At 30.6% G+C, this 52,812-nt stretch overlaps 10 protein-coding genes and 1 pseudogene across 10 annotated transcripts; 3 read left to right on the top strand and 8 right to left on the bottom strand.

Moving 5' to 3' along the window:
- Positions 1–3,450: 3,450 nt before the first annotated feature.
- On the bottom strand, positions 3,451–7,065 carry LOC124935794. The gene is made up of 5 exons (XM_047476220.1): positions 6,877–7,065; positions 6,514–6,732; positions 5,089–6,399; positions 4,847–5,003; positions 3,451–4,216 (listed from the first exon to the last, which is right to left on the bottom strand). Exons 3-5 carry the CDS (start codon positions 6,397–6,399, stop codon positions 3,597–3,599), a joined length of 2,088 nt encoding a protein of 695 aa, XP_047332176.1. The 5' UTR covers positions 6,514–6,732; positions 6,877–7,065; the 3' UTR covers positions 3,451–3,596.
- A 2,797-nt stretch (positions 7,066–9,862) lies between these two features.
- Positions 9,863–13,847, bottom strand: LOC124934088 (phragmoplastin DRP1C-like). The gene is made up of 16 exons (XM_047474560.1): positions 13,532–13,847; positions 13,377–13,440; positions 13,166–13,270; positions 12,982–13,083; positions 12,857–12,907; positions 12,706–12,767; positions 12,381–12,471; positions 12,244–12,308; positions 11,970–12,164; positions 11,778–11,897; positions 11,556–11,626; positions 11,098–11,323; positions 10,945–10,995; positions 10,626–10,866; positions 10,417–10,556; positions 9,863–10,270 (listed from the first exon to the last, which is right to left on the bottom strand). The coding sequence occupies exons 1-16, from the start codon at positions 13,661–13,663 to the stop codon at positions 10,145–10,147; spliced, it is 1,842 nt and encodes a 613-aa protein (XP_047330516.1). The 5' UTR covers positions 13,664–13,847; the 3' UTR covers positions 9,863–10,144.
- A 1,455-nt stretch (positions 13,848–15,302) lies between these two features.
- LOC124936709 lies at positions 15,303–16,436 on the top strand. Its single transcript, XM_047477228.1, has one exon. The coding sequence runs from the start codon at positions 15,474–15,476 to the stop codon at positions 15,867–15,869; it is 396 nt and encodes a 131-aa protein (XP_047333184.1). The 5' UTR covers positions 15,303–15,473; the 3' UTR covers positions 15,870–16,436.
- LOC124936708 (F-box protein SKIP28) lies at positions 15,351–17,129 on the bottom strand. The gene is made up of 2 exons (XM_047477227.1): positions 16,739–17,129; positions 15,351–16,659 (listed from the first exon to the last, which is right to left on the bottom strand). The coding sequence occupies exons 1-2, from the start codon at positions 17,084–17,086 to the stop codon at positions 16,087–16,089; spliced, it is 921 nt and encodes a 306-aa protein (XP_047333183.1). The 5' UTR covers positions 17,087–17,129; the 3' UTR covers positions 15,351–16,086.
- Positions 17,130–17,361: 232 nt separating this feature from the next.
- LOC124935512 lies at positions 17,362–23,299 on the bottom strand (annotated as a pseudogene).
- A 1,612-nt stretch (positions 23,300–24,911) lies between these two features.
- On the bottom strand, positions 24,912–27,204 carry LOC124935668 (cysteine-rich receptor-like protein kinase 43). Its single transcript, XM_047476084.1, has 6 exons — positions 27,049–27,204; positions 26,831–26,970; positions 26,558–26,768; positions 25,806–26,043; positions 25,574–25,724; positions 24,912–25,489 (listed from the first exon to the last, which is right to left on the bottom strand). The coding sequence occupies exons 1-6, from the start codon at positions 27,113–27,115 to the stop codon at positions 25,064–25,066; spliced, it is 1,233 nt and encodes a 410-aa protein (XP_047332040.1). The 5' UTR covers positions 27,116–27,204; the 3' UTR covers positions 24,912–25,063.
- A 1,754-nt stretch (positions 27,205–28,958) lies between these two features.
- Positions 28,959–29,887, top strand: LOC124936149 (NAD(P)H-quinone oxidoreductase subunit L, chloroplastic). Its single transcript, XM_047476613.1, has 4 exons — positions 28,959–29,246; positions 29,315–29,422; positions 29,493–29,587; positions 29,664–29,887. The coding sequence occupies exons 1-4, from the start codon at positions 29,031–29,033 to the stop codon at positions 29,815–29,817; spliced, it is 573 nt and encodes a 190-aa protein (XP_047332569.1). The 5' UTR covers positions 28,959–29,030; the 3' UTR covers positions 29,818–29,887.
- Positions 29,888–30,477: 590 nt separating this feature from the next.
- On the bottom strand, positions 30,478–31,537 carry LOC124935111 (uncharacterized protein At4g22758-like). The gene is made up of 2 exons (XM_047475569.1): positions 30,881–31,537; positions 30,478–30,803 (listed from the first exon to the last, which is right to left on the bottom strand). Exons 1-2 carry the CDS (start codon positions 31,116–31,118, stop codon positions 30,610–30,612), a joined length of 432 nt encoding a protein of 143 aa, XP_047331525.1. The 5' UTR covers positions 31,119–31,537; the 3' UTR covers positions 30,478–30,609.
- A 7,996-nt stretch (positions 31,538–39,533) lies between these two features.
- On the bottom strand, positions 39,534–39,887 carry LOC124935511 (ethylene-responsive transcription factor ERF017-like). Its single transcript, XM_047475944.1, has one exon. It carries the CDS (start codon positions 39,885–39,887, stop codon positions 39,534–39,536), a length of 354 nt encoding a protein of 117 aa, XP_047331900.1.
- A 4,723-nt stretch (positions 39,888–44,610) lies between these two features.
- Positions 44,611–45,656, top strand: LOC124936207 (protein C2-DOMAIN ABA-RELATED 8-like). The gene is made up of 3 exons (XM_047476687.1): positions 44,611–44,772; positions 44,843–44,941; positions 45,144–45,656. The coding sequence occupies exons 1-3, from the start codon at positions 44,665–44,667 to the stop codon at positions 45,465–45,467; spliced, it is 531 nt and encodes a 176-aa protein (XP_047332643.1). The 5' UTR covers positions 44,611–44,664; the 3' UTR covers positions 45,468–45,656.
- A 1,322-nt stretch (positions 45,657–46,978) lies between these two features.
- On the bottom strand, positions 46,979–51,878 carry LOC124937078. Its single transcript, XM_047477592.1, has 7 exons — positions 51,463–51,878; positions 51,141–51,382; positions 50,946–51,068; positions 50,752–50,868; positions 50,502–50,684; positions 49,687–49,828; positions 46,979–47,626 (listed from the first exon to the last, which is right to left on the bottom strand). Exons 1-7 carry the CDS (start codon positions 51,824–51,826, stop codon positions 47,439–47,441), a joined length of 1,359 nt encoding a protein of 452 aa, XP_047333548.1. The 5' UTR covers positions 51,827–51,878; the 3' UTR covers positions 46,979–47,438.
- Between the last annotated feature and the right edge of the window lie 934 nt (positions 51,879–52,812).

The following is a 52,812-nucleotide window of genomic DNA, read 5'->3' as shown; positions in this document are numbered from 1 at the left end:
TCAATTCTATCTATCGAGTTATCTTGATTTAGTTTGATTGTCGAGAATTTGATTCGTCGCAAACTCGCTCAAATTCACCAAAACATTTATAGTAAGTGAGAAATAAGTTTTGAATTTGTTGAAGGTTAAGTTCATTTCAAGTAATTGGTGAATCAATTTTTTTGGAATTTATTGTGCAACAAAGTTGAATTCTCTCTTAGTTCAAGTTATTTTAAAACCTAGTTGATTTCTAGACATTTAAGAATGTTTATTTTTATCGACATCGCCTTCCAGTATGTGTTCAACTATGACGTTTCGAGATTTCTTATAGTCAATTGAGATGTAGTTCCTCCATCATTTTCACTATTAGTCTTAAAGTCTCAATTTCAGCAATTGTAACACCCTCAAAAGATTTTGTCTTTCCTGTAATAATTTATACACTTGACCTTCACAATATCACTTCAACATAATTTTTTTTATACTTTTATTGATGACCACATCTATATGTGCAATTATTTGATTTGGGTGAATATGTTTTTGTGTGCTTCTTTCAACCCACTTCCTTTTTGCGACTTTTTCGTTCAAGTTAGCCTGATCATATGTGCTTAGAATCCTTGTGCGGCAATTGTAATAATCTGAATCCTTGTGCGGCAATTGTAATAATCTGATTTTCGTCTATATTTTGATTTATGAATGTAAAATTATTACTAATCTTCCATATCTCCCAACATATCCACACATTTTTTCCAAGTGATCATCCTCTGTCTTTTCAATATTTTTTAAATTTAAGAGTATCAAATCCTGCAAAGAATAATCATTATTATAATAATAATTAATTTGAATATTTGATTTATGCCAAATATTTTTTACAAAATCACAATCAAGAAAAGCATATTTAGTTGTTTCATGCAAGTTTTTACATTGACTACACAAAATGTAAGTGATCACATCTTTTTTATTCTCATTGTTGACCTGAGTCTCAACTAGATAACTAGAATTAACGCTATATTGTTAATCATTAGACCAATGCCAAACTTTAATATCATCTTCATATACCCCTACTAAAGAGATTGACAAGATTTATGACATTATATCATTATTGAAAATTTGTGCAAGAATTTTAATATATCAATTTTTTCTATCTTATGGTCCTATTACTTCATTATATTAAATCAAAAAGACCTTAAATATGATCATGTATAGTTCTAAAAAAATTATAGATATATCAAAAATATTGTTTAGTAAAATATTGAAAATATAGATTTTTTTAATATACTGAAAAAATGGTGAGGTAAGATACTGATACCGAAATTATCTATACGGTAAAATAGGGATGGCAATGGGTATCCGTGGGTACCCGATGGTCGAGTTCGGGTATTTTAAATCGGGTTTGGGTCGGGGGGAGGAAAAAAAAGTACATTGTCAGGTATAGGATTGGGGATGGGGAGTGTGCAAAACACAAACCCAATACCACCGACTATATTAATATTAAAAATAATTTTTTTATTAGTTTAATGTGTGATTTTTCAAAATTGTCCTCATTACAAATATCATTAAATATACATCATTTAATTTGATCTTATCCACACTCCATTTTAAACATCATCATAAATACACTACATTCCACCTTTAAATTTTTTATACTCCCCAAAAATATATTTGTTCACATAAATTTTTAACTTTAACTTTTATTTCAATAACAAAATGTTACTTATCTCTCATAATTTTTCATATTCATTCTCTAACTTTTCAATTTTATTCTATTTTTCTCTACTTTAGTTTATCTTTTACAAGATTTACAAAATAAATAAGTAATGTTTTTATTTGTATTTTTAACATTTATATATTACAAATTTTAAAATTATATTTTTTTTTCAATCTTTATAATCTTATAAGTTTTTTAATCGGGTAATGAGGTACCCCTCGGAAATTGGGTATCCGATGAAATGTCGATAGAAATAGAGATACCCATCGGATTCAAAATCGAGTAATATAATGAAAATTAGGTTCGAAAATGAGTATTTCACCACCGTAAAAAGATGAAATTTTCAAAATTTCAGTTTATATTTATAAATTATATGTATAAATATATATTACTAATAAATAATTAGATTTTAATTTTCATTTAAAAATTAAGTTTATAGACATTAACAAACCTTTTAACTAAATTTAAGTAATTATATATATATATATATTCTTTATATAATAAGTTTTTTTTGTTATGTATACAGATTTGATATTATATAATGAGAAGTGACAGTAAGAGAAAATTTGAAAATGAATAACTTTTACATCACTTTATTTGTTATTGGTTGAAAAAAAATTGTAGGAAAGAGCGAAAAATCCTTTTATTTTGTAGGCAATCAAATTGTGACATTTCTTCTTCAAATTCTCTATCCCAATTATTTCTCTTATATAATTTGATTATAAATTTTAATTTTTAAAATAATAAAATCAAATATAATTAAATTTTAATTTTATTCTATATGAACGGTATAATACTGATGTAGTACCTAAATCAATATATACCATTAATATTCGGTATATTACTTGTATCATGTCGAGATTTTGATATACCAAAATAACAGTATAGTAATGATGTATTTTTCTTATACCGAAATTTTCGATACAGTATACAATATAAATAAAAAATTATAATATACCGACTACTCCTAACCCTATATTTATTGGATAACAATTTTAAACAAAAACTTTATTAGATAAGGATACAAAAATCAATTTGTTCGTAAAATTTATTATAACATTGTAATATATTTCTAGTGCATATAAGATTGTTATTTGAAAATATTTTATATTCGGCTCTTATGTATCGGTTTTTATCATTCTAAAACATTATATCTCGTGGATAAGTTCTTTGATTTGGTTCGAATTGAGTCAATATATCGAACTAAACACAGTTCTAATTTTGTAATATATTTGTTGGGAGGAATTATAAAGTGAGATTAACAATCTATAGCTAAGAATTAGATTCTGTTACAATAAGTTCTGATGTCTCCTACTTCATTGATGTGATATTATTATTGAAAATTGAATGAATTTAAATGTATGTCCCTTATGGGTGGTATAACAAACAAAGGAAAATAATGGGGATGATATATTAATGTACATAAATAACATTGATAGAAACAAAGCAACATTATTAATTGTTTCACAAATGGTCTTTTAAGAAAATGTACAAACAGATTTTGCCATTATTATTTCCTTGAATATTGATTTGTGAACATTCAATGATGACCAAACAACCAACATGGATAATGTATTATTTTTGGTATTTAGCTCTTTTTCTTCTTCATTGAACTCTATGTTCTTTCCTTAATAATGTTTTTTTTATCAATCAACACCACACATAAATTCATCTTTAATTTGCTGTTAGACAGCAGACAGGTCCAAACACCATGTGTTTTTTTCTTAATTATTTCACTTTAATAATATATGATTAGACCAATTCAATCCAAGAACATATAAAGAAATAAAATAACTGTTTAGTTCAAGCGTTACACTATTTTTTTATATTATTTTAAGTCGTTATTGCGAGTTTGCGACAACTTTCTTTTACTAATACAAACTTTTTAACATTCAAGAAAAAAAGAGAAACTTTAGATTTGATATAAATCCGCAACCAATTGAATTACCAAAGAAGATAATATCCGTCTCTCAATCTCTAGTCGCACTTCGAACAATTCTTTTTCATTCGAAATCCATTTCCCATTCCACGAGCTCATGTCTTTATCAACAAGCTCATCGGTATCTAAATCTCCCAACCCGATCCAACCTGAGATCTCCCTATATAAATCTCGGGCCAAACTTGAATTATTTTCAAACAGTGTTGACCATTTAGACCATGCTTTCGAGGTCCCATAACACAGCAAGATGGCCTTTTCTTCAATGCATTCTCCTACACAGTCGAACCAGACCTTTCTCTGAAAAAGTTTGTCGAGATCTTCACTGGTTGATTCGATTTCCTGATTCTCCAGCTGGAAGAACAAGTCGGGTCTTATCAGTCTTCTACCTTTGTTCATGACTAGGTCTTCGAGATTCAGTTTTGCGTAATCGAGAATTTTCTCAATGTATTCTAGTTCCCAATTGTCGTCCTTCTTGTTTGTTGTGAAAGGATAAAACGATGAAGAGGCTGAATCTGATAGTTCCAAGTCAATTTCATTTGTTTGGGGTGGTCTCGGGTCAATAAGATCTCCTATTTCTTCGGAGATGTTGCTGCCTGAAATGATGAAAAATATAAAATGAAAAGCCCTAATTAGTTTGGAATTGGGGGTCCAGTTCCAAATTCTTTGTTAGATGACACAAGGAATTATAGTTATAATGGAATTGAATGTATATATAAATATATTTTGAGAGAGGATAAATTGTATTAGAATATAAAAGCTTTTTTGATCGCAAGATGCGATCATTTTACATTAGTAAAGAAATTACAGTAATAAAGGAACTTAGAATCCAATTCTACGATTTCAATTACAAAGAAATTACAGCAATTAAGTTTCTATTCCATCATTTCCACATCAAAATTGCAATTCTACTGTTTCTTCAAACGAGTACCAAATCTTATAAATTTTGAATTATAATTTTAGTTCCAATTATGGACATCCAAGCATACAAATCAATTTATTCAACAATAAGCATTAACATTTTATCCAAATATTTTGACATTTTTAAAAGTCTAGCCTTTTATACCTGTTAGCTTATAAATGGTTCATATGAATGTTCTGAACTTGATCAGTTTCTTGTCAAATTAAAAAATGCATGGTTAATTCATTCAAGGAACAGGATAACATGCTTGATTGGAGTAATTAACTAAAGAAAAAACACGAAAACAAAAATTTCGGATTCTTACTGTTTTCAGTGGTTTTGTTATTTGAAGAATCACAACTTCCATCTGAGAATGAGGGTGGATCCAAACAGGAGACTGGGCTGTTGTATCCACCAGCAAGTTCTCGCTCATATTTAAGATCCGTGCTATCACAACTGTTCCCTTCTGTTTCTTCGTATACCTATGATGTTAGAACAGCGCAAATTTTCATAGTGAAAAATAGAAAAGCGCAAATTTTAGTAGGTTTACAGAGATTTTAAGATTACCTGCTGCTTGTATATTTTAGTAGGTGAATCTTGAAGACCCGACAAAGAGGAATTGTTCTGGGCTTCAAACAACGTGAAATGAGATGTCTTAACTCTGGATGATAATTCATCAAGCTTCTGTTCCAAAACCAAACTTAAGTTCGAACCTGAAGTAGTTGAAGTAGAATCTCCTGATTCATTCACATCATCATCATTCTCCATGACCTGATTAGAGAACACAGATCCATGGTTCATTGTTTTTTTGATAGGTGATGAGAATGTAAATGAAACTATATCCGTTTTGTTTCTCCTGTTATTTACATCCCATTTTATATCACCATCAGTTGAAACATTACGACGCTTAACAGACATTTCAGATTTTCTTATCGTGTCCTTCCTGGCAACAGTTTGTCTCGAGAGTTGAGGTTTCCTTAGTACAACAGCAGAATTTGTCTTGAGAGTAAGATTCAAATTTGGTGCTTTTTGGTCCTTCTGTTTTGAAAGTGGAGATGCAGAACCCACATTGTCTTTACTGGCAATGCAGTTCTGCTTTTGGTGGTTTGGTCCAAGCACATCACGGTTCTTGCAAACTGAAAATGGTGGTCTCTGTGCACCTTCATGAATATTGATTTGGCTATCATTAAGCTGGTCCAACTTCCCTCCATCACTTGCCTCGCTTGATTTTAGCCTTGCCCGTTGCCGAACATTAATCATTGCTTGTATAGCTAGAGAAACTGATTTACCCCCCTTAGAAGTAGTCTTATAATCATCAAAATTGTCACTTGAAGAACTATGTAATGTTCTAGAAGCCAGAGGAATTCCCAAACCTACCCCCAGCATTTCCTTATTCTGTCCTTTTACATATTTGTAAGAACGGGGGCATTTTGGTGTCTCAGATGGTACCGAAAATCCTCGTGGTTTACGTGAGGCTTCAAGTTTTTGTTTAAGATTCTGAATTTGCAAGGGAACTGAAGCCACGTCATTCTTCAGCACATAGCCTGGAGCCTTGGCTGGACATAAATGTCTATGTTTAGGTACTGAAATCGATTTAGCAAACTTTGGGGGAAAGTTTTCAGACAGACATCTCTCAATCTGATTATTGTTTGTTCTCTTTTGTGAACGAGATCCTTTAACTGAAATAGGACTGGAAAATGGCAAGCGAGGCGACACCTCAGTGGAAGCAAAAGATGGCAAAGAATCTAGTCCCATAAGCCTGGCAACTACATTGGTACCTTTAGTTCCATGACCCTCATTAACATCTAAAGATGAACCATTTTCACAGTCACCCTTACCCTTGCATTTGGACCTAGACCCCTTTTCAAATCCCTCCATCTGAGTACAAAACAAATAGAGTGATTATGATAATATCATGTCAGCAAAAAGACCGAGAAACACACAAATCACAACCAAATTTATGTCAAGTTGTGCATGTTTATGGAAACCAACCTGCTGGAATTCTATCGACTTTATCTTAGCAAAGTTATCAATTCACTTCATTATAGAAGAATTATGCAGCTAATTCAGAGTTATCTTCTTTATTTTGATATCCAATTCAAATAATTTCGTTTCTCAACATCCACCACATCTCATTCATCACATTTCAAGGATCAATTCCAAGTTCTCCGAAGTTAAAATGAGTCATCATCAATACAACAACATCAGAATCTGATTCATTAAAAAAACAATTGCAGTCAAGAACCTCTCAAATTGAAATTTCAACACAAAATCTAAACTATAATACACATTTCATCACGAATCAGTTAAAAACGAGAAAACTAAACTTAGGTTAACAAGAGTAGAAGAACTGACCGGAGGAAAAAGTGTCGGTGGAGAAAGCGAGATGAAATTGGAGATCCGCAATGTCAACTGAGCATCATCAGGAGATCGAACCTAGACAGAACGGTAAAGTTAGTTATTTCTCCGGCCGCCGGCGATCCAGACCAGTGAATTGCTGAATAGTGATCATTGAAGAAAAGGATAATGGTATTAAATCGGCTGATAAAGAAAGCAAGGTCCCATAATCTCTCTTTATATATGACTTTTGCTAACCGTTACAAATTTAAGAACAGTAATTCAATATTAGCGCGATTTGGGGTCTTTAATTACTGACCCTACAATATTTAATCACCGACTCTTTTTAATTAACTATTTATCTTCTTTTTATATATATTACCTCATTATTTTACTTTTTCATTTTTTAGTTTAATTGATGCTTATCTATTATAAATAATTTACCTATCATAATTTTTTTAGTTTAATTGATAGTTATCTAATATAAATAATTTACCAATCATAATTTGAAATTGGTTAGGATTAAAAGTATATAAAAAAATTAATTTTGTCCTTACAAATTTCAACACATTAATTTATTATTATTCACTTAATTTTATTTATCAAATTTTAAAAAACAAAAAGGTTTAACTATTGAATTTTTAGTTAAAACATTCAAGTTGAAATTAAGTAGTGATATGAATTATTATTTTATTTATAAATAACATGGTAGATAATAAATTAATGATTTTTAAAATTATTAAACAAAATTTCATTTAGTATAATTTACTCAAAGAAATCACAAATTGTGAAATTTAAAAAAAAAAATATTTAATTTCATTCCATGTATATAATGATAAAACATTGATATTTTAACTTGAGTTATATGATTATAATTAATTTATTATGTTTTTAATAAAAAATATAATATAAAATATTTTCCTTTTCTAACATGATTATAATTAATTTATTATGTTTTTAATAAAAAAACTATAATATAAAATATTTTCCTTTTTTAAGAGATTTTTTTCACATAAATCGTAACAGTGAGTTATAAATTATAAATTATAAATAATAATCCGTCAAATAAAACTACAATACAAAAACAAACAAAAATATATAAAAAGGAGTTGAAATGGTGTTTTCAATCTATCCTATCAATCATTTGTGTTCATATTTGACACTTTTTAAAAATATGTCACATTTATTTATTGTCTTTTCTACCAAATAATTTGGTTTGACTCTCTTTAGTATTTTCAGTTTGATGAAAATTATTTCAATATTTTGCTGTTATTAACTATTAATTCGGAATTGTTATTTATCACAATTACTATATTAACAATATAGGATGTCATAAATTGTCAATTCAATTTCTATAATTTCTTATCTATAGCTTAAATATTTAAAATGAGATAATATAAGATATTTAATTATATATACTTTTTAAATTTAAAAAGGTAAAGTACAAATTTATTTAATTTTAGAACGCTTTTTAAATTGAAAATTTAGTTTTAGGTAGGAATGTTACCATCACAATATTTGGTAGGTTAATATATTTACTATATAATTATTTAATGTGTTTATATGACTCCATCATTATGAATAGGTTATAGGGTAATAGAATGCTTTTTGTGTTTTTAATAATCAATAACTTTTTATAAAAGCAGTTTAGAAAGTGTAAAAATGTGAACAAGAATATTGGATTGATATAGTAGTTTTCTTTCTTAGTATTTTTAATTCAAATTAAGAAAAAAAGTGCATAACAAAAGTTTTATTAGTTAAATGAAATGTCCAAGAAAGTCCACTGAAGTGACCAAAAGTAATAAAGTATAATAAGAGTGTCATAAATATAGAAAGAATCCTAATCTACAAAAATAGAGAATATTTACTTAAAAAATATTTATAAATGAACTAATTAATGAAATTCACTTATTTTAAATGATCATAACTCAAACTCATTAATTTGAAAACATGTTTTTATTGGGTAAAAGTACTATAATCAATGTTTTTTTATTATTAAATTATCAAAATACTTTTAATATTTTAAATTATTATAAAAACAAAGTAATAACAATTTAAATGATAATATGAATAATGAGATATAAAGGCTATCATTAATAAAAAAAGATTTTTAAATCATAATTGTTTTTCATAATATATATATATATATATATATATATATATATTTAGAGAAAATCATTTAAATATAAAAAATGCAACGAGGTCTCCGACGAAGACGAAATTTGTGAGCTCTCTTACCGAAACTCATATCAAGATTTATAACATTACGAAGGATTCACAATAATTGTTTGAGATGGTCGATAGTTCGTAACTTTCAAATTATATTTTTTCACTTTTAACTAAATATTCTTAATATATAATTATTAATAAACTCATGGATAAAAATAATTTTATAGTTTTAAACATTAAATTTACATTAAAATTACATTATTTAAATATTGCAACAACTCTAGTAAAAAAATATATATATATAAATAATAAATAAGTAGGGCAAAGAGGGGAACCATAATACAATTAAAAACACAAATCATTACCCACAACCACAAGGTCAGTCAGTCTCATTTGTCACCACAAAATCTAGGGTCATGTGGGGACATAATCCTATTAATTTTATTTTAAAATGATTTAATAATATTTTTGTCACAATAATTCAGGTGACTAGAATTTTGACCAACAATTTTCAATAAAAACAATTTAAAATTTATTTATTTATTCTATAGACTTGCATTCTATTTATTTGTGTAAAAGGAGCTTTTGATTAACCAAGATAATACACACAAAAGTCACACATATTTAATACAAATTATGATACATATTTTAATAATTCATTAAATCAAAAATAAATTGAAACATCAAAACATAGAAATCAACACACAATGGTAGCTCTAATGATGGATGCTTGTGAATTTAGAATTCCATTGTCAAAAAATTCAATGTTCTAAGTCAATTAAGTTGTCACAAGTATTCTTTTTCTCATAGTTGCTAAAATTTGCTCAATCCCTTATAAGATTGAACATTTAATGACACTCTTCTTATTAAGAAATAATCAATTGATTGATGATGATGATCAATGTAACATAGGGACTTTGCTAAAAACCAAAACTGGAAAAAACAAAAAGAGAGGAGAAAATACAGCTGACCTAACATTGGCAAACATCGATTTTCAAGAAGCAGTTCGAAGATGCGAGCTTGAGCTTTATTTGTAGAAGAAAGAATGTGGAATCAGTTCTCAAGAACTCATCGATTGTGTACTGCAAGCATGTTGAATTGATGAATATTTCTCTGTTTATTTCCATCCAACTGAATCAATCGCGTCTCTTGCTGATTTGTATAGTTCAAGCCTCTTCCATATTTGCTGTCTTCTTTCCATCAGTGTTGGATCTTCATCCAACATTTTACCAAGTTGTTCCTTCTGCAATGGTGAAGGGGATTGATTACATGGTTGTTAAGGAAGCAGTTGTTTGGTCTTCAGACCATGTTAAAATACAAAAATCATGTTTTCATTTAAAAGAAATCGCTTTGTGACAGGATATATAGTAAGGCGTTTTGAAATTTTACCTCCTTCCTGCCAACATTAGCATAGAACTGATTGAGCAATGCTCTCTTAGCCTGCAGGACTTGACATGTAACAACAGCTTTGGGGATTGAGGTCTTCAATGAATCACATACCATGCTGACATAAGCAGTAACATTTGATCCTGAAATGAATTCAAATTATAACCTCATTCATTAATGCAAACATTACAAAAAGGAAAAAAATTGCTTACCAATCCTCCGTAGGTGCTGGTCTCCGTATCGATCTGTATTTTGAGTTGAAGCATTTGGGGGTGGATTTGAGTTCTTCTCTGGTTCCATCTGAAGTTTTCTGAAAAATTCAACAGTCAGATAAGTGGACTCCATCTCCACCAATCTCAATACTGTTCTCCTGCTTTCATCGCGGAATTTTTCCAATGAATCATTTGCAGAATTTGCTATGTCAGCTTGAAGAGATGGAAACCGTTTAAGTTCCTGAAATTGTTATATTCTCAATTGATGTTTGTTCAATTTCATGTGCAAATGACTTAGTTTTATAACCAATTCGTTCACCTGAGTTGCTACTACTGCCTTCCTCACAAGCTCTTTCAAGATCAAGTGTACCTGGAAAATTAAACAGAAATAAAAAATCAGAATATTCCAATCAAACCATATAAAGCTTTTCATAGAACAAAGCCTTTATGGTAGTAAGTAAAGAGTAGTTACAGCATCAACAGAAGCTTCAGCTGGACCCTTGAAATAACCCAGAGAACCATCTATTAGTCTCCTGTATCCTTGTTCTGGAGCAATCAAATGAGGTTGATAACCATCTGCTTCTGAGATCACTTTCTTGACATTGCTTAGAGAAAGATGACGATCCAATGGAAGCTTTTTCATTGCTGCAGGTAGTTGATGATCGAAAACACCATATATTCGATCTCCACCTGGTCGTCTGACAACGAAATATCTTATTGCATAATGCAGACAATAATGATATCATAATCAAATGATAAAGACACTCCATCTAAAAACACTTATTGTTTTTGTTTCTGTATTTGGATCCATTTTTTTATAGATACAAAAACATTGAAAACTAAATTTAGTAAGACACGAATCCAGATAAGAAAAAACAAGTGTTTCCAAATGGGGCCCGAGTTTCAGAAAAAAATATAAGTATCGAATACCCTCCATCCAAGTGTTCCTTGAATACCCGGTCAAATGCTCTGCACATTTCTAAAATCGTGTATAGTTGAGCCTGCGTAGTAGAAATCAGACAAATGGATTGAAATCTAACAATATATTTCAGCAATTTGTGCATAAACAATGATTTTTGTAAACGTGTAAACAAGTTATTCCAGTCGAATAATTTTGTTTTTTTTTAAAATGATAAGTTCCAAAGGCATTACCCCACCATCAACACCAACTGGTCTTCCGATGCGATCCAATTCTGCATTGAGCTCATCAATTGTCTTATTTATCAAGGCAATGATGCTGGGTATACGCTGCCTAATTACTGCTTCGAGATGCTATTACAAAATAAGATAAACACTGGGATGATTTCAAACAAACAAACAGATGCATTTTTTTAGGCTACAAACCTCAGATAAAAGCTTTGCCAGATATTCAGCACCCATTTTGTGAGCCAGGTGTCCATACTCATGGCTAGATTCAAAATACTCGACCTCCTTTCTTCGCGCAGCTAACATGTCAACATTCTTGTTTATATCAGCTTGCGAACGGTTCACAATTCCTACCCATGGATGTAGAAGCCTGTATTGCCTTCCTTCAAGTACCTTCAACATTGTGAAAGTTTAAAAAAAACATGAACAAATGTCTTAAGTGACAAAACAAAGTCAATTAGCTATAACATACATCCACAGCGTTTGTTCCCTTGTCCATAAGATCAAGCTTAGTGAGCACTCCAAATGTTCTTTCACCTAACATAGTTGTAATAACCACATATAAGTAGAGTATCTTTAGTCTTTGCAGCCATCATTGAATAAAAATACCCGTAGGATCAACTTCTTTAGCAAGCTTTATAGCATCAGAAGTGGCAATATCTTGATTAGCAGGAGAAATCGCCAGAATAATACAATTTGGCTACATATGAGAAAAACGAAAAAAAATGTTGTACGCGTTGTTAGTGACATTTCTATAACAAATTGAAACCAAAAGAAGAAAATCAACTACTAGAAACCAAGGATGAGTCTAGTTTAGGCACAAAAACGGTTGAAATGTACTCAAAGATAGATTCAGAAATATGTTTTTGTATATGGAGAGGTTTCCAAATACAGAAATAGAAATAATAAAGTGTTTTCAGTTGGGGTTCCTCACCTTTTCAACATAGGACCTAACCATATTCTCGATATCTTGAACGATACTATCAGGTTGTCCGTCTGTAGAATGAAGTCAGAACAGCTGAATGAATTGTGGAACAATTATTGGCATCAAAATTGACAGCAATGAGTTTTCATTTAGATCTTACCAACAGCAACCTTAGTTAACCCGGGAAGATCAATTAACGTCAAGTTAACAACTGCAGAACAATTGCTTACATCAAAATTTTAATACAATAGCCAAAGAGAATAGTTATGCAAATAGGATATAAACCATTTGGAGAATATATGCTGAGTTGAATTGGAATATTGGAGATCTGTTTCGACTTTCCAGTAATCCGGTCTGTTTCATCCGCAATCTCCTTACGAACAGAAGCTGCAGGTTTTAGAAGAAGCAGATTTTCATGAAAATTGTTATTATTAGAAAGGATATTGGAAATTAGCGTTTGAAACTTTACCAAAATCAGTGAATTTTTTGTTTCTTGCATGTAGGAACTCAGCATATTCAGCTCCACTCTCTATCTTATGTAATTGCAAAACCAATGGCCTCCTAGTGACAATACCTTAACGATTACAAGAAAGTAACGTTGAAAGTAAGAATTAACTTACACAAACCCTAAGCATTCATCGGTATAACTATAATTAAAGTTCATAAGATGAAGAGATTACCCGATCCACGAGGCAAAAAGTCTCTTCCAACTACACTTTCTAGGACCGATGACTTACCAGAACTCTAACCTCCATGAAAAGAAGAAGAAGAAGATCGTTATGGATGTGCATCAATCAATTTTGTAAAGGAAGAAAGAAGCGGAAATGAAATGGACCTGGCCTCCTACTACAGCAACAGAGGGAAGAGCTTCCCAAAGAGACATTCCTTCGCCACCATAATCACCGAGAACGGTGCAAGCTTGCTGGATTCTGTTGACTAAACCGATCAAACTCTCCATTGTCGCCATCTTTATATTCTCGATGATCACTCCTCTGTTGCTTCTTCTTCCGATTTGGTTGAAGAGATCTACTCTGGTTTTAGGTTATTCTTTTCTCTTTGGATTCGAGAAATGCAATGCGCCAAAGGAGAATGGGGAGAATCGCAAACGATGGAAAACAGAATAACGGTTTCTTCATTTTGCTATTCCAATATTTTGACCAAACAAACAATCCCGAACGATTTTATAAATATTATAAGCACTTTTTGTATTTATAATAATATTATAGATATATAATAAAAATCATAAATATTTTTCATCTTATAATTCCTGATCTTTATAATATTATAGTCTTATAGATATATATTAGAAATAGTAAATATTTTTTTTCCTAACATATTCTCTCTTAACTTTTCATCTTCTCTATTGAGCATCTTTCAATAGAACTATCAATTTCTCTTTTCTCTTCTCTCCAATACGTTTAAACGAGCAACGAGCAAATCGATCAAAACATGATCTCGACTAAAATATGTAACATTTATTAATAAAATTTAATTTTCAAAATTTTCGAGTTTGAGTAATCAAATTCTTAACTAGTCGAGTATAAATTTTGGTAGTGAATCGAGTTCGAATATATATAATACAAATAGAGTTCGAGTAATATGATACTCGATTCGATTAGACTCATCTACACCATAGTTATATCTAATTCTGTGTCATCCCTAAAGTTACTAATTACTTTATTTTATAAATCTAATGTATATAGAGAACGTCAGGGCCGTCTCGTTCATTTTTGGGATTTTGGGGGCTCTGAGCGATCTAAGATAATTTTGAATTCAAAAACAATATTTAATAAGAAAAAAATATGATTTGAGAAGGATTTCAAAGATTTAAATAAAATTTTGAGTCATTATTGAGAGAAGGATTTGAAAGAGACGAGTAGAAAGAAACATAAAACCTAATTTTTTTTATAATATTGCATAAAAAAAATTTTTGTCCCTGGGCGGTGACCCATCTTACCCACCCTAATAACCGGTCCTGGTCCTGGTCCTGGAGAGCGCCGTTGGAGGTCCTGGTTCTGGAGAGCGCCGTTGGAGCATCAACTCTACAACGACCCACATCTGACAAATGCTGGGGCATCGACTCTACAACGACCACATCTAAGACGCTGAGGCATCTACTCTACAATGACCCACATCATGTAAAAGTTAGAAAGAGATAAAGTTCGAATAGAATGATTTGAAACAGAATGTTTTCGAACATGTCCCGAATGCTCCCCAACATGGTTTTTCCCTCTCTAACCTTTTATATTTATAACTTTTTCTCACTAACCTTTTGTTTTTGCGTTTGTCCTCAAAGTCACTTTCCATATCTTTATTATATATATAATTTGTATTTAGGTAAAAAAATTGTAATTAGATATAACTAATGAATTTAAAGATAGAAATGAAATTATTTTAGGAGAGTAAACGGAAAGATTAGTATAATAGGAAAATGAACATGAAAGATAAGTATAAGTAAGTTTAAGAAAGTAAATATGTGGGTATAATCGAAAAATGAATGACAAAAAAGGGTATATTGGGAATGTACGCACGGAAAGACTTCCGTGGGCGGCACGTGTTGATCATTGACGGTGACAGATGTCAATTTCAGTTCCATCGCCGATGCCTACTCTCTCTCTTAGTAGCTAAGAAAAGCATCCATTCATATATGAAAGAAAATACCGATCGTTCTGAAATAGATCGAAATCAATCCAGAATCGGAGATCATCATCGAATTGAAGAGGAAGAAGCAAAATCCAGTCCTTCCAGTAATATTCTTACCACCAAAAACATCATCAATGGCGTTAGAATGGGTAGTTCTAGGTTATGCCGCAGCAGCAGAGGCTATAATGGTTCTCCTCCTTACCATCCCTGGCTTGAACGCTCTCCGTAAAGGTCTAGTCGCCGTCACTCGCAACCTCTTGAAACCGTTCCTATCAATCGTACCGTTTTGCCTCTTTCTCCTCATGGATATTTACTGGAAATACGAGACGCGGCCGAATTGCGAATCGTCTGATTCGTGCACACCGACTGAGCATCTCCGTCACCAGAAATCGATCATGAAATCGCAGAGGAATGCGCTCTTAATAGCCGCTGCTCTTACCTTCTATTGGCTGTTGTATTCCGTTACTCATCTTGTTGTTCGTGTTGAACAGTTGAATCAGCGTGTCCAGAGGTTGAAGAACCAGGAGTGAACTGATCTGATCTGATCGGATTGGATCGGATCGGATCTTCTTTATCTTGTTAAATTGATTTATCAGGATATGATATGAACTTGTACGAATTTAGTGACATTTAATTTGGTTTTTACAGTGATTATAAATGTATGCTGATATATATATATCATGGATTGATTAACTAATGAATTTGGCTTACCAATTATCATCATCTCATCTGTTAGGGTTCTTATTATCATTCCTCTGTTACTGCTGTAGTTGTTACAAATCTTGCACAACAATTATCACAGATGAAGTTTGGAAGATGAAGAAGACGACGACAATCGTTTAAGTTACAGTAAGGTTTGTTGCAGAAGCTGCATTTTGGAAGAAGAAGAAGCCAACAAGACGAACATATTACGTGATTGCAGGCCGTTTCTTCTTCTTCGTATTCATCTGATTCGAAACATCCGCTGCATTCTACACATCTCGGTATGCAAATCTCACATCCTCTGCATTTACAGTCGTTTCTGGAACAATCAAACACAATTCTCACTTCATCGCACTTCGGACATATACTCACATCAATCGGATCATCATCATCATTATTAATAACCGACGAGTTCTTGAATTGTTGATAGAATCGAAGAGAAGGCTGATTGTGATGATGATGATGAAGGAAGGTGTTGAGCATTTGAAGATGATGTTTATCTATATTATAGATTCCATTAATCTTCAAACTTGTTAAGGTATGGGAATTCTCTGTTAATGTCTTAACAGATCTTATGATTCCATCTATGGTTAAACTCGTACAACCTGGTAAGTACATCTTTAAGAAGAAGAAGAAACGAACACATTACAGATTAGTTAGTTCAACTTATATGAAAGAAGATTGGTTTTCAATTTACCTTTGTGATGAAAGGATTGTTTTCGGAAACAATTTGAATTGCGCTATCAGTGATTTTGGTGCAGTTTATGAGAGCGAGTGTTGTAAGGCGTCCACGAGCTTTGGCGCATAACTGAAACAGGATGTTATCGGATAGGCGGGAGCTTAGAGGTGGTGTGACGCTTAATTGTAGCCATGGAAGGACATCATGGTTGACTGCATCTCTTAGTGATCTGCAAACTGCTCTCGTGGATAGAAGATCGATAAGCGGGAGGTAAGTTATTATCAGAAACAACCCTTCATGAGGTGATTCGCCATTTCTTATCGCAGCCATCGAACTCTCTGCGAAGCTCTCTTCGTCGTCTCCCATAGAGAATTCAGATTTGTTCAGTTAGGGAACTGGAGTTTGAGAGATGGAGTAACAACCTTATCTAATATCTAACCACAAATATGTGAAGCACATTCATTGTTTTTTTTCTCTTTTCTTTTAAGTTTCTATTATTAATCTTATTTATTTCCAACATTAACCTGTCTAATTTAAAATAAAATTAACAGAACATCAAATTTCAAACAATAAAAATAACAAAATTCATAAAACATAAACAAAAACAGCATAATTCAAACAAAAGAAACCATTGTATAACATCAAATTTCTTGTGGAAAAACATACTCTTGGTCCGATAATTTCGGTTTACCCCTTTCCTGTATCTGCCCCGCCTTATCAATTTCTAGGTCAACAGATTTATTGTGAACCAAGTTTTTGTATATGCTCATAGGTTGTGCCATCATGGTTTTAGGAATAAGTAATGTAGTACCCTATATTGAAGGCAATATTAAAAGATGCATTTTATATTTCTTCATAAATTATAGTCATTTACCTCTTTCGCAATCTTGACAAAAGCATTGTATATTGTTCAGCAATTTTTAAGTTTGCCACCTATAAACGAAGAACACGAGTATTTTATCTTTATAATCAATAAGTTCTAATCTTACCCAACTTAAGTCTAACAAGTAACGACTCTTTCAAAAGTGAATCTTAAGACAAAGACTAACCTCCACACCACCAATTTTATTAAGGACTTTAGAAACTATGTCAATTCCTTCTGCAAATCCCTCTGCTTTAGTAGTAATAGCACATCCTTCTCCTGATCCATTTTGCCAAAATATATTACCAACGAAAACATTATATTCATCCTAAATATCGAACAATTTACTATTCCACGAGAATGAATCTAATGCTTTTGTTGGTATTTTTATACGTTTTGTATACAAACAGAAGAGAAAGTGATTATGATTGATAAAGCAAAGTATATGGCTCGAGAAAATTGGTTAGTTCTCGTGGAATAGTAAATTGTTCGATATTTAGGATGAATATAATGTTTTCGTTGGTAATATATTATTATCAAATATGGATTTTAACTAACTAGGTATTCACTTAAACAAAAATGGTTCTTTCTATGTTTGAAAGTTTAAGTTTCTGATGCGGTGCGAGTCGAAGAGGCGTTTATGCGAAAGTTGCAGCATCCGAAAATATCTCGCAAGTGTCAGATTTCGACGATTGCCTAGTGTTTTTCGGGCGGAAACGTGGTGCTGTGAAGAAATCATGGTTTTGCCATGAGGTATGATGGTTTAAGGCCATCTGACGACGTTTAGGGGCTCAAAATCGCATTTTTATTAGTTTCGGGTGTTTTTTGCAATTTATTAAAAGTTGTTTATTTCTTTTGCAAGCTAGGGTTTGAGTATTTAAAGAATTTTAAAACACTTTGTTAGGGGAAGATTATTAATCAGAAAACGAGGTTTCCTCAATATCTATCAACTTTCGGTATTCGTAAGAATCAACGAATCTTGATAAAGGTTCATCCTAGCCACGCACGCTGCATCAGTTGGTATCAGTTTCCAGTCGACCCTGAGGTATGCCGCCCCGAAGACAGCCGCGCAACCCTACCCCTGGTGCTGATGATGGTGACCTTGCTGAGTTGCGACGTGAAAACGCTGAGTTTCGCCGTGATAACGACGATTTGAGGCGACAGGTTGAATGGTTGACGCAACGGATGGATGCATCTATGCACATGCACCACCCTGAAGATGATGTTACGATGACAGATGAAAACCCTCTCGGTGGTCTTCGGAATCGATCCCCTGAACGCCCCAATCATCGCTGGGAGCAGGCTTTCAGGGTGGACATCCCTAAGTTCGATGGTAGTCTACCACCGGAAGAGTTTATTGATTGGCTTTCTCAGGTTGAAGAGATTCTGGATTTCAAGGAAGTTCCTGCAGATCGTCGTGTACCCCTTGTTACGATCCGCTTACATGGTCGTGCACAAGCATGGTGGCAGCAGTTGAAACAGACACGTGTTCGTCATGGTAAGGCAAAGCTCACGAATTGGGACAAATTCAGGAAGCATATTAGGGCTGCGTTTCTACCATATAATTACGAACGTAACCTGTACCAGCGGTTCCAGAATCTTCGTCAGGGTTCTCGTTCCGTGGATGACTATTCCACTGAGTTTTACACCTTTGTGGCTCGTGTTGACCTGTCTGAGTCCCCTCTCCAGTTGGTTTCTCGCTATATTGGTGGCCTTCGCCTCCAGTTGCAGGATATTTTGAATATGTTTGATCCCTTGACTGTTTCTGAGGCACATCAGCGTGCTTCACAGGCTGAGAAACAGCTAGCCAGGCGCGGTTCGGGTAGCTTTGGAAAACAGGTTGTCCCCACTAGTGGCATTGGTTCTTCTTCCCAGCCGGCCCATCCCACCCCAGCCCCCCCTCGCAGCACTACAGCCCTCCCGCAGAGACGTCCCGGTGGCTTGCGTTGTTTCAATTGTGGTGAAGTTGGCCATCGCCAAGCAGAGTGTCGCAACCCAAAGTCCACCAATCGTGGTCTTTTTACTGAGGTGGATGATCCTGACTCTGCTCTTCCTTCAGATTCAGCCCCAGTGTATGATGTTTATGATGATGAGGCAGCGGAGGAGTATGTTTCTGGTGATGTTGGCCCCCTTTTGGTGATTCGTCGATCATGTTTAACCCCTCGTGCTCCTGACAACGAGTGGTTACGCAATAATCTGTTCCATTCCACTTGTACCATCGGTGGCAAAGTTTGCACCTTCATCATTGATGCTGGGAGTTGTGAGAATGTGATTTCTGAGGTTGCAGTTTCGAAGCTGGGTCTGTCCACTGAACCTCACCCCAAGCCTTATCGCCTGTCCTGGCTGAGTCAAGATTGTGTTGATGCCAAATCAGCCCAAGAAGGGTGCTGCCCCCACTCATCATGCGTCCCCCCTACCACCTTGTTGTCTCGGGGTCCTTTTAAGACCGCCATGGTCGAATCGGGCATGGTGTTTGCTCTATTTTGTTCGCTGATTACCTGTGGTGCTAGTTCTGAGGTGCCTATTCCAGTGCAGCCGCTGTTACAGGAGTTTGCAGATGTTTTTCCTGAGAATCTGCCTTGTGCCTTGCCTCCTTTGCGTGATATCCAGCATCACATTGACTTGGTTCCAGGTGCTGCCCTACCCAACCGTCCTCATTACCGCATGAGTCCCAAAGAACATGAAGAGTTGCGTAGACAGGTGGAGGACTTGCTGGCTAAGGGACACATTCGAGAGAGCCTTAGTCCCTGTGCTGTCCCGGCCCTTCTTACCCCAAAAAAGGATGGGTCTTGGCGTATGTGCATTGATAGTCGTGCTATCAACAAGATTACAGTGCGTTATCGGTTTCCTATTCCCCGGTTGGATGACTTGTTGGATCAGTTGGGTGGTGCTTCTGTGTTTAGCAAACTGGATCTCAAGAGTGGATACCATCAGATTCGTATTCGCATGGGTGATGAGTGGAAGACTGCCTTTAAGACTCGTGAGGGCTTATATGAGTGGTTGGTTATGCCGTGTGGTCTGTCGAATGCTCCTAGCACCTTTATGCGTATGATGAACCAGGCTCTTCGCCCTTTCATTGGGAAGTTTGCTCACAATCATGCTGTTAATCGCTCCACTGGTTTTAGTCCTTTCCATGTGATTTACGGGCTGTCTCCGCGTGCTCCTCTTGATTTGTTAGCGCTGCCCAGCAAGGTGCGTCCTCATTCCACTATTGCGGATTTTGTTGGTCAGTTGGCTCAGGTTCATCAGACCACTCATGACCGTTTGGTTGCTGCTACTGCCAAGTACAAGGAGAAGGCTGATTCGAGAAGGCGTGCTGTTGATTTTGAAGTTGGTGACTTTGTGTGGGCTATTCTGACTAAGGATCGTTTTCCAGCTCATGAATATAGCAAGCTTGCTGCTAAGAAGATTGGTCCTGTTGAGATTGTGGAGAAGATCAACCCCAATGCTTATCGTTTACGCCTTCCCAGCCATGTGCGTACCTCTGATGTGTTCAATGTGAAGCATCTTGTTCCTTTTGTGGGTGAGTCTTCTTCTGATGAGGATGATGCGGTTCCAGATTCAAGGACGAATCTTTTCTACCCTGGGGGGAATGATGCGGTGCGAGTCGAAGAGGCGTTTATGCGAAAGTTGCAGCATCCGAAAATATCTCGCAAGTGTCAGATTTCGACGATTGCCTAGTGTTTTTCGGGCGGAAACGTGGTGCTGTGAAGAAATCATGGTTTTGCCATGAGGTATGATGGTTTAAGGCCATCTGACGACGTTTAGGGGCTCAAAATCGCATTTTTATTAGTTTCGGGTGTTTTTTGCAATTTATTAAAAGTTGTTTATTTCTTTTGCAAGCTAGGGTCTGAGTATTTAAAGAATTTTAAAACACTTTGTTAGGGGAAGATTATTAATCAGAAAACGAGGTTTCCTCAATATCTATCAACTTTCGGTATTCGTAAGAATCAACGAATCTTGATAAAGGTTCATCCTAGCCACGCACGCTGCATCAGTTTCCATTTAGCTTTGAATAACATTTTAGCAAAATTAAGTGAATAATTAGCTGATAGTGTTAAGTTACCGTCTGATTCAATATCTTGAATTCGTTTTTTTAGTTCAGCTTTTGCTTCCATCTCCATAGAAGCCATTATTCCCTTCGGTGGAGATATATCTCCTAAATAATGTTATGAACGTTTGTTGCAAAAATTAATTTACGAGGAAAAAACAGTATAATTAAACACTTTACTTATTTTGTATCAAATACATGTTAACCCCAATCTTTCACAGCTTCATTGATGGTCGCCTAACGTGAGAATAAACAATTAATTTTGTCAAATAACTTATTAAGAATCTAACATATATCAATTAAGTTTCAAATCCCTATATTAAAAAAATTGCATAATAAATTTCTTATAATTGTTCATAGAGTCAAATATTACACCATCTGCTTCAGATTAATTACTTACTAGTTACTACTTACACAAAATTATTTGGTGATCAATCTTTTAATACTAACTCATATACAAATGAACTTTATTAAGGTTCAGTCTTAAAGTGAACCTTATATAACAAATGTAACAAGTATCAAAATATTATTATTTATTTGTTTAAAAGATGATTTTTTTTTTTTTGTTCTCAAACACAATTGCACCTCTTTTGAGTTCCTTCAAGAGATTTCACTCATTATTGGAAGTAACAACTCATTCATGGAATGTACAATATTTACGATAAATTATTTGAAACCAAAATAATATATATATATATATATATATATATATAAAGCATTGTTAGTGTCTTTCACCATAGTATTATGATGGTGTAAAAACTCATTAACCTTAAAAGCAATTCCCCGTTTTTATTCAAAATATTTTTAGTAATAATAGTGTCGGCCCCGAGAATTGGGCTGCCCCATTCCCAGGTAGAAAAACGTCAGAAAAAAAATTGTTAAACAAACTGATTTTAGTGAGATTAGAACCCAAAACCAAATAAAAAATAAAATTTGTCATCATAAACAACTAAGCTACACACTTTTATGTTAAAAAATTTAATAAATTTATCTAAAAACCTAATTATTTTTATTAAATGGGTTGTCCGGGATGGACTTTCTTAACCCGTGGGCTTGTCAGGCTTACCCCATGGTTGACCCTGAGTAATAATCGAACTCGTGACATTTTTATCTCTTAGGTCGACTATTTCCACTAGAGTGGGATAATATGATAATTTAAAAAAAAATGAATCTCATCAATATTTTTTTGTTCAAAGTGTCTTTTGTCTGATATGTTCTGTGAAATTTGATCTTACCAAGCTGAATACACATTGTTGACTGGACAAGCTGAATAATAGTATTGATGGGATTCTCAACAAAATATGATGCAAGACATGGATCAACAATCTATTATAACCCAAAAAATATATAAATTTATTAGTTAACAAGATACTTAAATGATAAAGAGCTCAAATAAAGAAGAAAAACTTCACCTTAACATACAAAATACCATTCATTAAGATGTTGACATTGTCTTAGTGATAGCTGATTGATCTGGAATTGTAATTGCTTCCTCTTTTAGAGAATGAACATAAGCAATTCGGTCAACAAAAGGAACAAGGAAATGAATTTCAGGAGTTAGTGTCTTCAAATATTTTCCAATTCTCTCCACTACAAAAGCCTTCTTATCGGGGACTATACGAATTCCCCAGTTGATAGGAGACGAAATTTTATACCTAGTGTTCATCCGCAAACAATCAATACAAATAACTAGAATTTCTCGTAGGATTAATGTAGTTTTTACCTTTGAGAAGAATCACAATTAATACGAAAATAGCGAATTGAGAAGGCTAAGGATGATTGTTTAGAAATGGATGATGATATAGAATGTAAAATCGCTACATAAAAGCCAAATAATGGTTTAATCATACATCTTGATTTGAGTATACTCATTTTGATAGAAGATGAGAATCTTTGAAAATATTGACTAAGTAGAGAAATGGGAAATAAGAGAAATAAAATATTATATATATAAATAGCAAATCATAATAAATAGGACATTAATTTAAATTTATTTAGCATAAATATAAATCTTTTTAACCCCTTCTCCAAGTAAAAATGCAACTTTTATAAAATACCTAAAAATAAAATAAAATTATCATTTTCTTTTTTTATTCTTATATATATATATAATAATAATAATAATAATAAAATTTTAAATTTAATATACAAATTATTTTCATTATTCACAAAGCGTACATATTTCTGGACAAAGTAATTTAATTTTGAATTTGATATTATTTTATTTGAAAAGAAAAAAATGATAATTATTATTTATTATTTTGAAGGGTGTTATTTTTTTTTTTAAGATTTATGAAATATTTGGTGAGTGAGTTTGCTATGTGAGGATAAGTAAAAAGAATAAATAAAATATTTATATTATTAATTTAATTATTGTAATTTTATAAATTGATAATTTTAAAATTTTATAATAAATTCTCATAGTGACATTTATTTTTTATTTGTTTATTTATAAATATCTTAATAAGTTAACATCTTTTAAACCTTTAAGATTTTTTTTATATCTTTAACCATAAAAATAAATAAAAAATTGTGAGGTTAAAAAGAAATTTATAAAATCTCAATTTATCACCATATAAAACCTTAATTTAACAAATTGGCAATAATATATATGAAATTATATAATTTTAAAAATGTTTATCATTTATTTACATTTTTAATTTTAAATATTATTTAAAATAAATTATATAATTTTAAGAAATATTTAATTTATATTTTTTACATTATATAATAATATTTTTTTAGTTATTAATTTTTCTAAATTATAAATTAATAAATGTTTTAAAGCATAAATTATATATATATATATATAAATATTAACTCTTTAAAAAGAGATATTTATTTTAAATTATTTTGACAAGATATGAAAGGAGATACATATGAGAGATGTATTAATGGAAGATTTAATGATAATTGAAAATATTATGAAGTAATTTTTAATAAAAGAAATGATTGAGTGAGGGAATGGGTGAAGGATTGATGTAACACAATTTGATTAGTAAAAAAATAACAAAATTTCTATTTCTTCTCTCTCACCTTTTATCTTTGATGTAGTGACACATCATTCCCTCCCCGTTACCTCCTTCAAATTCTCTCTCACTATCACTTCTCTTTTTAATAATATAATTTGTATAATTAATTATTCAAATATGAACTATTAATTAAAATATTTATTATATATATATATATTTTTTTTTAAAATTAGTAAAAATATTTTAGTTGATTAATTCAACCATTTATATGAGTTTTTTAATTAAAAAATTCAAACAAGGCTCCTATTGAAAACAAGATATATACATGAATATATAAATCCCCTGGTCAAAAAACTAAGATGGACTAAAACTTCACAAAGATAAAATATTTGTTTCAAATGAAAACACCTTGATCTAAAAGAATATGCAAAATAATGATCAAAACCAATGTCCAAAACCTAATGGCCACTAACAGGACGTTTCCCATGAGGATCCTTCCGCGAATTCGCGACCCCCGACAAGCTTGTAGTTGCAGTCGAAACCGTATTAGTATTAGTATGTGTACTTGTATTGGTGTTGGAATTTGAAGTGGAACTAGAATTACCCGAAAAAACTGAAGATCCTTCTTTGGTGCTGTTTGGTTTGTACCCTTTGCTAAATCTAGTACCAAGTATCCCGGGTGCAACGGGCTCTTGCTCGATTGTACCGAGCTTCTTTGATAACATGACCACAACCCGTCTCATGCTGGGTCTTAGCTGTGGATCAGATTGGGTGCAAAGAAGCCCAATTTGTATGCACAAAGCTACCTGCTCTGGTATAGCAGAAGGAGTCAGAATTTTGTCCATTGCTTCCAAGCTATTGCTGTTCTTGTATAGCTTGTATACCTAATTAAACATTACAAATTAAATTAATAATACAATTGACAAATTAATATGCTGTTATTATACTTATTAATAATATTAATTTACCCATTCAAGAAGATTACTAGAATCTGGATCAAGGTTGAAGTTTGAATTCTTAAGTCCTGATATTAATTCTAAAACGACGACTCCATAGCTGAATACATCAGCCTTCACCGAGAGATTTCCGTAGAGGAGATATTCTGGAGCCATATAACCACTGTGGAATGAAATTTCAAACAAATTCAATGATTTGGTCTAATTGAAAGTTCAAAAAAGAAAAAGACTTTTAAGAGATTACTTTGTGCCAGCCACTCGGGTTTGGACGTGAGTCTTGTCTTCTTTGTAGAGACGGGCCATGCCAAAATCTGCAATTTTGGGGACCCATTTCCCGTCTAATAGAATATTGCTGGCTTTGATATCTCTGTGAATGATGCATTCGTGCGAGTCTTCGTGTAGGTAAAGCAAACCTTTAGCAATCCCTGAAATTATGTCAAATCTCTTCTTCCAATCCAGCAATCTTCTTTGATTCTCTGATTCTATCAAATCAACCAACCCAAAAACATGGTCACAAACATGATGACACAGCTGCCACATCACAATGTCTATGCCATGTCATTGCAGAATCATCTAATGATGACATGGCACGGCATGAACCTTGTGAGTTGTGAAATCAAAATTTCAGAACAAACTAGCTTCAACAAGACTCAAACAGAAACTAAATGACCTTGTGATGTCTTAACATGTGTTAAGAACTTAATATACAAGATGAACTGCAAACACCACATTGCTGGCACATCAGCAACACATCACAAGGTCAATGACATGTCATCATCGCACAATCATAGTTGGTTGACATGGCATAGAACTTGTGATATCTTAAGATGGCTGGCTGACACATGAATCATCATCACAAGGTCTATACCTCCAAAACCAACATATACCCATCATCAAATTTCATGTGTCCATCAATATTTGCAAACAATGAAGAACAATCAAATTAAAAGTGGTGTACAGTTTGAACAATCAAAGAAGAAGAAGAAGATAACTTACTGAAGAGAAACTTGTCGAGGCTCTCGTGGGGTATGTAATCATAAACTAGTATCTTTTCAGAACCGTGTAAACAATAACCCAACAAATTCACAACATTTCTATGTTGAACTTGTGCCAACAGTTTAGCTTCAGTCATGAATTCTCTCTTCCCTTGGTTTGATGTCTGAGATAGCTTCTTCACAGCTATCTCTCTCCCATCCTTCAGTTTACCCTAATTCATATCATATCATGTCAATTACAGACTTATAATTTGCAAACCCTAATCAAATTTACCTTGTAAACAGGGCCAAAGCCTCCTTGGCCGAGCTTCTGATCGGTGTGGAAATTTCGGGTTGCTTGAGCTAAGGTTTCAAAAGAGAATTGCTTCTGCTCGTTTGCGGCGATCTTCTCTAAGTCTTCAGTTTCGCGTCCGCCTGATCAAATTAAACAAGAAGAAGGCCGATGATTAACAATAGAGGAGGAAAAACAAGACAAGGATGGAAGAATTTTACCTTTACTGAAACTGAAATTGAAGGGTTTGATGAGTTGTTTAATAAAGCTGCTGGATTTGGTACTCATGGCTGTTTACAATCCCATGAGAAAACCCAGAAAAATGAAGAACATGATTTCCCTCTGCTTTTTATACATGTGGAAAAGGTCGGAGAAGAAGATGATGATGATTTACGAGGAAGAAAAAGTTTCCAAATTCTAGTTGACTTTTCAGTGAGAGACTTCAAATTTCAGGAGCTCGTTTTTTTTTTTTTTTTAAATTATATATCTAATTGGTTATTAACCTCTAAAAGCGTTTTGGGTTGAAGCGAGGAATGATCGTAAATGTCAGGCTACTTTTCCTTAATTAAAAAAAAATTACCGAGTTCGTAGTTACTCGTTTAGTTACTCGAGAATAACGATTAACTCTCTAAACCGATTTCATGAGTTCCGAAACGAACCTCAGAAAATGTCGTAATAATATTATTATTAAATATACGCAATGGACAAATGATGACTAACTACGGTCCAGGGCCGGGATATAGGATTTGAAGTTGTGATGGTTTGAAATTTTATTGGGAAACTTTTACCTATTTATGGGAATTAAAAAAATAAATAATGAATTAAATTTTTTTAAAAAATTAAGAGATTATATTAAAAAAAAAAATTAGAGTAGACTTCAGCTCAATCTTAACATAAATTCAAACTTTTGAACAACTACTTAAATACTTATGTCATCCTATAAATCTTAATAATACTTCGTAAAAACTATAAATAATAATGAGAATATGAAAACATATTTATATTATTTGTGTTAAATATAATTTAAAAATATTTTAATAATTCATCTTCTGTAAATTTTAAATAACATCATTTATTTTTTTTCAAAGGGTAGTATCAATCAAGCTTCATGACTTAGAAATGTATATGGAAACCGCGTTTTTTCGATATTAATGAGGATAGATGACAAGTCTATATTTTATATCTATATTTTTAAATATTGTTGTAATATAAAAACAAAGTTTTGTTAATATAATTAAAATGATTATTCTATTTTCTTTTAAAAATATAGAGTCGTACTTGAATTTTGATAATTATTTAATTAGGCAAAACGAAACACACTAACCATATTTTTATACTAAATAAAAAATAATATTTTAGAATAAATTGACTACAAATGATTTTTTAAATATTGTTGCAATATAAAATTCTATTCTTTTTTGGTGACACCATCAATAACCATCCAAATCATCGGACTTTGACTTCAAATAATTTATATTTAAAATTAATTAAAAATAAATAACTACATAAACAATAAATTATAACAATTTCAAATAATATTTTTATTAGACAAATGCATACAAACTAAATTCTAAATTAATAAAATTTATATGTACATCATAATTGTTAATACCACTATATCAAATCATATATACCTTAGTACTCTACCTTTTCCAAATTAAACAAGCACATTTATTCAAATAATAAAAAAAAATATTTTTTTATAAAGATAATTGTAGTATTTGAAATATAAAAATACCTAAAAGAAAATAATTTGAACAAATTAGACAAATATAATCACTAATCATTTTATTTTTACAAAATTTAAATTAACTAATTATTTATGTCACCTGCTGGCACATTAATGGAGTCAAGAATACTAAAAACCTGACTTTAGTCTTTATTTAACTGTGGACCAGACCTATATTAATTGTTGTATCAATATGGACCACCACCCGGTTTGATTCTCACTTAGAATGCGTTGAATCAGAATGGTGGATTAAATCTAAATATTAAAATTTATCGAGGTTGGATTTGGTTTTCATACATTTTCTACTCACCACTAGTTATGGGGAGGGACCAAATAGTCATTTTGGTCCTCAGCTCAAACTGGATAAGTTGTTAACCAATATGCACCATACACAAGGAAAGAAGTGTGTTTTGGGAAGAATGAAGCTCAAAGAAATGGCAACAACTAATCAAATGAGAGATTTGTCTGGTTAGAATGAGCTGCCACATTCCAAAGGCTCTTCCTTCTCTCTTCTTCCAATCCCATAACACTAAACCAGTCTCCCACATTTATGGCATACACAAAACCACCACTAAACCAAACAAACTATCGAGAAACCTCGTTTGCAAGCTTATCGACTTCTCAATTATTCCTCGTCAAAAACCCATTATTAGTCTTGCAGGTCAATTGTGGGCAGTAGTCTTGGCCAATGTAAGAAACCAATGTTGTTTACTTGTTTCTAAATTCAGTCTAATTCTTCGGTTTACTTTTGGCTGCAGCCGACTCTACCAGCTTTGGCTGTGACCGGGGTGAATAATGAAGAAGACTTCATATGGAAGTTGATTCAATTGGGAATTTCAGCTTTTATCTATTTCCTCATTGTCCCAGTAAGTAAGCAAAAGAATGGATCTATCTATTTCCATTTCTACTTCATAATTTGGCTTGTTTCTTTTGTAGCCATTTATAATGAACTGGCTGAGGATAAGATGGTACAGGAGAGGTCTTTTGGAGATGTACACACAATTCATGTTTGTTTTCTTGTTTTTTCCTGGGTAAGTTGATGAGTATGTAATCCTGTTTTCATATCTTGTTTGAAATTTACCAACATCAGATGTGTAAAAATAACAGGATACTGCTGTGGGCGCCGTTTCTGAACTTCAGGAAGTTTCCGAGGGATCCAACGATGAAGTACCCTTGGTCTAAACCGGAAGATCCTTCGAAAATTCCATCTGGATTCCGTAAATACCCTTGGGCTACTCCAGAAGATTATGATGGTCTTTGATATATTGTAAAATTGTCAACAACTGTAATAATAATAATAATACCAGAATATATCAGATACAACTTTTTGTCATATGATCTTTCTCTGGCCACAACTGTCATTGAATTGTTTATAAGGCCTGCAGCATATTAGCCAAATACACATGGGGTGTGAATGGAAATTAGGTTGTTTTAATTGAAAAGATTTGAATAAACACTGAATCATTGAAACACCATACAAGATCAAGTCTTAAAATTTACATGGACCTATCAAAGATAGAATTCCCTACTTGCTAAAGAGACCATGTATTATTGCATCTCAATCTTCTCGATAAACCAGAGTAACATAAAATAATGTGTAACATGTGATGAGTCTGACATGATATGATGCTGACAAAACAAGAAGTACCAAAGGAGAGAATAATGCCATTGATTATTATATTGTTAAGTTTATTTGAGTGTTTGAGATGAAAAGAAACATCATCTTCCACTCATATCGGATTTACCCATGTTTGGCTCACATGCATTCTTCTTCTTCATCATCATCATCAAATCAGAGAATAATAAAGTACACTTTTTGGTTATAGATGCAAATCACTGTTTATGTCATCAATTTTCTTTAACAAAAGGTGAAGTACAAAGTAATTGATAGATGAAAAATGGGCTCTACATAGATATAACCTTGATGAAGGAACTCAACCCATTATCATTGTTCTGAAGTTTTATTCAAACAATAAGAAAGATAAAAAAAAGGAAACATTACTCCCAAAAGGCAAACTGACATAGTTTTTGGCAATACCATGATGACATTAGACTAATGGCTAGAGACCTTAAGATTGAGAGATTTGTTTAGCCAAGCCTTCCAGCTACCATTACCCTTCCTTGAAGAAGAAGAAGAAACTTCATGTTTCTGTTGTTCATCAGTGTTGGTTTTTTCAGTCTGAGGTTTCTTGCAGAGCATGAAGTTTCTCACACCAATAGATCCAATTGTCATCGACGGGTTTAAAGCTGCAATTTTTAAATCAGGGTCAGCTAGCTAAGAACTAATTAGATTATATTAGATTGGATTGGGTTAGATTGATTACCATCAGTTCCGGCAAGAGAACAGTAGAGAAGGAAATTATTGATGTCGGATCCAAGTATAGGAAGACGGCCCTCACGAGCGTAAGTTTTGAGAGCGGTGACGATGACCCCAGAAACGATATCTTCTTCATTGACGACAAATCTGATGGGTCCTGCGCTACCGATGACAGTGATGCTGATTAAGAGACGATTGCCTTTGCCAGTCTGACTCTTCTTCTGCTTAGGAAGCAACATTCTCATAAAATTTGTTGTTTTTTTGATATTTTTTCAAAATTCCCAAATGAGATCGATATCGATTGAATCAATCGGGAGATAAAAAGGGGGAAAAAGAGATGAATAATCTCAAAGTTATTTGGAAAGATGAGAAAAATGAACAAACAGTGAAGGCGTGATGAGAATTCAGGGGTCGACGCCGAGGCAGCGGTAGTACCAGCCTTCCTTGCAAGATCCGAAGAAGAAAACAGAGGCTGCCAAGATCCCCCTTGGAGAGAAGGGGGAAATCATCAACCGATCGCTAAGGATTTCCACCATTCACAATGGAATTCAGACGGAAAATGAAGCCGAAAGAGAAGCGTTGTTCCAAAGCAAAGGAAGAGAGAGATAGAGGTAGATAGATAGGAGGAGGAACGTCTAGGGAGCTTTCTGCTAATTTATACTGCCTGTCTGCCTACCTCCGCGTATAGTCAAAATTAGGGTTAGGGTTTTCTTCATTTTTCCATTTTTTAGCTGGCAATGTTTCTTGCCCTTTGCAAGTACAAGCGGTGCTCATCCTATTATTATTATTATTATTTTATTTTTGTTAGATCTATCTATCTATATATCATTTTAAATTTTCTAATTTAAAAATATTATTTTCTTGACCGGTTATTATCGAGAAAGTTAACACGACCCGTAATCATGATATTTCATTCAAATTAGGGTCGATTTGTCAAATTGGCTTTTCGAATTGTGTGCACGTTGTCTGCAAACACATTTAACCAGACACAGACTTGCCGTTTCACGGTCTCAAACCCAGACCCCTCAACGAAGTATGGGATATTCACATCTTGTTGTCGCGAGACTAGAAGAGGAGATAATAAATAAATTATCTGTGTCACTAATTTAACTAAAGAATTGTGGGTTTTGACTACCGAATTTAAAATAATTGGTAGTGAAAACCCTGAATTCGGTAGTTAAATTTGTGACATAGATATTTTATTTATTTTTAAATACTATTTATATAATAAATTAACGGTATTCTGAAATCGTTATAACAAAAGTTGATTTTATATAATTTTAAAAGTGAAGAGTTTAAAATGGTGAGGTTTGAAAAAAGAGTTTCAAAATCACAATTATCACCGATAAAAAAAACACTAATTTGATGATTCATTAAATTATAGTCTTTAAATTAGAGTGTTTTGAGTAAGAATGATATCATATTTTAAATTAACAACTATAACCCAAAGAATATATCATGTTTCAACCTCATTTTGGAGTTTCATTTATAAGAATAAGATTAATTAATGCAAAATTAAATAAATTTTATGTAATTTTGTCACTAAGAACAAGAGATTTGTTCAATCTTCATTTTTGTTTTTTAGTTGGATTTACTTGATTCTCTTAATTTTTTATAAGAAAATCATTGCATTCTTTGAATAAAAACAAATTTAACCAAAATTATTGAGAATCATTTCTTATCTAAAGTTGAACATGGTCCATTTCAAGCTTCCACAATGTCCCTAAATGTACCCGGGCATGACCCATTCATTATGCATTCAAACAAATTCAAAACATCCCCATATGTTGTACAAAAGAGAAAGCATAGAAAGATTACAGGTTGTCGTTATAATGCAAAAAGGAAATGTTGGAAAGAAATTACCTAAAAGAGAGTTAAACATGTCTTGGTTGATTTCAACTTCAAGAAATTAAAAGTTAAACGATTTCACAACATCAGGAATCCTCACAAAATCTAATGGAAGAGCCCGAACATACTTGAAAGATCGAGTCCCTAAAAAACCGTGTAGCAATAAACCATAATTCTTGAGAACCATTAGACAAATCAGTGTCGTATTTAACCCATTTAGGCCTTGTTTGATTCGGCGTTAATCAACTGCGTATGAACGTCTGCGTAATAAGCTGCTACAGTAACTTTGCGTAATAAACTCACGTAAAAAATTACAATCAAACACATTTTTGCGTTTAAACTCAAATTTCTCTCTACCTCCCTATTCAGCGTTTAAGATTAAAATCTCATCGTTTCTCTCTCTCATCATTTTTAAATATTTTTTTTATTCATTTTCTTTAATCTATTTCATTTATTTCTAATCATTTTATTCATTCTCTCTCATCTATTCCATATATTTATAATATTTTTATATAAAATTATTATAATAAAAAACATATATTTAAATATATTTTTATTTATTATTTATAATATATGTATCTTAATATATAAAATAATTAAACAAATATAAAATATAAATACATTTTAATATTTTTATTTATAATTATAATTTTAAAAATCAAACTAGCCTTAATTAAATATATAAAATACTGATTACAATTGAGATGAATCCCTAAATGAATGATAATACTAAAAGTGTGAGAGATCAAAAAAATAAATAAATTGATAATTGAAAGATTAGATCATAGAGGGAAGTATGAAAATGTGAAAATGATATTATTAAATATTATTAAATATTTATATATATATATATATTTTTATATAACATATTTATATTAAATATATTTAAAATTAATTAATATATTCATATAATCTATTTTAAAATATATTATTTTTTAATTTAAGTGATTTATTAATAATTAAAATTATATATTAACAATAAAATTATAAAAAAATAATATATTAATATAATTTATTTTCAAATATATATTATTTTTTAATTTAAATCATTTATTAATATTTAAAATTAAATTAATAAATATATATATAACATTATATCTATATATAATATTAATTATTGAATAATATTAATTATTAAATAATATATTAAAAATATTAAAAATAAATAAGTTGGACGTATAAGCAGTATCAAACATACTCAAACTTAATAATTAAATAAATTAAGATCATATCAAATATACTTGAGAATAAGCTGGATAAGCTGAGAATAAGCTGGATAAGCTGAGAATAAACTGAATCAAAACTAGTCTTCAGTGACACTTAAATATTGTACATCTCATGGAAAAAATTTCAGCACAACTTGAAATGGACTTTTCAAAAGACATGAGATCTTGAATGTACGCATTGGTTAGACATTGGTTAGACGTCCATAACAATATTCTATTATATCAAAGTGTGAGAGAAGGTCTTACAATCACAAAAAAAAAATTAAGCATAATCTTCTCATATCTTTTAACTATATATTAAAAATAATCAAATCAAATGATAACATGAAATGTTTTTATTGTTAATTCTTAATAATCTCTTTCAAAGAAACAAAAACCATAAAGTTGTTAGTATGGTGAAAGAATCAAAACAAATACAACCATTTAGTAAGTATTTTAGTTATTTAATCTTCAATTGATATACCCCAAACATGACAAGACTATCCAATCTTCAATTGATATGTCTCAGATATCAAAAGACTTATGAGCAACTCATTCATGAACTAGGTTTAGTACAAGCACAAAAGACAAAGAATTATCGATAGTAAAGTTACACCAATCACCAATGTTGTCACACATTGGACTAAACAAATAAAAAAATGAGATGTAGACAATAAAAGTACACTAGCTAGTCTTGTAACATCAATATTCATCTAGAAATAAAACTGTATAATGAGTAAATGTTAATTGTGAATTGTGAATTCTATTAATTTTATTTTGGTTGTATGATTAGGATTTCACTATATTTGTGTATAGTTATATTTCTGAGTTTTACGCATCACAACGACTTGTCAATAATTCGTTTTTTTGTAGGGTTGCTTTTAATAAGTCGTCCTTATGGAAGGGGTGTTCTCCATGACCTCTTCTTGCAACATAGAATCAGATCTGTAAAAAAGTAACCACTTATAAGGTCGATATTAATGAGTCCTTATTCCATGGGTGTTCTCCATAGCCTCTTCTTGTAACCTAGTTAGAATCAAATCTTTCAAACAAGCCTAGTGGCTTATAGTATTTAAATAGATCTTAAATTATTTTAAAAAATGTTAATGTGGTGATTTTAACTATGTAATTTTTTTTTGATAAAAAAATTTAAAATAAATGATATTAATATATAATGACAATTTTTTAAATATAACAATTGAATCATAGGAAGTGATAAAATAATATTTAATTATATATTATTTTTTAACTTGTGCATAATTTACAAGAATTATTTGGACGCGCTTTCTATTAGCTTTTGACTTTTCGTAATTAGGTGTGTTTCATGCTTATCTTTTTAATATATTATTTTTTTTTTGTAAGAAGTTATAAAATTCAATTTTAAGTAAGGATTGATTATTTATTTAAATATTTTTTTGTCACTTCATACATTGAATTACTACTTATATTCTTAATTAATTATATATATAATAATAATAATAATAATAAAGGTTTTTCTTAAATTTTGAGCTTTATCTTAAATAATATATTTATTTATTTATTGTGGTTAATGTGTTAATGTGTATGAGGAAACACATGCCATAAATTTTTGAAAGGTGACAAAAAAAAAAAAAAAAAAAAAAAAAAAAAAAAAAAAAAAAAAAGTCCGCATCAATTTGGTGGGTGCACTAATTATTTATAATGTATAATTAGTTCGGTTTGGATATATCTGTTCGGTTTCTGTCTTTTAAAACTTTAATGTGTACTTATTTAATATATATTTATTTTTAATATTCATATCATTTTTTTTTATTTCAGACTTCGAAATCGATATGCAAAAACGTATTAAACATGCTAAAACGTGTGTAATGGATTAAAATGTGTTACATATTTGTTAAAACTAAAAACATATTAAGCGAGTCAAATAGGTTAAACGAATCAAATATTAATTGAACGATTTAAAAACGTGTTAAATAAGTAAAAAAACGTATTAAATTAGGTAAAACGAATCAAAAAAATTGTTAAACGGATCAAAATGTGAAAACGAGGACAAAAATGTGTTAGATATTAAACGAGTAAAAAACGTAATTAATATGTTACAAACTACAATTTCATTTGGATTAACCCAACCCAACCCAACCCATATTATTCATTAATATAAGTTATGTATTATTAATATGGGTTGACAAAATTTAATTTAAGTTGGATAATATGGGTCGAATTTAACCAACTGATCACCTTAATAATACCTTTCAAAATTTGGCCCATTTAATTAAAAACACTAACATTCAACTTCAAAATAATAGCAATTGGGCTTATTAAAAATAATGAAAGGAAACCCTAATTTTGTACCTAAGTTCTCTGCGGCGCCGTCCTTAAATAAGCCCTATTTTTTGTATTCTCTTCACAAATTCCTTCTGATTCATTCTTCTTCTTCTTCCATTCTCTCAAATTCTATCAAAACCCAATTAGGATAAGTAAACGATCAAGATTTCGTAAGAGAGTTCTCATCAGGAAATGAAAGGTGAGAGTTATGTGGGTCTTCCGTTCCAAAGAAGTTTTGGATACAGAAATAAAATAGGAATTGCAAGAACAATTTAAGTTCATGATGGTTTATATAGGATACAGCAGAAAACTGTTATCTCTTTCTCCTCTTGACAAACCAGAAGGTGCAATACTTCAACCTTCATTCCAGTGGCCGGGTTAATGATCACAAAAGGTTCGACATGATCGGGTCTCTTTGGGGGAAGTTCTACAAAAAAAGAAGACCACCGCTCCATACAAAGTAGTTGAACATCTCTCAAAAACTCCATAGATTGTGAGCTTAATTGTTGGTCTGTAAGAGACAAAGATTTATTATGTTCTCGTTGGGAAAGTGTAGTACATTGTTTGTTTGGATAAAAAATTCACATATTTTGTACTTGTCGTTTACAAAATGATATGTAATTTATTGATTAAATAAAATGAAATTAGTTAAGATGCGTTCTTATTTGTTTTATTTTATGTAAGTATGTTAATTTGAAATTGCCTGCAAAAATCTAACCGAATTGTCCTGTTTCAGTTTTCCACGAAACCGAACAAGAATGATATTTGTGTTCTTGATTTGTCCCGATTTCAACTTAATTCTATTGTGAACATTATAAACATAATTAAATATATTAAATTACTAATATATTTATTTATTCATTCTAAATAAGAGTTATATGTTTATTTTTTTTATAATAATATAAAATTTTAATATATTACAATATATATTATATTAAAAAAATAATTTATAGATTTTTTTATTTTTTTAAAAATATTTTATTACTGGTGCCCCGCGGATTCCCCGAAATCGATTGAAACCGAACGGAGCGGAGATGGTAAATGTATTCTTCGCCCCGAACTGCCCCATTACCATCCCTAAATTTATATTTGAGCTAACTTTTAATTTAATGATGATTAATTGATTAAAGTTTAATTGAGTTTTAGAAGAAGTTTATAATAGTTTTATCATTTGGTTGCATGATTAAATAAAATAATATAATAAGTTTTGTCATTTCAAAAAAAAAAATTATTTGTAAAAAAAATTATAAATTATAAATTTTACATATTAAATATTAACAGATTCCACCGTAATAATAATAATAATACTAAATTTATTATCAAATAAATAAAAAATAATAAACTCAGCTAAGGTGTAGCGAAAATAAATCCAGAAATCCTATGTCATTTATTTCTTTTTCTCAAACTTTTCTAGCGAAAATCTTCTCCTAACCAAAACCCTAACACATGGTATTTCAATATTGTTCAGATCGTTTTTAAATGATAATGAACTGTTTGATCTTTCAGGAAACCAGTAAAGAGACCAACGCAGTAAATAAAACACTGAACCTGAACAAATCACCCCTGTTAAACTTGAAAGGTACCGATTGTTGGTACAAATGTTTTTTACTACATTTTATTTATAAAAACGTCTAGAAAATGCACATTTCGAAAAAATGTCCCAAAATTTTCAATTTCGGATCCCGGAATGTCTACTTTTGGAAGAAAATATCTTGAAATGTCATATTTCGGGTTCTAAAATGTCCAATTTTAGGAGAAGAAATCCCGAAATGTCCTATTTCGTGTCCAAAAATGTCTATTTTGGGGAGAAGATGTCCCTAGTTATGACATTTCGGGTCCTGAAACGTGTGACATTTCGGGTCTCGAAATAGGACATTTATGATTTTTTCTCTCAAAATTGGACATTTGGGGCCCAAAATTGGAAATTTTGTTTTTTTAATGTTTTTCTTATTTTTAGTTACATTTATTCTAAGTTTAAATTTTCGTAATGAAATTCCTAATGTTAGAATGATATTTTTCTCCGAAAAAATGTTAATCTCACTAGTTTTCTGAAGTTTTAAGAGAACATTTTTTAATTTTATTATATCATTATAAAGAATTCACTGTCTTACTCTCCCTATTGGGTCTTTCTAATTGGTAAACCTAACAAATCCATTGACTAGGCAACTTATCCATTAATTAAAAAAAAATAAAAGTTTTAATTAAATTTATTATATTTTAACTATAAAAAAAACACTAACACTGAATTTTTAATATTATATTTTCTATTTGTCTACTATAGTGTTTCAAACTTATTATTTGCACTAAAATCTGAACCACAACATGAAAATTATAATAGAGGAGTAATAGAATCAAAGTGATAATTATGTTTTAATAAATTATTTATAATATGTATGTATTTATTATGTTATTTTACTAGTATATTTAATTTATTTATAAAAAAATTTCTAAGTGGATAATTGAATCACAATTTTATAATTTTTCAAATATAAAAATTAAATTATTTATAATTTTTTAAATATAAAAATAATTAAATATAAAAATTGAATTATATTTAATATCAACTTCAATTTTGACTCATTCAGTATAATATCATTTATGTCAAGACCAAACTATTTAGAATTTTATTTTTATTTTGTAAAAAAATAGTCTCTGGATTTTTTTTATTTTTTTATAAACAGAGGTGAACCCTTCAATTATATTATTATTAGATAAATATAAACCCTATTTTTAAATTTATCTCAGAGTGCAATTTTGTTCTCTGTACATTGATGTTTTTGTAATCTATAAACCTTACTTTTAGATTTGTTCTCTATACATAAATGTTTTTTTTTTTATAATCTATAAACATAACTTTTAGTATTTCCTATGTATATGTAATTCCATGGAGTGTAATCTAATCTATAAACCCTATTAATGTAAATAGATTGATGTATAATTAATTACAAAAACTATATATGAGACTAAAAGATCTACTCTCAGAAAATTGAAAATTTTATGTTGGTAATTGTTGCAATTGATATTTGATATGAACAAGATATGAATTAATCAAGATTGTTCTGGTAATATTCTAAGATTTAGAATTAGGTCATCCAACTTAAAACATATAAAAAACATTTCACAAAAAGCTTCTATTTACTTGCTCTAAACAACAACAACAAGATTACCCTAAACAACAACAACAAGAAAACAAATTTATTCTTTAGAATGAAACAAAAAACTCATAAAACACTCTTGTAAAACATAATCACCATCTCTTTCTGTCTGTTCCTCTTCCAATACGAAGAATGACATCAACTTCGCTCACGACGTCTGTCCCGGGGAGCCGAACAGGAACGACGGCGTCGTCCCGATCTTTAAGTGCATGCATCTCTGCCGCCAACTGAATCTCGGAATTGGAGAAGCTGTCGGGATGATTTGCAATATTGGAAGGTCATCAGGAAAATTGAGTGATGCGAAAGAAGAAGCTCCACGAAGACAGACGATGGCGGCATCGTGGGCTAGGGCAGCTTCCTTCTCAGTATTGTAAGTTCCGAGCCAGATTTTGTTGCGGCCCATTTGCTTCCGCGACTCCGCCACCCACTTTCCCGATTTCTTCAACCTCACCCCTTTGTAATTGTACCGACCGCGGACTCTCTTCACAGGAATGGGCTTCATTTAGTTTCTCTATCTCTATTCTCACCGTCACCGTAAATAAGTCGCGAATGAGCGTATGTGTAATAACTTTGCGTAATAAGCTTACATAAAAAATTACAATCCAACACATTTTTGCGTTTAAACTCAAATTTCTCTTTACTTCCCTCTTCAGCGTTTAAGATTATATTCTTATCGTTTTTCTCTCTTATCATTTTTAAATATTTTTTTATTCATTCTTTTTCATCTCTTTCATTTATTTCTAATTATTTTATTTATTCTCTCATCTATTTAATCTTTTTTTAATTATTTTATTCATTCTCTCTCATTTATTCTATATATTTATAATATTTTTATATAAAATTATTATAATAAAAAACATATATTTAAATATATTTTTATTTATTATTTATAATATATGTATCTTAATTATTTTTTAATATATAAAATAATTAAGTAAAATATGAAATATAAATACTTTTGATATTTTTATTTATAATTATAATTTTAAAAATTAAAATAATCTTAATTAATTATCTAAAATACTGATTACAATTGAGATGAATCCCTAAATGAATGATAATACTAAAAGTGTGAGAGTTCACAAAAATAAATTGACAATTGAAAGATTGGATGATAGAGGGAATTGTAAAAATGTGAAAAAGATATTATTAAATACTTTTATATATATATATATCTATATATATTTTATATCATATTTATATTAAATATATTTAAAATTATATATTTATAAAAATTAACATATTCATATAATTTATTTTAAAATATATTATTTTTTAATTTAAGTTATTTATTAATAATTAAAATTATATATTAACAATAAAATTATAAAAATAATATATTAATATAATTTATTTTTAAATGTATATTATTTTTTAATTTAAATCATTTATTAATATTTAAAATTAAATTAATAAATATATATATATATAAAATTATATCTATATAGAATATTAATTATTTAATAATATTAATTATTAAATAATATATTATAAATATTAAAAATAAATAAACTAGACGTATAAGCTATATCAAACATATCCAAACTAAGATGAGATCATATAAACGTATTTGAGAATAAATTGAATAAGTTGAGAATAAACTATTCAAAACTATCCCTAACACTTAAATATTGTACATTTCATGGAAAACATTTCTAACACAACTTGAAATGGACTTTTCAAAAGACATGAGATCTCGGATGTACGTATTGGTTAGACTTAGACGATCGTCCATAACAATATTCTATTATATCAAAGTGTGAGAGAAGGTCTTACCATCACAAAAAGAAAATTAAGCATAATCTTCTCATATTTTTTAACTATATATTTAAAATAATCAAATCAAATGATAACATGAAATGTCAAAAACGTGTTAAAATGTCAAAAACGTGTTAAACGTGCTAAAAACGTGAAAACCGTGTTAAACTTATCAAAAACATGTTAACGTGTTAAATATGTTAAAAACGTGTTAGACGTGCCAAAAATATTTAAAAAATGGGTTAAACTTGTCAAAAACACGTTAAACGTATTAAACATGTCAAAAACGTGAAAAATGTGTTATTAGTGTGAAAACGTGTTAAACATGTAAAAAACGTGTTAAACGTGCAAAAACGTGAGAACGTGGTAAACGTGTAAAAACGTGAGAAAGTGTTAAACGTGTGAAAAACGTGCTATAAGTGTGGAAACGTGTTAAAAATATTAAAAACTTGTTAAACGTGTGAAAAACGCGTGAAAACGTGTTAAATATGTCAAAAACGTGTTCAACTTAAGTTGGAAGATGATTAATTTATATTGGATTAATAATAGAGAATTAAATTAAATTTATATAATTTAGGTAATTTGAATAATTCTAACCCAACTCAAATTAAACTCAACTCATACTCAACTCAACCCATACTCAACCCAACCCATATTAACTCACGCAAATTAATATTTTGGGTTTAGGTTAGGGTTAAACTCAAATTATGCTCGCGTTCTCCATGACAGAATCAAATCTTTCAAACCAACGTACCGTGGCTTATAGTATTTAAATATTAGATCTTAAATTATTTTAAAAAAATGTTAATGTGGTGATTTTAACTATGTAATTTTTTCTTGATAAAAAAAATTTAAAATGATATTAATATATAATGAAAATTTTTTAAATATAACAATTGAATCATAGAGAGTGATAAAATAATATTTAATTATAACTGTTTTTAATTTTTTTTAACTTCTGCCTAATTTAAAAGAATTATTTGGACGCGCTTTCTTTTAGCTTTTGACTTTTCGTAATTAGGTGTGTTTTGATGCTTATCTTTTTAATATATATATTTTTTTAAGAAGTCATAAATTTAATTTTAAGTATGGATTGATTATTTATTTAAATATTTTTTTGTCACTTCATACATTATTGAATTACTACTTATATTCTTAATTATATGAATAATAATAAAGGTTTTTTTCTTAAATTTTGAGCTTTTATCTTAAATAATATATATTTATTTATTTATTTATTGTGGTTTCTGTGCATGAGGAAACACATGCCATAAAATTTTGAAAGGTGACAAAAAAGAAGTGGCATTAATTTGGCGGGTGCACTAATTATTTATAATGTATAATTAGTTCGGTTTGGATATATCCGTTCGGTTTCTGTCTTTCAAAACTTTAATATGTACTTATTTATTTTTAATATTCATATAGTCACAGTCAGTGTTTGTCAGGTTTTTTTATTCCCGCCGATCAGATCAGGTGACTTCTCCTATTTTTTATATCTCGATCCCAATTTAAGATACAAGAACTCAACTATTTAGTACCCACATTTAGCAAATATACGTGTATCTATTTTCATCCCAGTATAATGTTTAAAATTATTTAACCTGATTAAATTGTATATATAGTAATTAAATAATTAACATTTTTGGGTTAATAATTTGTTATGGAATTTAAAATTACACTTCATTAATTAATCGAGTTAGTAATAATAAAATATAATAATTAATAATTAAATATAATCTAAAATATTGATTTTCTATAAATGAACATATGATGAGAAGAATTAAGTAAATTTTTTTTTTTTTTGTGTGTCTATACATGGAATACATTTTATATTTTTATTATGAAAATAAAAATGGAATTGGATAATTACTAAACTAATATGTTATATTTTTTTTTGGGAAAACTAATATGTTATATTTAGGAATAATATGAAATCGTTTTCTCTGATTGATTAGTTTTGTCTAATTAATTTGGTGGCCACTGCCCACTATATCACAACTACCGTGGTCCATTTTACTTTATATATTTAAATTTCAAATATATTTTAAAGAAAATTTTAAATATATAATGGTGTAAAAAATTATTAAAAAATAATTAAGTTTAATTGATTAATTAATCTCAACCAGATATTTTTTTATTAATTGAATGAGCCCACAAAAAACATGAATATGTTTAATTGATTGAAAGTGAGTTTAATTAGAATTGGAATTTAAGGTTCTAATTCTAAAATTTGTAGTGGTTTTATGAATTTTAAATGGTTTATTAATAAATTATATATAATTTTTTAGATTTCAGAAAAGGTGGATTTAATTGAAATACTAATTGTCTTTCTTCAGGATTTTTCGTGACATATTTGTGTTTTTCTTCTTATTTAGTGTTTAGTGGTCTTCTTATTTTTATTTTATTTTATTTTACTTTTCGTTTATTTTCTCTCATGTCAGTAAGGTTTTATTTTTTAAATATATATAATGTTATATATTTCTCAAAGTTTTGTATTTTGTGGTTAGGTTTATTTTTTAAGTAAAAATGCAATTCATGGCCCAAAAACACTTGTTTAAAATGAGTTATCCAATCAATCAAGATTATCAAATTTAAGATGAACAATGAATTTTGAATTCAATCACAAACCACAATCAGTTATATATATTCTTTTGAAAATTTAGACATAAAACAAGATGGACACGATCCTAAAATAATTATTTTTACTTTTTTTTAAGGTGTTCTTTCTTAGAGATTTCAAATCTTATATTTGTGAGTATTCTCGAATAAGATAGGGGATGGATAATTCAAATTGAATTTGGGATCAGAGACGACTAGTAAAATTAATTACGAATTTGGGGGTGGGGACAACTAGTAAAATTAAAATACATGTCGGATTCGAATTCAAAAATGAGTAATTATTTTTAATCGACTTTAAAAAGTTGCAACAAAGACAAGATTGAGTACGAAAATGTCATATAATCGAGTATTTGGGGTATTTGTTGGGATTGATACCAAATTATCATGAATGAGAATTAAATATGAGGTACCTGTCCAGGACATGATCGGGCATTCTCATGTAAAATTCGAAAACTTAAACATTTGATCTCCTAACTCCAGCCATTTTTATGAATTATAGTGACATATTCTTACCCTTTATTCTTCGTAATTCACTCCACGATCAATTAGATAATTGTACCCATTATTGGTCACCATGTATAAATAAACTAGATTTAAATCTTCATAGAATGGGTAAGGATGAATTCTTTATACTATACTATTCAAAAGGATGATTCTTTTTCTTTGATTGGTTAGTTTTTGTCTAATAATTATACTTGGCGCCACTATCACGACCACCAGACCAAAGATGGACCCATTTTAAGTCTTCCTCTTCTTTTCTTTTTCATCTTTGTGACTAGCTAACATGAATTTGTTGGATATGAAAGTGATCTTGAATTATTATAAGACCACACATCAATAATTCTCATCGAAAAACAGGTTATACATATATGATCATATCTCTATAAACAATTACTTAGGCTATGACGACACTAGGGTTATTGAGAATCAAGGTTCTTCGAGGCATAAATCTTGTCGTTCAAGACATAATAGCTAGTGATCCTTATGTCATAGTCACCATGGGAAATCAGGTAATTCAAATCAAATACCCATAAAGTGTTTCATTTGTTACTATTTTGATTTATTCGCAATTTCATTCAGAAAGTGAAGACTCGTTTCATACACAACAATTGTAATCCTCAATGGGACGAAGAGCTTACTCTGGCGATCAACGACACAAATCTTCTTCCTATTATCTTAGTAAGTAATTATTACTTAATCATATATGTATCAAAGACTGATCTATGTATTAGGCTACTTGGTTGTAGCCGGGCTGTCCAAATTATTGATATATGTAAATTTTGTTTGTTTATTTATCATATTATTGTAGCCCGGGTAAATGTTTTGAAAAAATTTAATCCGGGTAGATTTCAAATTCTAACTTCACCCTTTTATTTATCAGGCAGTTTGGGATAAGGACACTTTGACAGGAGACGATAAAATGGGTGATGCTGAAATAGACATTAAACCGTACATAAAGATGATGATGAAATTATTAGATGATGATGATCAAGAATTGTTTCGAGAAGAAGGTAGAGTGGTGGGGATAGTTGAAGCAAACAAGAAGATGAATTGTCTTGTTGAGGAAAGTTGCATCTTTTGGAAAAATGGGAAAATGATTCAAGAAATGCATCTTGAATTGAGAAATGTTAAATCTGGACAAGTTCAAATCCAGATTGAGTGGATTAACAACCCACTTCATTCTAAACTACCTACCTTTGTTTAAGGTTTGATTTTCATTAAAAATAATGTTATAATTAAATTTTAGTTAAGAAAAATAAATAAAAAATGACTATGTATTAGTCATTGTTGCATAGTACTTTTCCTCCTATCCTATTTCTTATTTGTTATGAGGGCAGACATGTAAAATAAGATTGTAAAATTATTTGAAGAAATAATTTGGTATTTTAATAATAAGGTCCGATTAAGATTTGAAGTTATTTAAATAATTTTGTTTGATATGGTTTAATAAAATGGATTATTGATGAAAAGACTTGGGCTAGTTTGGTTTGAATAATTTAAATAACACAAATTAATTTGACACTCATCTTATCTATCATAGCATTTAATTCATTAATCTAAATATCAAAATATTATTCTTTATTTTATAATTACATATTAATACATTTTAAGATTTTTTTATCAAAAAAATTACAATTTTCTCAAAATCATCACCAATTATTACTTTTAAACTTCCGTTTCATCGATTTTGATCGGATCCTATTTTCTTCCGAAAAAAGGGAAGGAGAAGTATTTTCTTCGATGAACTCTCTTGTTCTTGTTTAATCCCCGTTTTTCGTAAGTTGTTTCTGGATTTTTTTCGGATCTAATAGTGAGTGAGTGTATTCTTTCAAAATAATAGTTGACACAAATAATAAATAAGAAAATACTAAAGATAATAAATAAATTTGATCTAATAGAATGATTTTACCTAAACCAAGCCTAAGATCTAAAATGATTATATAGATTTAAGTTATTTTTTATTTATTAAATAGTCCATTTATATATAAAAGAAATAGTCATTTAATAAAAGCGAAATAATTATTGACTCCCCCAACAAGGATTGGAGAAATGAGACCGCCAAACATATCTTAGAAATACTATTTGAGAAGCATGACATAAAAAAAAATCAAAAATTCATAAAACCCAAGAGATTATTAGCAAAAAGATTTTGGTCAAATAATAATTAAGACAATGACACAACGATTCAGACCTTCATATATGTTAAATAATAAAGACAATGACACAACGATTCAGACTCATCATATATGTCAAATAATAAAGACAATGACACAACGATTCAGACTCATCATATATGTCAAATAATAAAGACAATGACATAACTATTCAGACTCATCATATATGTCAAATAATAAAGACAATGGCACAAAGATTTAGACTCATCAAATATGTCAAATAATAAAGACAAGGCAGGGTCATATATGTCGCTCTAATCGAGATTCCAAATACCCAATGACAATATAAAAATAGGTGACCGATCAATCTTTCTCAATGGAAAGAAATTGGTCTCTTATCCATTAATTTGGTGACCAAATTACACATCACCAAAATTTGGCTCTTAACTCTGGATCTATGTTTTGATAGTATTATATGTCAACATCAAATCTTAACCAACCAAACAGTAAATAGCAGAAGAATCATAATTAACTTTTTTTTCAATGCATCAAAGCTGTACATCATAATTCAAAGCTGTATATCATAATGAGACTCAGAAAATAACAACACAAAACAGCCTTGAAAAGCATACCATCAACTTTACCAGTTTGGGCTAGTTGGTATTATTATTGAACTTCAATACAATCTGCTAGTATACAATAATGACTTCATTTCAGATCCATATACTTGCATCAGTGATAAAAAGCTAAAAAATAAAAACATCAGGAAAAGATATACAAATATTCCAAATTTCATGAAAATTAGTTGGATCATCGACGTGAAGATGACGCAATTTCTGGTGTCCTACTAACTATACCTTTCATACAAAAGGTGTCTTGATCCAAAATTTGATTGCCGTTTTCTTCTCAGCCATATCAAGATTCAGAAACAAAACTGTTTCCAAATTGGGCTCTTAGATGTCTATAGTTGTTATGGGTTACAAAAACTACAACCCCTTATACTGTATTTTAAGTAATATGTACCAGCTGATCAAAATTAATCCAACGGCTGATATTAGCTCTCACTTCTTAAATGGATCTGTTTCATCTCTTCTGGGGGTGACAACAATTGGCTGGCGAAGAGGTGAAGGAATTTGCTTGTTCGAAACTAATGAGTGATTCTCCTTCTGCTTAGAATCTGAATCTTGGAAGGGCAGAGAAGATGATGCTGGAGTAGATGAACCGTGTAACTGAACCATCAAGCTACCCCCTAATAGCCAAAGATCCAAATACATGCAACAATGTTAAGTCATAAAGAAACAAAAGACATTAATCAAGAGACAGGATGCTTTCACTGAATGCATACTCTTGAAAGATGTGTTCTTCTGAAAGAGCATAGATGCAACATTATCAAACAAAGGAAATCTCCTAAAAGGATTTTCACAAATAATTTGGAGTTCAAGATTGAAGGGATTGCTGAAAAATGAGTTTGTGGTTCTTTAAGACAAGTATTATGGGTGTTCCCTAATGAGTTAGGCCTTGTTAGGTCTTGGGTTATTTGAATAATTAGGTGATTATTTTAAAATAATTTTGTTAGTCGCAGTTTATGATAATTTTGTTAGTCATAGGGTATAAATATATCATGAGTTTGTTCAAAGATATTGAATTAGAGCTCCGAGGAATCATGTGACAATTTAGGCCTCTACCTTTTTGAGTTGTTTTTGTTACTTTCTCATCTGACTAATTCATGACAATTAATGCCATGACTTGTAAATATTATCATTTTTTCGAGTATTTTGATTGATGAGTATATTGTTGATTGGAATCATTATATAGTGGGTATTTGAAAATAATCTCAAATAACCCACCACCCACATCAAACAAGCACTTATAGCTTCTTTGATAGTGGGTCATATAGATTTTTTCAAAATAATCTTTTATCCCATAATCAATCACTTTATTAATCAAAATATCAAATCATCAACAAATATACCAAATTATCCCTTACTTTTACTTTTTATAAAATTTAAATATGAAATAAAAAAGAAAATATTAATAACTTAACCCAAATAATCCACATTTACATCGGACAATATTTTGATTTCATTAAAGAAAGTCATAAGATACAGAAAGAATACGTATAGGATGATGAAATTCAACATAGGCAATGGAAGGGGAGTAATTCTTAGAGAAGAATTCCAAACAAGCATAATAAGAGGGAATAGTCTTTTATCCTCGAACAGATACGTAAAAGATGGAAGATGCAACTCAATCCTGAGGAGCATATCAGAAGGAAAAAGAATATTAAACTTATCAGCAACATTCAGTTCAATGAAAGGGTTGATACTAAAAGCTGGGAAACTGAAACAAATGAAAAGTTTGTAGCGGGAAATTCTTAGAATAAAGGAAGAGGTAGTCGATTGACATAAAATCGTCTGGTCTACAAAGATCATCCCTCGACACCAATTCATCAATTGGATGACATACATGAAAAGATTGACGACAAGAGACAATTTCAGGAAATACATGAGTATTCCAGACGTTAATTGTCCAATCTGTACAGCGTATGAGGAAAGCATTAATCACTTGTTTGGGAGTGCTCGTTTGTATCTTAGCTCTGGTGCAAATTTGCAAAGAATATGAATATTTCAAACTTCCCAGGTACATGGAATGAAATCAAAGAGCTGTTAATGAGAAAGGCTAAGGGCAACAACTTCTATGCAAATGTGTTCAAATGCTTCTTTGGAGCCCTAGTCTACAATATCTGGAGGGAGCGAAAAAATACAAAATTCATAGTACAAATCAAAGATCAGAGGAATAGGTCTGGGAAGACATAGTCACATATGGAAATGCACTAATATACATACACTTGGAGAGGAATTCCGGAAAATGAAGACAATTTGATGCTAAGTCAAAGATGGAATATCCCTTTCAAAATTGTTACAAGGAAAAGCAAATCCAAAATTCGGTAGAATTTGTTTGTTTTTGTAATTCAGTTTGGTTGTTTGAAACTCATTTGTTGTTTTCAACAAAGTTAGGGCTTGTCTAACTTTGTTTCTTGAAACTCATTCCCTACTTTGAGTTTTTTAATGAAATGTCACTAAGCCGTATTCCCAAAAAAAAAATATTTTGATTTCATAATATAGATTTTTTCTAAATAACCTCATCAGATCAAACAAGCTCTTAATGTCATGCGTTTTGGTTTTCACTTCTGACTTCTTAGTTAAATTTTCTGACTGGGACATCTTAGAATTGGATATCAATTCTTGAAAAAGAAGTGAATATGATGGTCAATAACAACCAATACAAGAGGGTATAAAGTTGACTTACCAAGCACAAAAGCAGCTCCAATCCAGCCAGTCACTCCCCATCTTTCTCCAAGAAGAAACCATGCAAAACCAGCACCCCATACTGGCTCCAGACCATATATTATTGCAGTTTCAGTAGCCGAAACATCACGCATGGCACTCATCTATCATATACAAGTTTGTCAAGAAGTTGATACTAGAAAGAAACACTCGATGAAGTGTAAATAAAACTATTTCTAATAATTTTTCTTGTGCAGTGCAATTATGTCAATTTGCAAAATTCTATCTATCAGAATAATTTGATTAAAGATTCATTTCGTTAATAAAAAATATGGTTAGCGAAGGAACAAACATACACGTGTGTTTGATCAAACTGAAAATTAAGTGTTGAATATTGAATACTAAATTTTAAATATCAAATTAGTTAAGTGTCTGAAACAAAAACTAAATAAACTAAATGAAAATATCTTAAATTTTCAAGTACTTGACATGTAAGTTGGTTTGATAAAATGTGAGGAAATACTAAAAGTCTATTTTACCCTTGTAGTAACACAATTTGATTCATTTATAGGGTTAAAGTTGTCTTTTATACACTCTTACTATATTACTGAGTTAAGTCATTTATTAACTACTGAATTAAACTAGAACTTCTAGCTTAATTTGATCTGAATCTAAATAATTAAGTTTAGATAACAGTTATCACATGGACGAAAATCAAATTAGCAATTAATTCTTCGTGATAAGTTGAGTTATCGAACACTGAAGGTGATGACAACAGAGCACATAATCAAAGCACCCTGATCTAACTAAATGATTTCAGAAGATAAATATAATTACCTCCACCCATAAGCATAATACTGTGGAGAACACACCAGTATAAAGTGCAGGTATCCACGGAAATGCTTCCATCCAATCCCAAATCAATGTCCAGGTCAAAGGTGAAGAACTCTCCTCAAAGCCACCACCAAACCAAGCTCCAATTAAGTACGAAAAAGTTGAGAAGATAGCAATGACACATACCTAGGTTATGCAAAAATGTCAACAACAAGCCATGAATTCGTTACAATAAGGGAATTGTCATCGTAACCTCGTAGCTAAGCAGGTGTAAGAATTTATCTCTGTTGGTTTGTCTTGATATGTGTTCTGTTCTTAGTATGTGAATACCGAAAAAGATAGCACTCAAAAAGTTCAGCAGATCTCCAACCTGAATGAATTGAGACGAATAGCTGTAAATTTGAATTGAATAGTGTCTTTCTAGCAAATGCAAAGAACAATACTTACACTGGGAGGAGATCCACTTGATTCCAACATTGTGATTCCTAGAACAGACATTAAAACTCCAAACCATGTACGTGAAGGAATAATTGCCCCTAACATTCCATCAAGAATTGGAACCACAATTACCTGTCAAATATCCTATGCTTGAATTCAAGTAAGAATGAACAAATAAATGATGGGTGATTATGATTTTCTTACAGTCATCATGGAAAGAAAAGATGCACGTCCAGCATCTGATGTAAGTAACCCAAATGCTTGCATCAAATATCCTAAACTAATCCAACAACCCAACTCAATTCCAGCGTTACGAGTAGGAATATCTTCCCATGTCTTGAAAGCAAAAGGGATAAATGGAATAGCTGATATAACAAATCGAACCACAGTGAATGCTGCTGGATCCGTGATTGTCTCAACATCTTTAACAACTGAAATGTTACTAGCTAAAACAAGTACAAAATTAGGTCATCTGTGATTTGTTCAAGTAGCTTAATCATGATTCATGAATAAATTGGAATCTTACCGTAAATAACTGTGACGAGATTGAGCAAAATGACGCTTCGGAATTTGTTGGACCCAAATAGAATCCGACGCCAGAAAGATCGATACCCAGATGATGATTTGAGATTTCTGATCGGTTTCAATTTAAACAGAGTTGGGTTATCTGAATCATTGTTGTTTGAATGACCCTTGATCTGTAAGGATCTTGTAATTGCTTTCCTTGCGGTATTTATGGTAGATGTATTATATACGGCTGATGCTGTCGAATAAGAGGAGGATGAAGAGTGTAATGAGAACGTAGAGAAACGCGGCCGATTAGAATATAAGGATCTAGGTGTAGTAGTGTCCTTCCATATGTTCAAATTCAAAGTCGACGAAGAATCCATGATTGTGGCTGTTGAGCTTTTTACCAACCTCCGGACCAGAAGAAGAAGCTTATGTTTTCCTTCTAGATTTTTTCCATTTTTTTCGTATTGAAATAATGAGAAAATGTCTTTAACTTATTCACAAGTTCAAAATTGTTTCTCTAGTTCAAGTTGTACTAATTTTATCTTCAAGTTTTCATAATATATATGGTTGAAATCCAGTTTTTTTAAAGAAAAATAAAAGTTGACATTTTTATAAATTTATATATAATTTAAATCAAACCAAAAAGATGTTGTATTTAATAGTTAACTAAAATATTCGGTTTAAGAGATCAAATGATTACGAGTTTGATTTAATCTGACAACTTTAAATGAAAATATAAACATAGTCGTAAAGTGTCACGTTACTATGCTAGTTATATATATAAACATTTTGATTTAATAAAAATGAATATATTATAATTAAATATATAATTTATTCAAATAACTAAATTACAATTATTGTAATTTGTATTTAGAAGTTATAGTTATATATATAAACATTTTGATTTAATAAAAATGGATATATTATAGATAAATATATAATTTATTCAAATAACTAAATTACAATTATTGTAATTTGTATTTAAAAGTTAGTAATAAAACTTAATGTACTTTATTACAACTCTTTTAAAATTATGAATTATTAAAAATTAATTTAATCTTATGAATAAAACTTATTTTACAATGAAAATAAGATTTAATCCACATTCCTAATAGATCAATTCAAACTCATAGTAAATTAGTTCAATTAGTCTCGGACTTTGACTATTGCTTTCTCAATCGATCTACTGGTAATTATTGTTCGATAAAAACAATTGATAATATATAATAAATATTTAAATAATTTATAAAAATTAATAAATATATATTAAAATTATATAAATTATGGGATTTATATATACTATTACAAGGTTAGTGTATCACTCTTTACCACCCTCACAAAATATGTATAGGTGGTACATTAA

The sequence above is a fragment of the Impatiens glandulifera genome, chromosome 4 (assembly GCF_907164915.1).
Source record: "Impatiens glandulifera chromosome 4, dImpGla2.1, whole genome shotgun sequence".
Classification (NCBI taxonomy): Eukaryota; Viridiplantae; Streptophyta; class Magnoliopsida; order Ericales; family Balsaminaceae; genus Impatiens; species Impatiens glandulifera.
This window is presented reverse-complemented; position numbering and strand designations above follow the sequence as displayed.

Coding starts and splice junctions, on each gene's coding strand:
- LOC124935794 (XM_047476220.1), bottom strand. CDS start 6,399: ATGGAGGGATTTGAAAAGGGGTCTAGGTCCAAATGCAAGGGTAAGGGT. Junction 5,004..5,088: donor CTAAAATATACAAGCAGCAG/GTAATCTTAAAA, acceptor CTAACATCATAG/GTATACGAAGAAACAGAAGG. Junction 4,217..4,846: donor TAACAAAACCACTGAAAACA/GTAAGAATCCGA, acceptor TCATCATTTCAG/GCAGCAACATCTCCGAAGAA.
- LOC124934088 (XM_047474560.1), bottom strand. CDS start 13,663: ATGGCGACAATGGAGAGTTTGATCGGTTTAGTCAACAGAATCCAGCAA. Junction 12,908..12,981: donor CAGCATATATTCTCCAAATG/GTTTATATCCTA, acceptor ATTGTTCTGCAG/TTGTTAACTTGACGTTAATT. Junction 10,557..10,625: donor CCAGCACCTACGGAGGATTG/GTAAGCAATTTT, acceptor AATTCATTTCAG/GATCAAATGTTACTGCTTAT.
- LOC124936709 (XM_047477228.1), top strand. CDS start 15,474: ATGGCGTTAGAATGGGTAGTTCTAGGTTATGCCGCAGCAGCAGAGGCT.
- LOC124936708 (XM_047477227.1), bottom strand. CDS start 17,086: ATGGGAGACGACGAAGAGAGCTTCGCAGAGAGTTCGATGGCTGCGATA. Junction 16,660..16,738: donor ACAATCCTTTCATCACAAAG/GTAAATTGAAAA, acceptor TTCTTCTTAAAG/ATGTACTTACCAGGTTGTAC.
- LOC124935668 (XM_047476084.1), bottom strand. CDS start 27,115: ATGAGTACCAAATCCAGCAGCTTTATTAAACAACTCATCAAACCCTTC. Junction 26,971..27,048: donor CAATTTCAGTTTCAGTAAAG/GTAAAATTCTTC, acceptor TAATTTGATCAG/GCGGACGCGAAACTGAAGAC. Junction 25,490..25,573: donor CTAGTAATCTTCTTGAATGG/GTAAATTAATAT, acceptor ATGTTTAATTAG/GTATACAAGCTATACAAGAA.
- LOC124936149 (XM_047476613.1), top strand. CDS start 29,031: ATGAGCTGCCACATTCCAAAGGCTCTTCCTTCTCTCTTCTTCCAATCC. Junction 29,247..29,314: donor GGGCAGTAGTCTTGGCCAAT/GTAAGAAACCAA, acceptor TTTTGGCTGCAG/CCGACTCTACCAGCTTTGGC. Junction 29,588..29,663: donor GTTTTCTTGTTTTTTCCTGG/GTAAGTTGATGA, acceptor TAAAAATAACAG/GATACTGCTGTGGGCGCCGT.
- LOC124935111 (XM_047475569.1), bottom strand. CDS start 31,118: ATGAGAATGTTGCTTCCTAAGCAGAAGAAGAGTCAGACTGGCAAAGGC. Junction 30,804..30,880: donor TTCTCTTGCCGGAACTGATG/GTAATCAATCTA, acceptor TAAAAATTGCAG/CTTTAAACCCGTCGATGACA.
- LOC124935511 (XM_047475944.1), bottom strand. CDS start 39,887: ATGAAGCCCATTCCTGTGAAGAGAGTCCGCGGTCGGTACAATTACAAA.
- LOC124936207 (XM_047476687.1), top strand. CDS start 44,665: ATGACGACACTAGGGTTATTGAGAATCAAGGTTCTTCGAGGCATAAAT. Junction 44,773..44,842: donor TAGTCACCATGGGAAATCAG/GTAATTCAAATC, acceptor AATTTCATTCAG/AAAGTGAAGACTCGTTTCAT. Junction 44,942..45,143: donor ATCTTCTTCCTATTATCTTA/GTAAGTAATTAT, acceptor TTTATTTATCAG/GCAGTTTGGGATAAGGACAC.
- LOC124937078 (XM_047477592.1), bottom strand. CDS start 51,826: ATGGATTCTTCGTCGACTTTGAATTTGAACATATGGAAGGACACTACT. Junction 49,829..50,501: donor TATTATGCTTATGGGTGGAG/GTAATTATATTT, acceptor TGTATATGATAG/ATGAGTGCCATGCGTGATGT. Junction 47,627..49,686: donor TGGAGCTGCTTTTGTGCTTG/GTAAGTCAACTT, acceptor TTTGGCTATTAG/GGGGTAGCTTGATGGTTCAG.